The 70,316-nt window shown below is 41.0% G+C and overlaps 6 protein-coding genes and 1 pseudogene across 13 annotated transcripts; 2 read left to right on the forward strand and 5 right to left on the reverse strand.

The window, feature by feature from the left end:
* Positions 1-10,595: 10,595 nt before the first annotated feature.
* On the reverse strand, positions 10,596-12,563 carry LOC148870418 (HXXXD-type acyl-transferase family protein). Its single transcript, XM_088968666.1, has one exon. The coding sequence runs from the start codon at positions 12,222-12,224 to the stop codon at positions 10,911-10,913; it is 1,314 nt and encodes a 437-aa protein (XP_088824792.1). The 5' UTR covers positions 12,225-12,563; the 3' UTR covers positions 10,596-10,910.
* Positions 12,564-17,007: 4,444 nt separating this feature from the next.
* On the forward strand, positions 17,008-19,154 carry LOC148870419 (uncharacterized). Its single transcript, XM_088969971.1, has 3 exons — positions 17,008-17,452; positions 17,663-18,009; positions 18,486-19,154. Exons 1-3 carry the CDS (start codon positions 17,008-17,010, stop codon positions 19,152-19,154), a joined length of 1,461 nt encoding a protein of 486 aa, XP_088826097.1.
* A 6,151-nt stretch (positions 19,155-25,305) lies between these two features.
* LOC148870420 (uncharacterized) lies at positions 25,306-27,917 on the reverse strand (annotated as a pseudogene). The gene is made up of 5 exons (XR_016107264.1): positions 27,805-27,917; positions 26,215-26,340; positions 26,011-26,119; positions 25,776-25,924; positions 25,306-25,697 (listed from the first exon to the last, which is right to left on the reverse strand). The product of XR_016107264.1 is annotated as an uncharacterized LOC148870420 (transcript).
* LOC148870421 (auxin response factor 11-like) lies at positions 26,919-35,958 on the reverse strand. Of its 6 annotated transcripts, none has more exons than XM_088971842.1 (10): positions 35,817-35,958; positions 35,312-35,550; positions 33,952-34,114; positions 33,738-33,833; positions 33,555-33,611; positions 33,368-33,439; positions 29,073-29,204; positions 27,805-28,269; positions 27,409-27,558; positions 26,919-27,119 (listed from the first exon to the last, which is right to left on the reverse strand). In XM_088971842.1, the coding sequence occupies exons 4-8, from the start codon at positions 33,795-33,797 to the stop codon at positions 28,207-28,209; spliced, it is 384 nt and encodes a 127-aa protein (XP_088827968.1). In that variant the 5' UTR covers positions 33,798-33,833; positions 33,952-34,114; positions 35,312-35,550; positions 35,817-35,958; the 3' UTR covers positions 26,919-27,119; positions 27,409-27,558; positions 27,805-28,206. The 6 variants fall into 6 exon arrangements, with proteins under 6 accessions (XP_088827968.1, XP_088827967.1, XP_088827972.1 ...); XM_088971841.1 differs by having other exon boundaries at positions 26,919-27,122; positions 35,312-35,641; positions 35,817-35,937; XM_088971846.1 differs by lacking the exon at positions 33,368-33,439.
* A 194-nt stretch (positions 35,959-36,152) lies between these two features.
* Positions 36,153-37,462, forward strand: LOC148870422 (pentatricopeptide repeat-containing protein At2g40240, mitochondrial-like). Its single transcript, XM_088971840.1, has one exon. It carries the CDS (start codon positions 36,153-36,155, stop codon positions 37,179-37,181), a length of 1,029 nt encoding a protein of 342 aa, XP_088827966.1. The 3' UTR covers positions 37,182-37,462.
* A 584-nt stretch (positions 37,463-38,046) lies between these two features.
* LOC148870423 (Ribosomal protein L10 family protein) lies at positions 38,047-42,144 on the reverse strand. The gene is made up of 8 exons (XM_088968229.1): positions 41,901-42,144; positions 41,389-41,554; positions 41,137-41,227; positions 41,001-41,059; positions 40,708-40,768; positions 39,007-39,097; positions 38,842-38,918; positions 38,047-38,431 (listed from the first exon to the last, which is right to left on the reverse strand). The coding sequence occupies exons 1-8, from the start codon at positions 41,926-41,928 to the stop codon at positions 38,315-38,317; spliced, it is 690 nt and encodes a 229-aa protein (XP_088824355.1). The 5' UTR covers positions 41,929-42,144; the 3' UTR covers positions 38,047-38,314.
* A 17,065-nt stretch (positions 42,145-59,209) lies between these two features.
* Positions 59,210-64,909, reverse strand: LOC148870424 (putative phytol kinase 2, chloroplastic). Of its 2 annotated transcripts, none has more exons than XM_088971201.1 (6): positions 64,132-64,900; positions 62,731-62,798; positions 62,532-62,663; positions 62,048-62,163; positions 61,089-61,203; positions 59,210-59,593 (listed from the first exon to the last, which is right to left on the reverse strand). In XM_088971201.1, the coding sequence occupies exons 1-6, from the start codon at positions 64,525-64,527 to the stop codon at positions 59,575-59,577; spliced, it is 846 nt and encodes a 281-aa protein (XP_088827327.1). In that variant the 5' UTR covers positions 64,528-64,900; the 3' UTR covers positions 59,210-59,574. The 2 variants fall into 2 exon arrangements, with proteins under 2 accessions (XP_088827327.1, XP_088827328.1); XM_088971202.1 differs by lacking the exon at positions 59,210-59,593 and adding an exon at positions 60,622-60,975 and having other exon boundaries at positions 64,132-64,909.
* Between the last annotated feature and the right edge of the window lie 5,407 nt (positions 64,910-70,316).

A 70,316-nucleotide genomic window follows, 5' to 3' on the forward strand; every position in this document is an offset into this window, starting at 1 on the left:
ACCGAAACTTTCTGATCCACCGTCCGATCGAGCAAAAATTTGGAAAGTAAGTGGACGACTCATTTTTCTTAATTCTGAACGGTCAGATCTTTGATCGTAGCTCTGAATCGCCGGTTATTTGAGATCGAACAGAAGCAACTCGTAGTTGTTCGGGAAAAGAAAACATCTCGCGGCAGTCTTAATCAATTACTCTGATCAAGGGTCATTTGTGGTTCGATTTGGCTGAAATTTGGTGGAATTGTTTGAAACTCATAGACCTACGATATGAACGGTGGAGATCTGATTTGGAGCAGTGAAGATCTCCATGTTGTGGCCTGAACAGTAGCCACGTTTGTGAGTTTTTCTGACTGTTATTTTTCACCGCTTTTGGTATTCTCGTTTTTATGTTTGAGTCTGTATTTGCTCTAAGTTTGTGAGCATATTGTGGTGTTTGAGTTGCTGTAATTGTTACCTCAAGTTATTAGTGGAGATTTTTTGTTGGGTTTCCTTGGCCCTGTGGTTTTTTACCCTTCACATTGGAGGGGTTTTCCACGTTAAATATCATGTGTTTCTCTGCTTGGTTTATGATTGTTTTTGTTGATATCTTGTTTGGAATTGTGATAGCTAAATATCTACAAGTTTTTATTTTTGAGAGAGAAATAATTTATGGATAAACTTAGTTTCTTCCCAACAAACTGCGCCATCAATGTTAATTTTGACTGACCCGGATGGCGGTTTTTGCCATCTGCTCAAATCCCTTCCATGATTATGTGCGCCGTGGGGAGGTTGATGGGTTCTTTGGGTTTTGCAGGCCATTTCCCTGTTTCGGTGAGCATCAGCTATGGTGGATCGAGGGTCAAAGGACTTGTGCTCAAAGATAAGCTCATTCCTTGCTTTCCAAATCTGCTAAAGAGTTGTAAGAGCAAGGCTGTAGGATGGGTGGTGCCCATTAAAATAGAACATTTAACAAAAAAAAAAATCATTAAAACATAAAATCAACGGTTGTTTTGTAGTGTTTAGGCAATTATGATATATAAGAAGAAAAATAAGTGATATATATCTAATATTTTTATTATAATAAAATCAAAGAAAAGGAAAAAGCATCACTTTTCCTGGATAGCTCAACTTTAGTTTTATAATTTATAATCGCAGTGGTATCCAATTTACTATCGAGCCAGAGTAAAAGATAAAAATTGAAAAAGATGACTGAGAAAACTTCTATACTTGAACAACCCACTTAAGCTTAATCAAATTCATTCGAGCCCATCACAACGTTCTAACGGCTTTTTGTAACCTTGCATTGATAATATCTTTCCATCAAATAAAGCATACAAATACGAAGATATTCTCAATGCAAGGTATTAACACCTGTTCGAATGGGCAAAAGACTGAAGCCGAATTCTAGATTAGGTAGTTTTCGATTGGCAAAATTCGGCTTTAACCTTGTATTAGTACAAGCCCGAGGTCCTTGTCTTATAGGGTTGGGTCTTAACGTGACCTAACCCATCATATTTATTCCTCTTCTTTACTACATAGAGTTAATGGGAATTTAAAGAAATTTGAAAGAGAAAGGACTTAACGAGGGAAGGGAGAGATTACTAACATTGACAAGTTGGGGAAGTTAAAAGACACTTCACATTGTCACCCCACAGCACCTCACAGCAATCCCAACCGAACATCTTCTAATGATATATATCATACAAAATATTCTCAATGCACGCTGAGATGTGCATGTCGGGTGCATTGATGTGGTCTATTAAAAAGAAGGATTCTACTTAAAAAAAATGTTAGAATGGATTTTATTAGACAGAATTACATAAAAAAAAATAAGATTCTAAAGGTTTTTCATTTAAATAAATAGATCACACAATTGGGATATATTTCTAAGAGAGCACTCCTCAGCCTCACACATCCCACTGTGTATTAAAAACATCTATCTATGAATTATAAATACAATACAAGGGATATTCCCAATGTGCGACCAAAATATGCTGTTAGTCGGTGTGAGGAGCAGTTCCGGACTCTAAATCACATGTATGAAAAAGGAGATGGAAGATAGGTGTGAGCACTGAGGTGATGGGGAACTAGGGAACCCCTCATCAGCTCATCTATCTACTTTGTTTCCTCTGTATAGTATAGAAATTTAAAGGGCTGATGTTACTATGTTTTAATGGGATGCGTCAGACTAAGGGAAGGACATTAACCAATAAGGAAGCGGACTTGTTTTTCAGTCACATTGCAACAAACACCATGTATTAACTTTGTTCCTATTTCCGAAGAAATCCCCTCACTTTTGGAAACCACTGAGATTTTGGATGTCTAATGTTTGGGCTTTGTTCTTTAGTCAGTCTCGATTACCAAAAATAGTCTAAAAAAAAAAGTAGAGTAGCGTCTCTCGACACAAATTTTATATATTTCAATTAGTATAAGAGATAAATTATAAAAAAAGAAAATATGAGAATCAATTCTCATTGATTTTTTGTACTTCTTGAAGTGTTGATATAAATTTTCTTGATTTTAGTACTTTTAGAGACTTGGTGTAGATTTCTTTACTTCAAGTTTCGCGCTTGATCAGCTGTGAATGATGCTTCTCTAAGAATGACCATTTTTGTGATGGTTTAATCTTCTTTGAAGAACTTGAATCCAAGTGTTATAGAAAATGAAAAAATTTTTCCCTTCTTTCTTCTCTCTTGATCTTGTAGAGATTGTAGGAGCTTGTAGTTACTTGCAATTTCTCGTAATGTGATTCTCTCAAAAAAAAGAAAAAATGAGGCCTTCTTTTTTCCTAGGCAAGGCTATTTATAATTAAGGGTTAAGGCTTCTATCACAACCCACTTAATTAATCAATCCTATGAGAGTGGAGTGTTGGATTAGCATTAACTCCTATATATGTACTATTATATGGGAGTTAGTGATATTGCCAATGAAATCACTCTATTACCATAAAAGATTGGCCAAATTGAACTTAATACACTTGAATCCTTAGGACATATTTATGTAAAATCGGACCTTGGACCCATAAAGGCCCATATTGTTTAGAGACTCATGTAAACTCAACCCATTTGTTTCGCTTAAAAATTCACATGTCTACGGTTTCCCTTTAATCTTAAGTCGGTGTAACACACGCTGGTTTTTCTCTTCATTCTTTATAAATAGAAGTAGGAGAGAATAAACCCGTAAAGCCCCGTCCCTTTGCTTATCTCTCTTCTCTTGTTTTCTTGCTTTTTTTTTTTTTTTCCAGCTTCTCAGTAAGTCCTTTTTTGAGAATCTCGGAGTCCTCTTTTATCCCAAAGTGTTGGAAACTTTAACTTAGAACAATGATCTTCGAAATCGTATACCCAGAACTCATTTCCACTCGAAAGCTCAAAGTCGATGGGACCAATTTTGACAGCTGGAAGAACAAGATCGAGTTAGTCCTTTCCGACTTGAAAGTCGACTACGTCCTCACCGATCCCAAGCCCACCGATCCCACCGACGATTCTTCCGAGGAGCATCGGGAATTGCACAGAAAATGGCTCTCCGACGACTCAACCTGCCGTCACCTCATGCTCGGGGCCATGGACGATAAGATGTTCGGCTTCTCCAATGGCTACAAGACCGCCGAAGCCATGATGGACGCCCTCACCAAGCTATTCGACACTAACTCGTTGCCTCACCGCATGTCCCTGTTGAGGAAATATACCCAGCATAAGATGTCGGAGGAAACTAACATCAACGATCACTTGATCGAGATGGGTTCTATGGTCGTCGAACTTGAGAGGGCCGGTTTGCCGGTTCCGGAGGCCATGCAAGTCGCTATTTTGATGAACAGCTTGCCAGAGTCGTGGCAATCCGTGATGGGTTTGATCATGCTCATGAAACCCGATGAATGGTCTTTAAACAGTGTGAGTAGACATCTTGGGGTTGCAGGGGATTGGATGGCCTGGAAATCCCGTAATGGTGGGGAAGATGAAACCTCCAACAAAAAACAGAGAAAGGAGGGCGGTTTCAAGGGCAACTGTTTCTCGTGTGGAAAGCGTGGACATTGTCAGTCAGATTGTCCCAATAAAGTATTATGTATTACACTCCCCCCCCCCCCCTTCTTAACAGTCTTTTCGTTGCATTGCACCATTACAGCAATTTCTGATTTTTTTTCTCCTGTGTTCTTGTTTAGGACTGATGAAGGAAGTAGCAGAGGAAATCAGGGTTACCAAATATTTCACAAACGAGATCTGAAAGGCGATGGATTTTATGGTCTCGAGTAGATGTTTGTACTTTCTGTTATTTGTTTAAATAAATCATACATAACATTAAGATAGTTGTAAGAATGGTTCACTGATCGATGTTAAGGATTTGATTTCTGTTAGAATTTAGAATAGGCAAGTATTAAAGAAAATGACAAGTACTTTAGTGGAGTACTCTATGATTTTAATAAATTTAGATAATTTGTCCTGATTCATGTATCATGGGTATGGAACCATTTCTTGGTGCATGCGTGCAGTTTATCCAAGGCTCTCTTAGAAAAGCTTTTAAGCTTTTGATACCTCAAGCACAACAGTAAAATAACACAATTAATTTTATGAAAAAACTTGTTTTTGCTTAGTAAGAAAAGGAATAAGAAAAACCTTGATGAATAATGCCTTGTATCGAAAGATAAGGAAACGAGAAAACAAAAGGAGAGTTCTGTGGAGTCCCTAACCGAAAAGGTAGGCATCTCATGCGAAGCCCACTATGTCCACTTCGAAGTTCGTTCACAAGTTATTGGCATTGGGGTCGAGGAACAGAGCCCCTTGTCAAAATTAAGGGTATGCAGAATTCGACCATACAGGGATATTTTCAATATTTATGTTTACTTTCAATTGTAAACAAGAAACCTAATTGGATGATCCCTGTATATACTAGCTTGTTCTCTAGGATTGTATAATTGTCAAACTGTAAAAGATGAATTTTGTAGGGATCTTCCATGAATGTAATCTGTAGGTACAAAATGCTGAACCAGATGAATATTCTTGTGTATGTCATTCCCTTAGATTTCTCTTCACAATATAGGTTTTGATGGAAAGAAGTGGTCAATCAGTAGCTAGACTGCAAAACATAGGTTGCAATTCTTCTAGAACGACATATAACTGGAGTATCACCATCTTACATTTAATTTTACATTTTCTTTAATCAAACAATTCGAAAACTGCATTGGTTGACAAACCAATGTGAGTTATAACAAAAATTATAGCGTGTTTCTTGCTCCACTTTATCCTTCTACCACTACTTCTTGATCACTTTGATAATAATAAAAAGAAAAGAAAAAACTCTAACAACTTGATAAAGAACCGAGCTGATCTGCAATGAAAAGGGATGATCAAATATCATTTGGAGAATAAGCTTGTGCTATGATTGCCTTGAGAAGCTTGTCCATGTCCCCTACCTCACCCTCGACCCCTGTTTCGGGTAGCTATCTTGGACCAAGGCAAGAGGGTAGAATGGTAGGTAGAAAATAAGGCTATGTTTGGTTTAAAGGAAAGGTAGGGAAATCAATACAAGGTTTGTAAAGGTTTCCTTACCTTTTCTTTCAAACCAAGAGAATTTGGCAAGAGAGTATGCTGGACAGTTCTGTAAACTGGGTTTCAAGTGAAAATCATACCTCCTCTACTCTTTCGTTCATCCCTATTTAAAAGATACGTACAACTTAATTACAACCATTTACCACAGACTCCAAGATTCAGTCAACAGTTTACAAACTAAAAAGCAACCACGTAACTCATTATTCTTCAAATGACTGCTAACCATTATCATGCAATGCTCCACGTTACTCCCCTTCTCGTCCCTTGATCTCCACATGTACACGGAATCATGATAGAAGTTCTAAGTTCAACCAAAATATGTGATACTTGAGGCAATTTCAATTGTTCTCTTTCTAAGGGATTGTGTCTACTACAAAGAAGAAAGATGCAGAACTATAAGGGTAGATTTTGCAATGACTCACCTTGCAACTCTTCAATCCGCAAGCATCAACTCTTTAGGAATATGTTTTGGCATCGATGCTACAGTTACAACATTAAATTTGGCATTACTCTAAGCCATGCCTTCCTGATTTTCAAGGCGTGACTCAAAACACCGTTTTCTATAAAAAAAACGGTCTTAAATAAATGGCTGTTTTCTGCAACACCATTTTTTTCTTATATGACGCTGATGTGGCACCATTTTCTAAAGCAACAGCAACAATTGCAAACAGATGCTAGATTTGCACAATAAAATTATAAAATTATTGTCAATGTATGCATGCATGTGTTTTCAGGTTTCGCCTACTTGTAGTAGCTTTTCTTGTTCTAAAGGGACTAGGAATGATTTTGCAATTTTGGGTCCTGCTAGTTGAAGAAACTCAAGAAGGGAGTGCAGACCTTAAAAACATGGTATTGGGTGCTGATTGTTCTTAAGTTTAGGTTTTAATTTCTTATGATTCTTCTCTTAATTTAATATGTCCTTTGTTATATTGGTTTGAGAATAGGGGGTGGTGGAAGAAGCGAGGGAAAATAACATTGGAATAGCATGAAAAGTGATTGTCCAATCATTTATTTCAACTTTTTAAGATGTGTGCCCCAGGACAGTAGCTTTAATGGAATATGCAGAGATTCTTCTCTCTCACTTGTATATTCTGCAGAGCAATAATATAACTTTGACTGGGAGGTTGGGTCAAAAATGTAATGAGAGATGGATGCTGAAGAGAAGCAACAACTAGGGAGAGAAAAAGGAGGGGAAATGTATTGAGGATAACGAGGAGAAAGACTCTTCAACCGAACAACAAGGAAACGATGGAGGCGTGATATCCTTAACTATTGTATCATATTTAAATTGTATCTATCCTTTAATAGTACTTGTCTTTAACAGTTGTACATATTTATCTCTTAGTGTCAACATATATAAATACATGATCTCCACTCTCTCATCTAATTGTGCGAGAATCCTAAACTTGTTTGTTCGTTTAATAAGCAGTTCTACAGTTGTGTATATAAGACGAAAGGGATATATTTACAAGACAAAGAATACATTTGAAGCATCAAATCAAATTAGTGAATGGATCAAAAAACTAGTTTTGCAATAATGTTCCCCTGTATTTTTTCTTTAAATTTCTAGTTATATAGAAATTTAAATTTCATCTAGCGAGAAATCTAGTTTCTTTTTCTTTTTTGTTGTGTTTTACATGTCAGCAAAGGTAGACGTTGAACTCCAATACCCTCATACTTTAAGTGATGTCGTATTATATATTATGTTTGATACTTGGATTTTTAATGTTTTGTATCTGACACCTTGTTCAGTCATGTTTCATGCCATATCAAGATAACATAGGGCGGAAGAATTTTTTTTTCTTCTTAATTTTCGAGATCATCATATCTGCGCCCGACAAATGCCCCACATTGAGAATATCTCCTAAAGTTATTAGTGAGAGATGATCCTAATACATGATTGGGATATACTGTCGGGCATTTGTAGGATTTCCTCTGGGGTGCAGATGTGAATTCTCAATTTTCACCATCAACTGGATTAAATGTAGATCCATTAGAATCGGATCCAATAATGTCCAACGGACGGACTTTGTAACTGCCTTCCTAGGTTGGCCTGGCATCAAGTGCCCTCATCAAAAAAAAGTTGATACTGTGTGGCCGAGTCGTTAACTAAACATTAAATGGGATGAAATGCGGAACCAAGCTTGTAACAGTCAGTCAAGTGGGAATCGTTTTGGGTCCGGTTCCAATGTGGAATGATTCGATCATCTAGTCTGAATGAATGGCCCATTTTGACAAAAATTAAAAAATAGAAAAAACAAAAATGATCAAAAAAACATTATTTGCGTTGATGATTCAACCACCTGGATCAGCAAACTACTGACTAATAAATCAATGGTTTTTAGCCAGAAGATGGTTTTGGGGTGATATGGAACTGGAAGTGACTGGTTCCTGATTTTTCAGCCTGACCGTCCAAAAGTTGGTATTAAGTCTTCAGGGTGAAATCTCCATCGTACCCTTTACCCTCTGAGGTTTGTGAATTAAAGGAGGAGGTTGCCCTGAGGTTGGCAGTGTTTGGTTGGGCAATGTTGGCTATATCAGTATATCACACGGGAATTTATTCGGGATAGTGTTAAGCGGAACAACTTTCCGAAATCGAGCAGGGTCTTAAAAGTCATTTTATTCATGATATACATTATAGAACTCCATTTTCAATTCATTTTTTTAAGTGGTTTTAGTTTATCTTATAAAATATTATTCAACATGCAATACCAATCTGAAGTTCCAATAAAATTCCACTGTCTTAAAATTAGTAGATCAAATTTGGATCTCGATAATGTTCAATTTGGTCCAATTCATTTACACCTCTAAGGTAAGAGCATGTTCTGTATATTCAACTTGGTCCAATCCAAAGTATCTTATTGTTTTTTTTTTTTTCTATTTTTTTAAGAATGAACCGAACAGGTCTATCTTCCATTCAAGCACATCTGAAATGTCCACGGAGAAGTTATAATACCTGTTTTAGAATATTTTTTATTTTATCAGAAGTCAAAATTTCATAAAATTATCATATAGAAAAATCTGAAGTAGTTAAAACAATTGTAGAAACCCAATCTGGTCTAGCTAAAAATTTGACAATATGCTGCTGAATAATGCTAAGAATATGCTATCCTGTCTGTGCTCATCATACTAATAACATTATTCTTAATAAGCTTTCTTTTGGTTGCAATTTGAGAAAAAAAAATCGGAAAATGGGATTAATTATTGGCCTAACTACTAGATTCTAGGATTGCATGGAGGAGAAAAACTTCCATTGAATCATAAGGCCTATTTGATATGAGATTGACTTAAGGTGGCAGGTTTGCTTTTTATTGATATTTTTGTAAATCATCTATTTTTTGGCTTTATTTATTTATTTATTTATTTTTATATGTATGGCTTCCTTGTCAGTCAAAATCACTTTCTTTTAGAACTAATTTTTCTGTCACTGCGCTGGTATTCTCTTTAGAACCAAGTTACTGTACAAGGGTATATTCCTTTTTACTCACGAAGCCTATCACACTAATTCTATATACCTTATTGGCTGTGTGGAATAATAGCTATACCTAAAAAATTGGCTATCTTCTTGCTCCATTTACTTCATTGTATATAAATACATACATACCACAATCCTTGGTGGTATTCTATTATCAGGATTAAGAAATTGAAAAATACTTTGTTCCAGCTGGAAACGTACTTTAATTAGGATTACGCATTCTGAAATCGAGGCTATTCATGTATTCAGCCAACTCATTTAAAATTGGAACTTTGGACCTATAATGTGTAGCAGGCTGCGTAGCAATTTGTATTTGGCCCACAAAACAAAAAGGATGTAATCTATATTCTATAACGCTTTTGCTTGCGCTTTGGTTATATGTTTATGGTGGATATATCAGCACAATTGCACAAACATAAATTTAACATGAATTTGATTGTTTATGCTTATCCTGCGGCTCTTGTTCTTGTGAATTGTGAAATCACCGTCGCTACAAAGTTAAATAGATAAGAAGAAAATTGAGATCCCACGCATATCGAACACGATCTAGCCCTCGAGGCTCAAGATAGGCACCAAGTACCAACCAACCAAGGCAAAGAAACACAAATTTATGAATGGGATACGCCTGGTTTGGCAATTGGCAATTTGGCATGGATGGTGCCAAGAAATCCTCAACGTATCTTCCCACATGGAGATGGGCATGGACGAGGGAGAAAGGCAGCAATGGAGTGGACGGTGCATCATTCATATGCATGTCCCCTTAGTTTATGTCACTCTACTCTATTCGCTGTCAACACCTGCTGCTAGACTAGCTAATTAATATTCCCCATCCCATCCATATTCCTTTCAAGTACAGTACAGGTACTTGCACTTAGTACCCCTATTCCAAAGGGAAATGCCCTTCAGCCCTCCCTCGACTGCTTATCTTGTCAATTACACGCTGCTTTACTGGCTGTCCTGTCGAGGTTGAGGTGGAGGTTGAGGTTGAGGTTGTTCAATCTTGGGATGGGAGAGAGTATCAGTATTGGGACGGGACGACTTTTATTTGTTTATTTATTTATTGAGTCTTGTTTGTGGACAGTGGACTGGACTGCTCGCATCTCATCACATGATGTCTTCCATTTTATAAATTGCCCACATCCCCCCCATCATTCTCAAGAAAAAAATATCGAATTACAGGTGGTGGCGCCCATCCAATTTACAATTACGGTCAAGTCCCGGAGGCTGCTGGCTCTGGCTGGACTCTGGACCAGAAACAAACCAGAACACCAGAGCATATATAGACTTACTTGGAAGGCATGCATGAGTCATGCTGCATGGAGCTAGTTTCCTTGTAAGAAACAGCTTCCCGTCCTCTCATTAATGTCTTCAATTCAATGCCTGCTCCCTGCTCTGTGTCTACCTATTTACATTTTGCTTTGGTTGGGTCCTCTGACCTCTCAACTCTCAACTCTCTCAAGAGTCAAGTCTCAAATCTCAATGAATATGTACAGAACGTGGTGGGTCATTCATCATTGTGACTTGTGGGAGAGAGAGAGAAACAACCTCAGAAGCTGAGACCTCATTAGTCATTACTCATCCGATTAGACTTTAAGACAGAGAGATAGCATGTAATGGATGATTGAATTCTATCCGTCTTATGTACAACATTCTAAATCGCATAATTTTTTTCCGACCTTGGATTTTTTAACTTCACTAAGAAGAAACTATCACAAAGCAAGGACAAACAAGCGAATCCATGTTGGGATTATGAACCGAGAATCTGACCGCTAAAAGAGTCAAACCTAAAAAAAAAAGAATTTATTACAGGTCAATGAGTACGGAAGGAATCCAATCCATAGTTCCATACCACCTCTCTGTTAGGTTTGGTTGGGCTGGGCTGGGCTGGGCTAGGCCGGGACGGTCCTGGCCTGGCCTCTTTACAAGTTCGGGCTCCTGAGCAAATGTTCGTACTTGTCGACGGCGCTCCGGGGGACCGCTACCATCACCTTTACCGCATCACTCTGCTCGTAGACTGGCAACAGCAAGCAGTACCTATCGCAGCAGATGGGTCCCACGTGAACTGGCTCCCCCAACCCAAAGTCAACCCTCTCTAATCCCAGCCTTGACCATTGCGAAACGATTAACACCCCCACCGTGTCCGGTGTCGCCCTCCACTCGCTCACCGCCTCCACCACCGTCCTTACGTACTCGTCCCCTACCCTCTCCTTTGCCTTCCTCACCAGCCCGGCCGCACATCCCAAATCGTTCTCCACTAGCTCTTTTGCCGTCGTCTGGGCACAACCAAGCACGAACCCATTCCCGTAGAACCCGTCCGGTAGACCGGGCTTCACTCGATCTCGAATGTTGACGCTGAAGAGTAGTCTCAGTGTCTGGTTCGCCGGCAATTCTAGAGATCTAGCCCAGCTCCTCCAAACGTGAGCTGTGAGCACTTCAAACGACGTATAAGGGGAGGAGGAAGGCTCGTTCGTGGGCGAGGCGATCTTCTTGAGTTCGGTTAGAGTGCTCTTGTCGAAGCAGACGGAGGTTGGGGATAGTGGTTCTCGGGAGTACCTGGAAACCAGCCCAGCTATGTCCTGGACGCGATCGAACTCTGGGTGTGCAACCGAGCGTCGAGGCTGGCGTGGGGCCACAGGATCGAGAAGGTTTCGATTCCAGATGGGTTTGGGTTTGAAATCCGCGAGCCCTGTTCGTCGTCCCGCTGCCAAGTCGGCGAACGAGTTGAGAAACTCGGCGCTGCCTACTCCATCGCAGATACAGTGATTAATGCCGATGCCAAGCGCAGCAGCACCGCCGGACAACCATGTGAGCTGAACGACGAGAGGTGGGGACCCTCGGAGGACGTCTGCCACGTAGAAGGAGAGCAGGTTCCTCCACTGCGTGGGGTACTGTGGGGCCTGGTCGAAGTCGGAGATGGAGATATCCGAAACGGCTTCGATAAAGACCGCACCCTGTGCCCGACATACGACCTCAAGCTTGGAGCCGTCGGGTCGAGCTCTGACTCTGCCCGCAAGAGGATAGTAAGGAACGAGAGCGCGGGCGAGAGCAGACTTGATACGAGCGGCGATGGCATCACGGTTGGAGCGGGGGCGCGGGCGGTAGACGAGCAGGTATTCGATGGTGAAGCGAAGGAAGAGCTGAGAGTCAAGAGCGGAGAGGATTAGAACGTGAGACGGGGTTGGATCTGATGGAGCGACTAGCACTGCTTCTTTAACTTGGATGGGGCTGGCCATGGGGTTATCTGTTGAGTGTTCGTTTGGAGGTCTGCGGGACTAAACACCAAACAGGGGACCCAAAAGGCCAAAGGGTGGGTATGTCTAATGTGATGACTGATGACGATTTAGAATTAGATGGTGGGTGCCTGGGTGTTGGTGTTCTTCTTAAGGAGTCGAGCTCAGCTAGCGGACCTATCCCCTCGTTATTTTACCATTTTTTTTTTCTTTCCCCATAAACGTTTTATAAATTTTAAGAAGCGACCGTCTGGATATTCTCTCTCTCTCTCTCTCTCTGATGTTAAAAGATTTGTGCGAGATTCTCCGAGCATCGCTTTATGGGAAAACAACTTAAAAAGAAAAGAAAAACAAAAGAAAGAAAACAGGTTTTGCTTTCTGTCTGTCTGTTTAAGGAGGAGGACTGGAGGAGTAGGATATCATCTAAATCTAAATCTAATCTAATCTCCCCGATTTCTCTTTTTCTTTTGAGTTGATGGGAGATTGATGTCGATGACCGTCTCTCACCCCCTCACCTCACTGTTATTGTTCCTTTGTTGTCTCGGTATAGAAATCCCTCTCCACTGTTTATTATATTAAAACCGGGATCAACTTGAATTAAATGTTTCTATTAGAATGAAAATAACTTAGTTCTAAAAATATATATAGTAGTCAATCCGTGAACTAACATTGACACACGTTGCATAGCCAGGTCACGAATAGATCTCGGATCATCATCGGATAGCTACAGGTCTGGGATTTGGGAAATACTGGGATGCCAAATTTGTCGCCAATGTCGTCGTCTTTTTTATGTCGTACTATTACCTTGTATGTTGGCCCAGCCCAATAGGAGGTTTTGGGTCTACAGTTTGAGCCCACACTTGACTTCTTCTAAGTTCCAAGTCTACCAGGAATTGGGCCCTGACTCATTAACAACCAAAAATCAATCGGAAGTTTTGATATTTTCAAAAGAGAGAACGAGCATTAGGCACGCTGAGGCACACTCTCGACTGTCGGAACTCTGGATCCCACCATTCCAACACCAGAAAACCCAGTCATTTACACTTCCTTTAATTTTTCTTTTTTTTTTTTTTTCTTGAGTTGTCTGTCACCATTGGATTCCTGCTGGTTTAAAATGGAATGTAAAAAAGCCAATAGGAATTTCCTTCTTTCTCATGCCTGTACAGTTCTACGAACTAATTGTTGATTATCTATTGTGCTTGAACTTGGTACGAGCCTCGGTCTATATGAGAACTTGAGAAGTGGTCGGTTTAGAACTTAGAAGATATTAAAAACAGAAGAACACACTTGGTGTAATCAATCAACCGACCGAGTGAGATTTTTTTGCAAACTATACGAGTTTGTTCACTTTGTTGTTTGATATATTTTAATTAGTGATGTAGGTGGTTCTCACAAATAAAGGTGTTCTTGTTGGTACCAATTACATAGAATCGACGTACATGGCTGTATTGTTGGAGTGTGGGAGACCTTGTCAATGTACTTCAATTATGTGTTTGTGGATATAATATGCAACGTCCAACATAGTGGAGGCATCCCAGATTTAGGTGATTCATGGAGGTTTACTCTGGTACAAAAAGAGGCAACAGGGAGACCAAAGAAGATGCTTCTGTCAGTAATATATGGGCGTACTGCTACCTCGTATATCTCGGGAGATCGCTACTTTAAAGGTTATATATATAAATATAAAAAAAAAAAGAGAGAGAGAGAGAGAGAGAGAGAGAGAGAGAAAGAGAGATAGAGAGAGAGAGAAGAAAAGAGGAGAGAGAAAGGGAAGGGAATCCTGCTGCTATACTATACTAATACTGTTACCATTTGAGGAAGAAGAAAGTAGGATGAGCTGTATGGGTGAGGGAGGTATAACAGGTCAAGTCCTATACTAAAACTGTGCTAGGGATTTGGTTGACGACGCATCTCCTTTTGAATTTTTAGTGTGATGCACCCTTTGAAAGATAAGAAGGTAGGAGATGGACTCTTATCAGTTGCCACTTGGGGTTCTTTTAATGGATATGCATGCTTATTCCTTCCTGGGTCGCTCTCTTGCTCAGTAGCTAGGCTCACCTTTCTTCTTTTAAATATGGTAAGGTATTGGCGTTTGTTTGTTTGATTTTGATAAATCATTCACGTCTTTTCATGAAAGCAAAGAAAGGATGGATTGGAATGTGGTACAAGACGGATAGATGGATGGATGGATGGGTTGATATCTATCTTATTTCTTCTTATATATATGTGAATGTGGGTGGAGATGGAATATGGACCTTGGCATAAAGAAGGAAAAGAGATGTGAGATGTGGTGGCAGGGGCTTGGGTTTTGTTAGTGGATTATTACGAGGAAAACTGGAAAAGGAGAGGCTTTTCTGAAGTTTTGTTTATTTTTTTTTCGAACATCATTATTCATTCCAATCGTTGATCATTTGTTTTTCCGTCTTTTGCTATTTTATTTTAATGAGTTTTATTTTTGTTCTCATCAAAACACTAATCACTAGCGATTTAAATTAAAAGGGATTAGTCAAGCCAAGCCCAAGAGTGAATAGCGGGGGTGACGTGAAAGGCATTTTGTGATGAGAGACATTTTGTCGAACACACAGAAAGCAGAATGGGTGGATTTTATGAGCTTCGTGCAGTTACTGCTGAAATGGCATATGACTAATGACTCCCACCAGCTACCATCCATATCCATGTTCCGCGTGTTCAATGTTTCACTCGGGTCATGACCTTTTTTAGGGTATACATAGGTAATAGGATCCCCACGCCCCCTTCTCTCTCTCGCTCTCGTCTCTCACGTTCTTATTTATTAAAAGGTGGACTGGAGACCGTGGGGCTCATCTCTCTAAAACGATTGTTTTCTTCTCACGAATCATGAAATTGGATCTTCTCCCTTTAAATACCTTCCCGAGTCCCGACCCGATTCCCTTTTCCTTTTACAACATGTCAGAAATTAGAATTGACTAATAGTGCAGGCAGGGTTGAGGGTTGAAGGTTCGTATATTGCATTGCCTGTCTCTCGGTCTCGGATCATCACTCATCAGGTGGACTTGGACGTGGGCGAATTGGAATACGGAATACCGCTTATAAACAAGGGAAACAATGAAACAACCGACAGCATCATGCCTTGTTCAGTGCTCACGTAATCTTCCGGTACTGATAAAATGTAAGGTGGACGTGGAGTTGTCAATTCAATTCCACTACTAAGAGACGACGTCAATCCCATTTTGATTGGTTTATCATTACATTGCCAATTTAAAAGTTAAACCATCCCCGGTGATCACTGTGATAAAGAAAGATGTCCGAGGCAGAGGAATTATCTCCGATTAAGTGTTGAAGTCAATAGGAGATAGGTAGATGGTTGGACCGAGCATTTAGGGTGTTGATCCAATCAGAGTAACAGTATAGGTGTCAGTCAAAGTTAGAATCCCTTGCCTTTAGCAGGAATCGCCCCTTTATAACTAAAGATCCGTATCCTGGTCGGATTAGGTTTATAGGGTTATTGGAATGATCTCAATCACTGACGTCTTCGAGGTAAAGTCCTGCTCCTCAACGGAGTTGTCTTCCTCTCTCTTATTATCCATAGTGTTTATCCTCGTAACGTATAACTGGCGTGAGTGAGAGGATAAGATGAGGGCCACAATAGTAGCGTAGCTCGGTCGAGCTATGCCAATGTAACCGGACTATGCCTACGTGGCCGAGCTATACTAACGTAGTCAACATAACCGAACTCATCGGGCAATGACTAGACAGCCATGTGTCTCTCATGACCAAGTCAGCCATGACCCAAATAATATACATATAATTAAGAATTGATATTTATGTATTTTGTGAATGTTGTATTATTATTGTTTGGCTTCACCATGGACTAGTTGTCAATTTATAATCGGAAAGGTCCTACCATTTCCACGTGGCAAGCAAACCACATTCCTCCTATGTGAACGCTTTGGATTTACCGCGGGATAGGGGATAGGGGATAGGGGTACCTCCACCATGGGCCATGGCTAATATAGATGTAGGTCATGTAGGGAAACTAGATGATATTACCTTTATTACGTGGCTTCTAGTTGTAGAGTGAAGATGCAGATATTCTTTTTTTATGTAACCCTAGACCCTACCTTGTTCCGTTGGCTCCCTCCCTGTACCTGTACTGTATTAGTCTCAATTGAGAAAGAATCTACTCAATCATGGAGGATGGCTCAGGATGGCTCAGGATGACAACATTAAAGTGAAAAAATCTTCAAAAGAAAGGAATCAAACATCCAACTCAGTTGTGAACACAAATCAATACCCAATATTCCTATCAATTAGTTTACGACTGACGACTGTGGACACCCGTAGACGCCTATCCCCCCGTGTACAGTTTAGTCCAACTCTTCTCTTCTTCTGAGTTCTACTTCTAATAATAAATCCACTAGAAAATTGTCCCAAATCAAAACCCCTGACGCATTACTACACCATAATAAAAGTAGACTGAAATATTATGTACAGTTGTAATAGTCAGTTAGAATTAGTTAGTTGTTGTCCTAGTCAGCACTTTCTTATTTTCTTGTTAATTAGTCGGTTATCCTGCACCTATTTATAGCTGTACCGTGGAGCTACTTACAAAAGAAACACAGACGCAGTTTCTTTTCTTCTTGGTGCTCTTCTGCATCCGTTTTGCTTCGATCTTGTTCTTGAATATTTTCTTCTGTTTCTGATCAATTTTATTCTGTTTCTGATCATGGTATCAGAGTTCCGGTTTTGAATCTTGTGTGCTACGCTGAAGTAATCTGTATTTGAAGTTTTCTCTTGATTCGAGAGTATGATCTCTGCAAAGAAGACTGACGAAAGCGCGAGTACAGGAGATGGAAACCAGGCTTCGAACAATCGTTCAGTGAAGACGTCAATGCAGTTGCACCCGTCCGATCATCCTAATATAAGTCTCGTAACTAATTCACTTAACATGAACAATTACATGATTTGGAGTAGGTCTATGAGAATTGCTTTAAGGGCCAAGAAAAAATTAGGCTTTATAGACAGTTTTTGCAAGGAACCTGATCCTACATCAGCTGAATATGAAGAATGGAGTCATGTAGATTCTATGGTGATTTCATGGATATTGAACTCGATGTCAAAGGAGATGACAGAGGCATTTGTGTACACTCCTACTGCGAGGGCATTATGGTTGGAATTAGAAGAGAAATTTGGCCAAAGTAATGGACGACAATTGTATCAACTCAAGAGACAAATAGCTTCAATAGAGCAAGGTAACAATAATGTTGCTATGTATTCGAACAATTTAAAAAAACTAAGGGATGAAATCAATTGTTTGGAACCAGTTCCAAAATGCAGTTGCAATTGTACATGCTCTGCCTCAAAGAAAATGGAAGAAATCAACTCCTCCAACAGAGTTATGCAATTCTTAATGGGATTAAATGATTCATTTGACAATGTAAAGAATTAGATATTGGTAATAGATCCTTTACCGAGTATAAACAATGTGTATGCTATGGTAATGAGAGTGGAAAAACAACAGCAAGTTCATATTAACTTTGGTGAGTCTATTGAAAGTAGTGTTTTATTAGCAAAATCTGCAGGACAATCTGCGAATACTTACAATCAAACAAGCAACCAAGACAACTTCAAGAAGAAAGATGGAAAGAACAAGGGAGAGAGATTTTGTACTTATTGTAATACTTCTGGTCATCTTGTGGAAACTTGTTTTAAGAAAAATGGCTATCCATATTGGCTTAAAGATTTGAAGAAGCAAAAGCAGCAAAAATCTGAGAAGGCTTTTGCCAATATGGCTGATTCGCCACTTGAGGTATGCAGAAACCAAATTAATTCACTGAACATGAATACTTTAGCAGAAATCATGCAAAAAGAGTTGAGGAAGCTTGTGAAGAATACACAGCTGGTGGAGGAGAACAGAGTTAATGCGCACATTTTGGAGATTTCACCGAAGATTTTGTAGGTACAATTTATTCTTCTGGTTCTAGTAAGTCACATTATACAGTTCATGGTTCTTGAATAATAGATATAGGTGCTTCGAGTCATATGTACGCAGATTTAACTCTCTTAACTCATAGCCATACTCCTACTCATACCAGCATTGTTCACTTACCGGATGGGAATGTAAGGCAGGTCACACAGATTGGTGATGTTGTTTTACATCCCAACTTAATTCTTAGAAATGTCCTATATATACCTGATTTCAAGTTCAATCTGCTATCTGTCCATACACTCTCTTCTTTCTCAAATATTAGTGTCTTATTCTGCTCTACTCATTGTATTCTATAGGACCAGCTGAGTAATCAAGTTCTTGCTATTGGCAAAGTGATGAGGAATCTCTACATTCTTGATCACACTTCTTTCTTGCCAACTACTATCTCTAAATTTGCTTCTTGTATCAATTTTGTTCCTTCTGCTCATTGTAATGCTGCTGCTACTAGTAATAAACAGTTGTTTGTTGATTACTTGGATTGGCACAAGAGACTTGGCCATCCTTCTACAATCGTTATGAAGCATCTTCCTTTTGTAATAAATTCTGCAGCTAATGAAATTTGTTCTATATGTCCTTTGGCTAAGCAAACCAGAATTCCTTTTGATTTGTCCAGCATTCATACTTCCAGTCCTTTTGAATTAATACATGTGGATATATGGGGGCCTTATAAGACACCAACCATATTCGGAGCACATTATATGCTTACTATTGTAGATGATTTCACAAGAACTACTTGGACATACCTTATGCATCATAAATCACAAACTATACAGCAGCTGCAATCATTTTTTAAGCTTGTTAAAACTCAGGTCTCAACTACTATCAAATCTGTGAGGTCCGATAATGGCACTGAATTCTTAAGCCAAGAATGTCATTCTTTCTTCACTAATCTCGATGTCCTACATCAGAAATCTTGTGTTTACACTCCACAACAGAATGGACCTCACAGATTTGATAGTAGTTGAGACCTGAGTTTTAACAAGCTTAAAAAATGATTGCAGCTACTGTATAGTTTGTGATTTATGGCGCATAAGGTATGTCCAAGTAGTTCTTGTGAAATCTAAGCAACCACCTAATAAAATTTTGGGGTGATGCTCTTTTAACTGCAACACACCTAATAAACAAATTGCCTTCAGTTGTTCTATCTTGGAAAAGTCCTTATGAATTATTGTTTAACAAGCCTTCGGATTACTCACATCTCAGAGTCTTTGATTGCTTAGCCTATGCCACTAATGTTCAGCCTCACACATCCAAATTTTCTCCTAGAGCTCACAAATGCATCTTCATAGGTTATGCTCCTGGTTATAAAGCATTTAATCTGTATGATCTAGATGAGCATCACACCATCATATCTCGAGATGTTGTATTTCATGAAAGTGTCTTCCCTTATAAGGCCACCTCTTCTACTTCCACATCCACTCCTGTTATTCCACATCCCATTTATCAGGATTCTGATTCATTTGATTCTTCTGTTTCTGTTGAACATTCTTCCTCTACTGATTTTATTCCCTCTGCACATTTATCTTCCACCAATCAGCCTTTATCTGATTCTAATATTTCTGCTCCCATGCCGCAATCATCTCCTTCCACACAACCTCTTATCCGCCACAGCTCTAGACCTAAGAAACCACCCAACTGGCTGCAAGACTATGTTTCCAATTCAATTCATTTATCATCCCCACATATCCCACCTACTTATCCTTTTGTTAATTTTGTGAATTTTTCTCCACATATTTCACTTACTTAGCTAATGCTCGAGAGCCATGCTCTTATGATGAGGCTAAACTCAATCCAGAATGGGTTAAAGCAATGGATGTTGAGCTTGATGCCTTAGAAAGGAATATACATGGCAGTTAACTGAGTTGCCTAATAATAAAAAGGCCATCGGTTGCCGATGGGTGTACAAATTGAAACTTAAACTGGATGGCACAATTGATCAATATAAGGCTCGTTTAGTGGCGAAGGGGTATAATCAAGTAGCTGGAATTGATTATGTGGATAGTTTTTCTCCTGTTGCGAAACCTGTCACAGTTTGAATTATTTTGGCTTTAGTCGCAGCTAATCAATGGCCTTTGCATCAATTGGATATCAACAATGCATTTTTACATGGTTATCTCAATGAAGATGTGTATATGTCTTCCCCACCTGGATATCTTAAGGCTGTAGTAGGTCAAGTGTTCAAATTAAAACGATCTTTATATGGCTCGAAACAAGCCTCTCGACAGTGGAATTTTGAGCTCACATCTAAGTGTCTACAAGTTGGTTTTCGACAATCCGCACATGACCACTGCTTGTTTGTTAAAAAGTTAGATTCTGAGTTCATTATTTTGTTAGTTTACGTGGATGATATTCTTGTCACTAGCAGTTCCGAGAGCAATATTACTTCTATGAAACAGTTTCTGCACAATGAATTTACGATTAAAGATATTGGTCCTGCGAAATATTTTTAGGTCATGAAATATGTCGATCACGACGAGGAACATATGTGAATCAATGCAAGTATATTCTTGACTTGCTTACTAATACAGGGATGATTGGTGCTAAACCCGCAAGTACTCCATTGCCGAAAACACGAAAGTTAACACAGCAGCAGGATACTCCATTTGCAGAACCTGATAAATTTCACAGATTGATTGGGAGATTACTGTATTTAGGTTTCACGTGACCGGATATCACTTATGCAACACAACAACTCAGTTAATTTGTACAGAACCCGTGTGATTCTCACTGGAAAGCTGCTTTACATATACTCAAATATTTGAAAGGTTCTCCTTCCAAGGGTCTCTTTTTCCCTGCTGGTAATACACTTAAGTTAGAAGGCTACTGTGATGTTGATTGGGCATCTTGTGTTGATACTCGCCGGCCCTTAACAGGATACTGTATCTTCTTGGGTACTTCCTTAATATCTTGGAAGACTAAGAAGCAAGCCACGGTGTCCCGTTCCTCCGCCGAGGCTGAATATCGCAGCTTAGCATCTACCGCTTGTGAAATTCAATGAATCCATTACATCCTCCGTGATCTTTGTATACCTGTTCAGTTGCCCATCGGATTGTGGTGTGACAATCAGGCTGCCTTGCATATTATTGCGAACCCTGTTTTCCATGAACGGACGAAGCATTTAGAGATTGATTCCATGAGCAGTATAAGGATGGTTTTGTGCTTCCTTCGTATATTCCATCCAAGTTGCAACTTCTTGACTTTTTTACTAGGTGTTTAGCAGCTCCACAGTTTGCTCTTTTACTATCCAAGTTGGGGCTTTTTGATCCTCATCAGCCTCCAACTTAAGGGGGGATGAAGAATATTATGTACAATTGTAATAGTCACTTAGAGTCATGTAGTTGTTGTCCTAGTCAGCACTTTCTTGTTTTCTTTTCTTGTTAGTTAGTCGGTTATCCTGCATCTATTTATAGTTGTACTGTGGAGCTAATTAAAAAAGAATCGACGCATTTTCTTTTCTTCTTGGTGCTCCTCTGCATCCGTTTTGCTTCGATTTTGTTCTTGAATATTTCCTTCTGTATCTGATCAATTTTATTCATAGACCAACCTCAAAAGTCAAAATCTTCTCCCGAAATAAAACCCAATTTCCACCAAGCAAACAAACCAAACCTCTAAATCCGCCACAATCCCTCCAAGCATAACATCTCTCAGAACCACCCCCACCGGGCAAGGTCGATAATCCTAAAACAATCTTTTCCCTGGAAGAATACGCACAAGGAGGAACAAAAACCCCGCCAGAATCACTCAAATCAGACCTGAAATCTCTTCCAAGTCGGCAAAACAACCGAGCAGATGAGAAAACCAGGAAAAATTCACAGACCTAGATGACAGAACAGGAAAAATTACAGAGCTAGATGAGAAAACAAAGAAAAATCAAAGGCCCAGATGGGGAAATCAAGAGAAAACTATAACCCAGATGGAGGAAATCAAGAAAAAACGACGACGTAACAAAGAAGAACCAGATATTTAGCTCCCAAAATCGAAACCAAGGTCGTAAGAGAAAAGTAAGAAAGAAACCCTAGGCTTCTTAAAAATCACACAAAACCGGAAAGGACATCTCTCTAATAAAAATCCCCTCCCACCGCAAAATCAACAGAGAGAATAAAATTAAATTAACTTAAATTAAATTCGCATTTGTTAAAGAGGGTGTCAGTTTTCCTGCTGTCACAAATAGACCCAACTCAACCAGGTCAAACAAAACAAAACATCGAAACAAAGAAAAGAGAAAGTGTGGGAGAGGATGGATTAAAATTAACATCTTTTGACAATCTCAGAAGGAAACGAAACAAAACCGGAAGAAAAACGAAACAAAGCAAACCGAGGAAAAAAAAGAAATAGAAAAAAACATTAATATTAAAGCAAGTAGTCCTTTTAATCCAACCAAAAAAAAAAAAACAGAAGAAACTTTGTGATTGTTTTGATTCATGGGTACCCAAGAGATTCGGAGATTATGAACCCAACAAGTTGTCGTGCTCGAAAAGATATACAAAAGCTAGTTTTAGTTCTCTCTTATTTTTTTTAGATTCGGTTCTTAGAGGTTGGAAATTCTGGAAAATCACGAAATGGATTTTGTAAATTTTTTTTTTTTTGTGTTCTGACTGACGCGACTGGATTCATGAGGCTTGACTGATGTTCCCATCTGCCCAAAGCTTTGAGTCCAACTTCTCTCTCTTTCTCGTCTTTATAGCATCTACGGATTTTTTATTTTTGATACGTTTAGCTAAATTCCTTCTGTTGCAAATTGCAATTTAATCTCTCTCTCTTATCTCTAGTTTCTATGGTGTCCATGTGATAAAAGTGGTAGTTCGATCTTCCATGGTCTGATGAGATGAGCTGAGAAAGCGATGCATATCTGGGTCCCAGTCAGACACGAGGATGTATCTGCCTGTCCCTGTGTTCTCAATCTTTCTCATCGCTCCCTGAGAAGTGAGAATTGTTGCAGTGCTTTTTAGCGCTTCATCTTATGTCACATCAGTCTGGTGTCTGGACATCCTGTTCCAGATGATTGGCCATGCTTGCATCGATATTCGGAGCTTGGAATTAACACACGAAAAGGGTCGGATATGGACTGCATCCAGCCAAATGGCCCAAATCCAATCCACTCCAATTGCTTACTACGCTACTTCCTACATCACTACATGTAAGGAAATATGCATGATTGAGATTTGAGATCGAGATGAGATCCATATCCCATACCCTTCAAGTCTATCAACCATCCCCGCTCCGGATTATTTACTTATCTTTAATTTAAAATAATGTTTAGGGAAGAGAATCCATATCTACTAAATCGGGTTTCGGATAGAACCGCTCCATTTCATAGACTTACCAGGAAGCAATGACCCCGACCGGATCGATCTCCTTAATTAGAACGTGGGCGATATATGAATATGAATATGATGAAACCCACTTAAATGAATGGTCTCGATTCTTCGTTTGGGGTGGGTAATGATTCAGGCACATCCCATTCTCCATAACAATTAACGACGGCACACTTGTTACTCGAAGATCGTAATCATGAGACGAGGGTGTACATGTATGAAACATTTACTAATTGCCCTTTCCATATAAACCGGGTCCGGGTTGTGACCAAATCATACCAGAAAACGGTTAAAAAAGAAGGGAAAAAAATTAGAATCTACCAACGTTCAAAATATCGATACACCAGATACTTCCCTACCGGCGTATCAGGTGTTTCGATACTCGTTTTTTTACCTTTTTTTTATTTTTTTTTCAAAACTGGTTCAGGTGAAGTCTAAGACCCCTCCATCCCTTGAACCAGTCAGACCCCGATACACCCACTGTAGGGGCATATCGGAAGGGTCCCAGAACAATACGTATCGGCCGATACGTAATGATACTTTGAACCTTGGAATCTACCCGATCCCATACCCGTTTGATACTAAAGAGAGGCCCCTGCTATGCAGGGGCAAACCATGATGATAAATTTGAAAGAAAAAATTGGAAATGAAAAAAAAAAAATAGAGAAATTAGAGAAATTGCAAGACTGTAAATGCATTTGATCATTGAGCAGGCACCACTTTCGAGAAAACAGACAATGTACTGTGTAACACATGTCCCAGTTAATGTGACTTTCATCCAAACATTTTTGTTCCGTTAGACAAATTATTCATTATTTTATTATCTTTGTCAAAATAATTAAAAATAATAAATAATAAAAAAACATAAATGAGTCTCAACTCCCAATGCATTTAGATTTTCCCCTTTTTCATTATTTTTATTTTTAATTATTTTGACAAAAATAATAAGATAATGGATAATTTCTAACGAAACAAAAACATTTGGATGAAAGACACATTATCCGGGACATGTGTCACATAATTATTACGTATTCACTCATTGTGCTTATCTAACGTGCCTACTACATCCGGACCGGCATTTTACATATTCTTAAAGCCTTTATTCTTTATCACTTACAAACCCATTAGGCTCAGAAGGGAGTGGGGGCCAAAGCTATTACCCTCAAAACCCATCCCTCCACAGCTGCTGCTGCTACTACTATTATTATTATAAATTAGATAATTTATTTTATCATTTTTAAAAGTTTTAAGTAATTACTGTTTAGTTTTTTGTTATTATTAAATAATTAATGTAATTATTTAAAGTAGTTACTATAATTTTAGTAATTTAGTAACCAATTTTGAACAATTAACTAGTTTTATTATTAAAATTAAAGCAATTAATCCAAATTAAATAATCTAATTTAATAGTTTTAATTGTGTAGCCATTATTTTTCAATATTATTAATTTAGTAGTAATTAATTATTATTTTAATTATAAAATCAAAATGTTTTCAATAACATTTTGCTAATCATTATAATAATATCCCATTTATTAATTTATTATGTCTCATTTACTCAGTTTATTCTGATGGAGTAATTGAAGTATACAAAATAATCATCATCTTGGGTTCCATTTGGATTTTTTTTTTTTTTTTTGCTTTTGGACTTTGGATTATGAAAAACAAACAAAAAAATGAAGAAAAGCTGAATTGAGATTTTGATATGCATCAGTTTAGATTCCATTTGGATAATTCTTTTGCTTTTGGACTATTAAAAACAAAAACAAAAACAAAAAAAAAAAAAAAAAGCTATTCTGAGATTTTGATATGCAATAGTTTAATCCTTTCTCAGTTTGGACAAGTATTTGCTAATGCAGTGCAATCCAAGGTATCATAGCAGATGTTAACACATATATGATGTTGATTATAGCACATTGGTTCCCCGATAGTAGTCTAGCACTCTAACTAACAACTATCCAATTTCTTGATATTAGAGTAATACAATGCACAGACATAGAACTGAGTGCAAGTAATACACCTCGTTGAAAGAGTGAACATCACTTCCCCAGATCCAAGAATCACACCCCGCATCTCTTGCACCCCATATATCATTCCTTCGATCATCGCCAACATGAACAACCTCCTCAGGTTTTAGTCCCAAAAGTTCACAGGCCTTCAAAAATATTTTAGGATTTGGTTTCTCTGTTTCAACCTGTTGTGAAAAATATCATGGACCATTAAAATGGAAGTAGTATAATATGGCCAAGCCACCATATCTTGATTTACATACCTCAGTTGACACTGCTATAGCATCAAACCAATGTTCACAGTTCAATGCCCGCAAAACAGGTCAAAGTTAGAAACAACAGCTATTTTCACACCAGCTTTTGTAATGGCCTCAAACACCTTCTCAGCAACAGGATTACAGAGGTGCCAAGCCTGTGAAACAGTCAGGATATACATTCAAAATTCTGTAGATAGAAAGGTATATAAATGAGAAAATTTTCTAATAGAACTGTCACAACCTTGTCAGTTGTATAGTAGTTATAAAGTTCCTCAAAGTACTCTGAATTTGAATAACCAGTGGAAGATTTGACTATGAATTGCCAGAAGGGTCTTCCATTATCAACATATCTGCACATAGAGATAGCCTCAAAAATGCCAAAGCAGTTAAACAACGAGATTGATCATCACTCATCAGCGGGTACTACACTAAAAATTACTCTTACTTGCGCCGTGGGTTGGGAGGGAACGAGGAGGGTCCCAACAGCGTCAACGAGAAGAGCCATGTGAGTGATATCACCGTACAGAGGCCTCCTGCAGTAGCTTGGATTGGACAACTTGGGCTTTGACAGGTTCAGCCACTCCTGAGCATGGGCCAAATATCCAGGCCTAGCCAATAAAAATAAACCAGCATCAAACGCCGATAGAACCTGGGTCCGTATGGGAGAGATATGAGAGAGAGACCGACAGATAGAGAGAGAGACCGAAGAAGATGGGGGCGGGCGGAACCCCTGTTTTCAGTGTAAAAAGTGAAGAAACACAATTAAAAAAAAAAAGATTGGGCGGAGCCCCTGTTTTTCCGTGAAGAAGAAGGGGGTGAGCGGAACCCCTGTTCGGTGTAAAAAGTGAAGACAGTAACCCAATGAAAAAAAAAAAAAGATTGGGCAGATCCCTTGTTTTTTCTGTGAAGAAGAAGAAGAAAGAAGATGAAGAAAAGAAGTACCTGATGATCAAACTACTTAAGGCCTGAAGAGTTGAAGACGCTGTAGTTGGCAGTTCGACTGAGAGATGGCCTCTGATAATCGAACATCGAAGGTGGCCATTCGACTGAGATAACTGGAATTGGCCCCTGTTTTTCTGTCGAAGGTGGCCGTTCGACACTGCAATTCCAGGCACCCTCTCTCTCTCACTCTCATTCTCATTCCTCCTCTTCTTCCTCTGTCTCTTTCCCTCTCTCTTTCCTTCCACCACCACATCTTTCTTTAGTTCTCAGTCTCTTTCCTTCCACCGCCACCTCTCTCTTCAGTCAGCTCTCAGTCTCTTTCCCTCTCCGCTCCTCTCTCCCTCGATAGTATCCCTTCCAGCACCACCTCTCTCTTCAGTCAGTTGTCGGTCAGAGCGTCAGTTACCACTGCTGATATGAGAGACAGGATTCAAGCAAAGTGAGACAAGAGAGAGACACAGAGAGAGGAGAGAGGGAGAGAGGGAGAATAAACATCTAATTAAATTATCAATAATCATAATTACATTAGAAGCACACACGATCAGATTTATCTGATGTTAAATCTCATCAAGACAGAATAAACATCATTACCAAGAGTAGAAAACACATTGTATGCATTGAAATAGTTTGCCTGTGGAAACTATTACCACGAACTGGCAAGGTATGGAAAATAAGAAATAAAATTGGGAATTCCTACCTTGCGTTGGAGCTTATTAAACTGATCTGGAGGCAATCTAGCAAGCCATTTCAGGGATCCAACACGGAATCTGCGCCTTCTTTTGTTAAATGAATAATAATTTCTTGAGACAAATACAACATTATTTTGACATCCTTTTTCACAACATACCTACATGCAACGCACAGCATTTTCATGGGTAAAACCATTAATTAGATAATAAAAACTACGACCACCATGTAGAAAGAATAATCTCAACATACAAGACCGGTAGGAGCATATTATTAACATTAAGAAGAACCACTGATAGGACATAAGAAGTAAAAGGGAAGAGTTTTGGGGTGATTAAAATTACTGGACTTTGTTAATCAAACTTACAAAGAAGAACCACTGCATCCAAAAGGGAAGAAAACATACCAGAGTCCTCCAGGAAGGCGTAGACCTTGGCGTTGATCAATAGTATAAAACCAAAACCCCGGGTGTTTCCCAAGAAAAGCCCCTGTTTCATCTTCCAACAAGATGCCTTCCATCTCTCCAATGTGTTTTGCAATGAATTCACTGAACTTTATCCATAATCAATGCGTCATCAACTTCAGCACTAAGATGAAAGAAATAAAGAATAATCTGACTTAATCTCCTACAAGCTATTAATTTCTGGAACTCCTATTCAGCTTTCTGTATGTAATTTATTAAGAGAAATTCTGTTCATATATGTTCAACTTAGCCCTTAAAGGTATTTGCTTGGAATATGGATTTAAATCTGTTTCATCACTGCCATCTAGGACTCCTTCGAAGATCTCTCTGAGAACCCTTGTTAGATCAGTTAATAGGTGCAGATGCTTGAGATACAGCCTTAAGGTTCAGTCTCAGCTGTCTCGAGGACTGCCACCAAAAAATAAAAAATAAATGAATAAAAACAGAGATAGCGTATCGGGTGGAAGAACTGAAACAACCAAACTCCAACTTTCACAACGCTGCAGACAGAACAATACACTTAAATAGGAATAAGTTAAATAACGAAGTTTGGAGGGGGAATCTGATCTAAGAAAAAGCCACATTAATATCAATAGCCTGCAAAAACTTCCCGAGGAAACAACTCAAAGCAATGAGGAAAAAAAAAATGATAACTACAACTTTGCAGATTCGAAATGAAAAATGAAAATTGTTTGGTCAAGTCGTATACAGACATCAACGCCAAATGAAAATTGTTTGACCAATCAAAACTATAGCAGTGCAAATGATTCGAGTGTAAATTCTGAGCTATTTTTGTTTCAAATTTTAGCTTATTTTGTTTGATTGCAGTACAAATGAAGGAAATTGTACTGCATACATTTATACTAATGCACTCCCATACATTTATACTAATGTATAGATAACCAAAATAAAATGAAACCAGAATTTGCATTTTTTTTTATTTGCAGTCCCATACATTTATACTAATGCAAATAAAATTGCACTGCAACCAAACACAGCCTTAAATTATTAATTAGTGGATATTAGATTATTAATATTAATTATTATATATAAATATAATCAACTCAAAAGAATATAGTATATAACTGAAGTAGTTTGTGTAAACAGTATAAATTACAAGGGGGCCTACTTACTATATGCAGATTTCTTGGCCTTAACCTGATGACTGAACCCATGGCCTTAATAGCTAGAGATCATGCTTTTGTGCTTACCTTAGGAACCGGAGGTGGCTCAATTGCACATGCTTTTGTAAGGTCATTGCAGAGAAACTTTACCAATGCATCAATCAAAGGCTTTGCTTTAAAAAGATATTCCGCAACATCAGTGTCAGAATAACCCATAACCTGGAAAATGTTTAAATGAAGGCTCAGTTATGTTACAAGAAAATGTATAGCACCTGATTGATTCACAATCTCAAAAGCTAAAGCTAAGGTCATAGTATGGAAGTGCTAAGAAAATGCATAAAGACTGATAGAGGAATTCGAGGGATGATTCGATATTTTATTTCACAATTGGAAAATGAGGAGACGCATTGAGAGAGAGAGAGAGAGAGATTCAGGCAATTGAATAAAGTTCTGAAAAAATTTCACAGGATAAAGATGACAATTTAGAGAAGCAAAGAGACATGTGAGTATGTATTTCAAGCTTCAACTATTGAAGCAAGAAAAAAAATTCTTTGTTTCTTTCTTTTTATCATGTGTGTGATTAACTAAGAAAATTCAAGATACGTGCTGGTCACCCTCACCCCATATTCGACTATAAACAATCATTAGAATTTAGAACCAGCTTCCAACCAGTTGGCAAGGGTGATGTGAAAGATATAGATGAGACAAGGTAATGACTGACAATGCTTACCAAGAAAGTTAGGATGTGGGAACTGGCCTAGTAGGGGAAAGATGAGACAAGGTAATGACTGACAATGCAGTTCAGTTGTATCGTTAACTTCCTTCTCTCTCTCTTCTCAAAAGAGATGGTGGTGGCTGATGAGGGCAGATTTGGCCCTCCAGTGAAATTGTGACACGTGACACCTCGTGACAACTAGAAAAACACCTAGCCAACAAACTTACGAAGTTGGTGACCCACCCAGGCACGAGTCTGGCCGGCCTGGCGCGACCTGCGCATGGCCTGACGCGTGCCTGCACAAACTGCGTGCGGCAAACACGACCTGTGCGGCGCGCGCGCGACCTGCGTGAGCTGCGTGCGGCGTACGGCCTGCGCGACCTGGCCGACCTGGACCAGCCTAGCGCATGATCCGGCCAAGCCACCCATAAGGCGCCCACCGACAAACCTGGCCTAGACACTGACCCGCCGACTGACATAGGCGCCAACTTGACGACCTGGTCTAGACACTGACCCGCCGACTGACACAGGCGCCAACCTGACGACCTGGCCTAGACACTGACCTGTCAACTGACGCAGGCGCCCCCTGACAACCCGGCCCAGGCGCCGACCTGGCCGCCTGACACAAGCGCCAGCCTGACGACCTCGAGGAGTTCACCACCGTACCCCGGTTCTGACAGGATGCGACGAGTCTTACCGTTTGGAGGCTTTTCACCCACCTAACCCGCGAGGACTCCGGTATATAAAGACCTCACCCCCCAAAGGGGAGGGGGATGAAAAAAGGGAAGTAACCCTGCTCTCTAGCTCTCTCATATTATCTTCAAAGCTCTCTACAATAAGAGTGCTAACTTAAGCGTCGAAGAGCCCCCACCGAGAAAATACCCCCGGGACCTCTGATTCAGTTCTCGCAGGTCCTTCAGCTCCCGCCGCCTACGAAGAGGAGGAAAAGATAGAGTTCTCGGAGGTCCCTCAGCTCTCGCCACCTACAAAGAGGAGGAAAAGATGGAGTTCTCGCAGGTCCCTCAGCTCCCGCCACCTACAAAGAGGAGGAAAAGATGAAGTTCTCGCAGGTCCCTCAGCTCCCGCTGCCAAAAAAGGAAAGAAGACCACCTCATGCTGAGGGCAGTCGGATTGCACCGCACCAGGAAGCTCCAACATTCTCTAAGTCACCGGCCACCTAGTAGGCAGTTTGCTACCAAGCAATTCGCCACCAGGCAGTTCGCCACCGGGCAATTCGCCACGAGGCAGTTCGCCACCAGGCAATTCGCCACGAGGCAGTTCGCCACCAGGCAATTCGCTACCAGGCAGCTCGCCACCGAGCAGCTCGCCACCAGGCAGCTCGCCACTGAGCAGCTCGCCACCAGGCAGTTCGCCACCAGGCAGTTCGCCACCAGGCAATTCGCCACCAAGCAGTTCGCCACCAAGCAATTCGGCACCAGGCAGTTTGCCACCAGACAGTTCGCCACCGGGCAATTCGCCGCCAGGCAATTCGCCCCCAGGCAGTTCTCCACCGAGCAATTCGCCAGTAGGCAGTTCACCACCAAGTAGCTCATCACTAAGCACGCCACCACCGGGTCAAATAACGAGGTACTTAGCCAAAAAATTTTACATCACAAAACATTGGTACATGGCCGAAAACGGTTACATCAATTGGCGTCGTCTATGGGAACACGCTACAAAAAGCTAAGTTCTCATCCTACAAAAGCTAAATTCTCATCTTGCCAAAACTAAGTCCTCACTTTTTAGAAATTGAACCTATCGCTTTATAGTTTACATTTTTTATGAACTCAGAGACTATGCAGGGAGCTAACGGACTAAGTAGCTCTACCAACCTTACTTTCAATTCAGATAATGCCACATCAGTCCTCTCCGCAAGGTCCCCCCTACAAAGATGAGCTCTTCGTGGCTTCCGTGGGAGTTGGCGGCCAACTGACTACATAGGCGCCCTTACTGGTCGAGCCTTCCAAGGCTCCCGTGTGAGCTGGCAACCTAAAGTTAGTAGTGCTGCCCCCGAAGGTCGAGCCCCTAGTAGTTTCTTGTAGGAGTAGGTGACCGGCATTATGAAGCTAATGCAGGCCAAGCCTACGGGCCACATTACTACTTAAGACCCGATCGCCTCTCCGGCACGGGCAAAGTTAGAAAAGAGTAGACCACTGGTCACTCCCAAAGCCTACAGGCCACATTACTACTAAAGACCCGGTCGCCTCTCCGGCACGGGCAAAAGTCAAAGAAGAGTAGACTACGAGTCGCTCCCAAAGCCTACGGGCCACACTAGTAATTGGATCAGCACTTACTAGCTCATCGACTTACGGGCCAAAAGAAATCTACTCCCTTCGCTGAGTTACTATCAGCTCGGGAGTGGGAGGCTATTGATGAGGACAGATTTGGCCCTCCAGTGAAATTGTGACACATGGCACCTCGTGACAACTAGGAAAACACCCAGCCAACAAACTTACGAAGTTGGTGACCCACCCAGGCACCAGTCTGGCCGGCCTGGCGCGACCTGCGCGCGGCCTGACGCACACCTGCGTGACCTGCGTGCGACACACGCGACCTGTGCGGCCTGCACAACCTGGCCGACCTGGACCAGCCTAGCGCATGATCCGGCCAAGCCACCCATAAGGCGCCCACCGACAAACCTGGCCTAGACACTGACCCGCCGACTGACACAGGCGCCAGCTTGACGACCTGGTCTAGACACTGACCCGCCGACTGACACAGGCGCCGACCTGACGACTTGGCCTAGACACCGACCTGCCGACTGACGCAGGCGCCCCCCTGACAACCTGGCCCAGGCGCCGACCTGACCGCCTGACACAAGCGCCAGCCTGACGACCTCGAGGAATTCACCACCGTACCCCGGTTCTGACAGGATGCGACGAGTCTTACCGTTTGGAGGCTTTTCACCCACCTAACCCACGAGGACTCCGGTATATAAAGACCTCACCCCCCAAAGGGGAGGGGGATGAAAAAAGTGAAGTAACCTGCTCTCTAGCTCTCTCATATTATCTTCAAAGCTCTCTACAATAAGAGTGCTAACTTAAGCGTCGGAGAGCCCCCACCGGGAAAATACCCCCGGGACCTCTGATTCAGTTCTCGTAGGTCCTTCAGCTCCCGCCGCCTACGAAGAGGAGGAAAAGATGGAGTTCTCGGAGGTCTCTCAGCTCCTGCCACCTACAAAGAGGAGAAAAAGATGGAATTCTCGCAGGTCCCTCAGCTCCCGCCACCTACAAAGAGGAGGAAAAGATGAAGTTCTCGCAGGTCCCTCAGCTCCTGCTGCCTACAAAGGAAAGAATACCACCTCATGCTGAGGGCAGTCGGATTGCGCCTCACCAGGGAGCTCTAGCATTCTCTAAGTCACCGGCCGCCTAGTAGGCAATTCGCCCCCGAGCAGTTCGCCAGTAGGCAGTTCACCACCAAATAACTCATCACTAAGGCACGCCACCACCAGGTCAAATAACGAGGTAGTTAGCCAAAAAATTTTACATCACAAAACATTGATACATTGATACATGGCCGAAAACGGTTACATCAGTGGCCTTAACCACTGAACCAGAGCATCCTGATTCACATCCTTAGGCTCTGCTTGGTTTATTCAGAAAACAAGAGAGAAAATATATTTCCCATATTTGCTTGGTTCAACTATGACATGGGAAAGATATAATACTGGAAAAACTTTAGGCCTCTGAGGACTCCGATGGAGAGATTCAAGCAGTCGATGCCGCAGGTTATTGTCATTCTGATGCAAAAATCCAAACGTTAGCCCGTATCTAAGACCTAGAAAAGTAGATCAACTGCAATCAAACAAGTGGGTATATAAACTATTCTCCAATTTCAGCAAGTCAGTAGGCAACCTTCGTTTCTGGAAGAAGTGTTATTTGAGCGAACACCTCATCTGTTTCCTTTTCCACCTGCAAACCAAGAAAAAACCAGCCAATAACGTTATTAGAAAACGAAATAACGATCACCTCCCACCCGAACTGAAGGTGGGGAGCAGAGAGAGAAAGATACACAGACTGACTGACAGTGAGACAGACCTTTAACTCAACATTTACAACTGTGCACAGAATGTTGGAAGGTATATGGTAGATGGGCATTTTCAGATCATTATCAAGCTTTCAGAAGGCCTTAACCTACAAAGAATTTAGATAGTTAATACACACTGAAAAGAAAACAAATGATTATTGTACAGCACTGAATACTCAGATCACAGGAATGAAACAGTGAAAGAGATACAGGAAAAAACAGAACCTGCTCGATGTGTTTGGGAGGTAGAAGACCTTCTCACCGACTCGAGGAACAGCAGCGAGGGGGCCCGCGCTTCTCAATTCCAATAGCCATTCATTCATCCAGCATGTCCCTTTCCCAGTCCTTGCTTATCACAACAAAGATCTTCCAGTGTTCTTCTATCCCTCTTAAACGAAGCATGAAACCAAGAAAATCAAAGTTTTAAGCTCCAAGATTTTTATAACAGAGAAAAAAAATATCGCTTAACTAAATCCTAAAAATTACAAACCAATAATAAAGAATGTTTGAGAAGGTAAACCCCATGCGTGAGTGAAAATAATGGAATGGAGTCACATGGGAGTGGAAAAGCCAGCAGTTAATGAAAGCTCAATCAAAAAAGGCAACGAAGAAAGCCCTCGTTTTTTTGAGAGTGCTGATGAAGGTCTCAGTTCCATCATACTGCATCGCCCAGACCACTGGAACAGAGCAAAGGAGGGGATTCTGGGTTTGTTTCGCAACTCATGGCAGAGAAGATGAATAAAAAATATAACCCTCTCACTGTTATTTCTCTCTCTTTCCTCCGAAGAGAGGGAAAGAGTATTTGACAATTGTTTTTGATGCAATGAAAAGGTATTGCCACTTGTTTTTCATGCAATATATATATATATATATTTTCAATGAGATTGTAATTCACAATGTTAATTATTGTATTTTTTTTATTTTTTTTCCTTTTTCTCATTTCTTATTTGGCTATGAGGATCAATTCCCCAAACATTGAGAACGTCATCTGTAGTCTTCCTTGGTCGACAAAGTAATCTACCGATTTGGAAATCTCTAATCCCAGTCCAGTGAAATTAAATCAATCGGATAAGTACAAACGCATCCATTCAACAGGCTGAAACAACTAAAGAAATATGATTCTGATCATCAACTGAGTTAACGAAGCAAATCTCACAGTCGAATAAATTTCTAAACACCACAGATATTATAAATACTGCTAGGAAACAATTAAGCAAGAAATGTAATAGGATCTGCAACTCATTCAAGAAAAAGGAAACAGAATAAAACACGATGAGATGAATGGCCCTTTTAATAGTAAAATCAAGTGAAGAAAAAAAAGAGAAATAGATAAGCATAGAAACTATTGATTTTCCTCTTTTAATTACTGCCAACACGTTCGCCTCCTAATTACCGACTCCAAAATCAATTACAGGGGTTTATTATCAACTATGGCGTCAACCAAACAATTACAGAGGATGGTTTCCCAGTACCTCATTGCCGCCTCTGTTGGTTGACAACCGGATGCAACATTAGAGAGAAGAAAACGAAAATGAAATATAAAGAAGAAAGAAAAAAAAAAGTTGCAGAGTATGTTAGAACTTACCTGAGATGGGATTTTGACCTGATCCGATCAAGAGAACAGGGGAGCTTCGGCTAAAATTATGGTTTGAAATAGATGGCTGCAGCTGGGGGAACAATTTCTGTTAAAGGGAAAACAAAGCAATGCTGACCGATGCCCGACCAATGTTTTAAAGAGGGTGATGCTACCGGCGAAGAAGAAGCGATAGAAGTCCCCGGTTTTTCGGAGGAAGTAGAGAGAGAGCGGGAAGATAGACACGAAAGCTGGGAGAGAGAAAGAAATGTGTCAAAGGAAGAGAGAGAGGAGTAGTGAGACGAAGTGGCAAGTGGAAAATGGAGAGAGGGAAAAAAATTTCTGAAAAGATGAGAAAAAAAGTAAATACGCGTTGTACATGCAAAATAGAGGAAGAGACAAGTGGTCAGTCATGCAATTTACACTTAATAAACAACGGTATTGAATAGGAAGATTCTGTTTTGCGAAAGGGGAAAGCGCCCTTATATATATAAAAGATATGATTGGTAGCTGAGACCTGATTCCTTCTCAACGAATCCAAATAAGTGACGGCAGTCTGCAGACTACAGGTGCGAAAAAGGGCAGATCAATCTGGTTACGTCATGGGCTGGGCTTAAACACCCACCGCCACCAGAGTCCAGACTAGCCCGGTCCAGCTTCAGTCCACATACACCCGACCCATCACCATGTCCATGTGCGAAGGCCGAAGAGCGAACATTGGAAAAAAACGAGCCAGCATTTGGTTCTCTCCACTCCCCACCGCAGCAGCGGCACCGCCCAACAATAACATTGGAAAAACCCTAACCTTTCCCGTCGTCGTGTCCTCTCAGCCACCCTCCGACGCCTCTGAACCATGTTTATCCTCCGAAAAAACCCAAAAGAGATCTTGAGGACACCTAATGCTTCCTTCTTCTACATCACCTCCCGTTGCCTCTGCAGCACCACCGATACTGATGAGAAAGCTAAACTAGAATTTACAGACCCGGATAAACCCACATCAGCTCACTACGACCAACTCGTCAACATCGCCGGTCATTCGAGAGACTTCACCACCCTTCACTATCTTCTCAACAAACGCACCAAGGACGGATGCTTCAACACCACCAATACCTTCAAATTCATCACCGGCGCCGTGGACGACCTCTCTGACCTGATACAGACCCTAAGTCGTCTTGACAAGGGCTTCGCCCGCAAGAGCGCCTTCGATGCCCTAATCGCTCGTTTCTGCAAATTGGACCAGACAGAAAGATCCCTTCGTCTCATTGATACAATGATTCGGGGCGAACACGGCATCAACGCCTGCACCTTCCACCCCATTCTCAACGCTTTGACAAGAAAGAAGAGCATGGAGGAGGCCCGGCGCGTATTAGCACTGATGAAAGACAATGGAATCACCCCGGACGTTACCTCTTACAACTACATACTGACCGCCTATTGCGTCGCCGGGGATTTAGAAGCTGCGGCCGGAGTCCTGAGGGAGATTCTGGAAGAAGGGTTGGAAGTGGACCCGAGGACGTACGACGCGATGGTATTGGGAGCATGTAAGGCAGGGAGGGTGGAAGGAGCATTGGCGCTGTTGAGGAGGATGGTGGATGACGGTGTTCCTGCGCTGTATTCTACGCATGCGCATGTCATTAATTGGTTGATGAAATTGGGTTGCTTTGGACAGGCGGTGGAGTTGGTGTTGAGTTATGGGGGAATAGATAAGGGCTTGGACACGGAGAACTTTGGATTCCTGGGTAGATGTTTGATGAGGGCGAGAAGGTTTAAGGAAGCCAAATTGGTGCTGGGGGAGATGGACAAGAGGGGTTTAGTGATGGGACACAAGTTAAGAACAGATTATGCGGAATTGCTACTGAAGACCATCAAAGTCACCAAATGAGTTTGATTAATCACTAATCGATCGAAACATCTGATGTGATATAATTTGGCGTTGCTTGTTTTACGATTAATGAAGGGCTTCATGAATGTGATGATGAGATTATACTTAATGCTTGGTTTTTTATTATTAGGCAGTCCCGGCTTCCGATTCCAACTCCATTTGACCATTGATATGAACTTTCTTTTAATGTATTTGGAATAGATAAGAGTGTCTCTTGTATCCATAATAGAAGAATTAAATACAAAGAGAATATAGAATAGATGTTATGATTTTTATTTCAATGGAGAAATGGACTTCAACATAGAACGGAGAGAGAGTAGATGTGATGATTTCCTTCGAGAACTTCACCACCTCCTGCAAATACATCCATGCTTCACCTTCTGCAAATAGATCCATGGTTCATGCTTAAATTTTTAGTTTATCAACAATTTATGTCACATGGTTCAAGTCTCAACTTATGCAGTTTTTTAATGCAGTATAGACGATGTGATCTAGGACTTCGCTTTATTTGCACACGGGAATCAACCTTAAACTCCTGCAAAACGTCGAAAAGATGTACAAGTAACGCATTAAGCCCAGCAATGAATATCTTACTTTTCTTACATCCATCTCTATTCTATCCAAACTCTAAAGACGTAACCTGTAATTGCAATTCAAAATCCAGAATAAGGTGCAGAGGTCCGGTAAAAACCCAAGCCTGTCCAATTATTTCTGTGCTAAAAGGATTAGAATTACTATTTTGCTCACGTCTGATGTCATTTTTCGCCAATAGGCAGTATTCTTGCAAAATAAAAGACCAAGTGAGTAATCCTGGTGACTTCAATTCAACCCACTAGTGAAGTATAGGAAATTTGATTCTAGCTGATAGAAAGAAGTAAACAAGTTACTCCACAAAATTTGACTTTGGTTCATTATGACAATCGTTTTTAAATCTATTAAAAAGTTCACCCCTTAAGCCCTATGGTTACAATCATATCCCCAAGTGGGAGCAGATAATTGCAATGCAGTTTAAAGAAAAGCAAGAAAAACAAGATTGCAAGCATCTCCTTGAATATCTTCACCGCTGCCAAAAATAAACATGAAGACCACTCCCCTCATGTAGTATACAGCTGCATGAATGAGCATACCCGCACCTATGATGACTCAACATCGGAAAGATCCAACCCTTCTTTGTACAGCTCAAAATCATCGGGGCTCCACCTGCATATTAAGTGAAGACGAAAAGTAGCCATTTTGATCCCAAGCAAACGCTGCAAATGAACAAAAATGAGAGCCTAATTAGATCATGCATTTAATGACATCAACCTAGGTCAATATAAACCTGATCGGGAGTTATTTAAACAAGGGATAACATCATTTTCTCCAGTCAAATTCTCAGCTCTTTAACCACCCAAATATTGCAATTTGAATGGATGATTAAGATCATGTCATTGCCCTAAAGAAAAATTACTTCATGCTATGTTAAATGCAATGATTATCCATATTGAATGAGACCTCCGGCACATAAAAAGATGCCACATGGAACTCATGTAGAATGTAAAGTTATATCCTTCCATTCATAACAAGTTCCATGTAGCCTCTAAAAGATAGGTAAACCCCAAGAAAATTGACTGAGCTTCCATTTTAACTATGCACCAATTTCTGTAGGATATAAACAAACCAGTATGCGTGATGACTCAGGTGACAGTGGTTCTCCTTCTTCACAGACGACAAAGTCAGACACGAGTTCCACCACACCTATAAAGAAATGATGAATAGAATCACTATCATATACATGTTCAACTCAATAGATGATTGAAAGGCGATGAGAAGTTGCCAACCACACCTTTGTTCAACCGAACAGGCATCCCTTGCTTGCGCAGAAATGGCTCCATTTCATGAGTAAACTGGTCCAAAGGACCTTCTTTAAGCTCCACCTGCAACAATCAAGGACGCCACCTTAAGCATTATTTTTTGCAGTGACAATTACCATAAATAGCAATCAATGTATCCAGATGGTACAAGGTGTATAAATTAAGTACATATAATTTTACAAGCATGAAACATCATCCAGTGTACATTCATATGCCAGGTAAAACTTGTAGTATTACAATCTATTGGAAAGGAATGAAGGTACAATAATATTAGGAAAAAAATGAGCCTATATTAGTATCTAAATGAAAATTGTGAATTTGATGCCTTTTGCAATTTTAGATAATTATACTGAACTTATTTGAGGATGGGCCTTCACCCAACCGTTGGGTTGTTCCATTGCGAAGTGGGTGACCAGTAGGGGTGTCAATTGGACCGGATTTGGTCCAATCCGATCCAGTCCAATGTGAGTCCATTATAAATGGACCAGGTCCAAATCGATCCAATGAATGTTTTGGACCAATTTGGACTGGTCCAATTCAATGTCTGGACCATCCAATCTGTTAAAGTTCATTTTGATTTAGATTGGTTTCAACCCAAACCCGGTCCATTGACACATATATTCTTATCTTATATTAATGGACCAGATATTGGCTTAATCCAACCCAATCCAATATAAGTTTGTCACAGATGGATCAGGTCCAATCCAATCTAATAAATATTTTGGACCGGATTGGTCCAATCCAATATGTCTTGTTGGTCTGTCCAATCCATCCAAATTGATTTTGAACTGGACGAGGTCCAATCCAAAACCGGTCCATTGACACCCTTAGTGACCAGGGTTCAAATCTTGGAAACAGCCTTTATATGTGTGCAGGAGTAAGGCTGCATACATCTGCCCCTCCCCAGACCCCGCATTGGCAGGTGCCTCATGCACTGGGCTGCCCTTTATACTGACAGTTTATTTATCTGCTATACATAAGAGTGTCAAGGGATTGCAGTTTCTGTTCTTGTTCAACCAAGCAAAGCACCTACATCATCATGTCTGTATAACAGGTCCTAAATAAGTCATGCATTCTCTGAACTGATGTACCAAATGCCAATGGTAGATCAAGTTGTCCTAAAGAACTCATTAAATTAGATAAAAGAGTAAATAATGTTCATAATCTTTTCATTATTTTAGTTAGTAGCAATTATTTTTAAATGGTAGTTTGGCTTATAATGAAGCAAGAACTCAAGAGAAACAGCCAGAGGGTGGCAATTTATTGAGTGGGCTCGTATATGGGCAGAGCTTTTCACCATTGTATTGTTTTCTGATGGAACATGTATCAGTACAAGAAGAGCAATGGGAGTTAGAAAGCTTCCAATTTGATGTCAGAATATTTCTGTCATCACTACCCATTAGCAAATTACCTTTTTATAGCCAAAGCCAATATCATTCCAAAAACCTTTAAAACCATATTGCCTAGGCTAGATCTTTGAACTGTATTAAAATGAAAAGGACAACAATTTTAAAATGGCATGGCAATGATAATAACTGTATTTAGTTTCCATTAAACAAGTGGCTGAGAAACGAGATAGAAATAAACAGAAAAGGTAACTAGCTCTTTTGTGCTCAGTAATCTACAACTTAACAAGAGAAAAGAGTGGAAATAATGGGTCCTCGCTCCCAAACCTTTTCAGTTGCAGTGCTTCCTGTCCTAGCAAAGTCATACTCTTCATATTGTTCAAACAATCTGCAAAACAAAGTGAAAAGAAGCTCAGAATCATGTAAAAACCAACATTAAACATGCAGATGACAGCGGTCCTAACCTCCAAGAACAACAAAAAAGGAGTACATCTTATAGATGAAAGAATTTTTTGCAGAGTCTTTCAATCTTCCAAATAGCTTAAAAATGAAAATCATAACTTTCCCAAGGATCTAACTAGTATTATTCAGAGTATTACAGCCACATGTTAAAGGGATACCTTTCGACCTCTTCTTTTGGCAAGTTAGTGAAATAAAGTCCAGCATTTCCACGCAAGATCTGACATATAATAAGAAAATCATGTTAAGCATGTGGAATAAGTATAAGTTGTTGGAGACATAAGACAGCTAGCATACCTTAGAAACTTTGTGAATGCCAGGCCTTACTTCATCAGCAATAGATCTTCCCAGAGATATTTGCATCACCTTGTTTGATCCCAGAAAAAATCTGGCATTAAGACAACAACAAATACAAATACACATTCAACTTTTATAATTTTAATAACATGCTGATTGAGCAATACTTTGTTCCTAGAATCCTAGGTAGCAAGCTTACAATTAATCAATAGCAAGAAAGCAGAAAAGAATGGAAAACGTGAAATTGATTACCTGCTTGTGGATTTAAGCTGTTCCCTGAACTCCTTGAACTTGAGATTTCTCATGTTCTCAAAAGAGAAAACATATATTGAATTGTAATTGTCTATGGCCTGTCTTATTGAATTGACAATTGCTTCTTTGTGCTCCTTCCCCTTCTTCTTAGTCTTCGATAGTGTAACTGTCATTTCGCAATGCAATCAAAAATTAAAACTACAAAAAATGAATCAACTAGGAAAAAGGAAGACTAATATCATGTCTCTTCTAACCCTCATTACTGGTGTAGAAAACCCTAAAACCCATGAACGGAATCTGGTTGAGCTTTTCAAACAGATCACTCTGAGAAATCTAAGGAAGTCGATAAGATTTCTGAAACTAGCTCAATTTCAGCAGTCCAAAGCTAAGCTACCCATGAAAAGTAGTAACAAAAAAAAAAAAAAAAAAATGTAGATTTAAGCAAGAAAACATAGAAGAAAAACCGGATTTAGTGATTAGATATATTAGTGCTCGAGAAGAAGAGTACTAACCAGGCCTGTTACGCTTAGATTTCGGCATTCTTGAATAGATGAAGCGTATGCAAAGGCGGCTTCCCCTTCTGCCTTACGTTTCAAAACCCCTTCAACCAGGGGAGCTCCTCTTTGTGGGTTTAGGTTTATACAGAGGGATTGGTTCGCTGGACAATAGGGTAATCAGCAATCTGGCGGGTTTGGTTGGATTAAATCCGTGTTCCACTCTAATGTTGCCCGACCCGCTAACTGCGATGTTAACCGAGTGACATTACCGAGTCATAACGAACCCGTTTATCCTCAAATCAAAAATCGTCGGGACACTTTAAAAGGAGTTCACATCTCCGCCGTATATTGGGAATATCTCGATGATAGTACTAGAATCTATAATATCATTATCGGAAGATATTTCTAATACATGATGAAGATGTGCTCTGGGACATTGTGGGGCGGAGAAATGATCTCCTTGAAAGCACATGCCACTCACTCAGCCGCACTATGGGACTCCCTGAATGTCATGCTTGTATGTAACTGTAATAAAAAAAAGGGTAAATTTTTTAAATTACCTTTATGATTTAGTTTATTGACCTGTTTATATATTGTCTTAAATACCTCTATTCTTATAATTGACATCGTCATTAAATGTTAATGGCAAAAACAAAATTTTAATTTTGTCTTCCATTATTCCTCAAATTTTGAAAATAAAACCCAATGATAAAAAGAAAAATTTTCCCTCCTTCCATCGGTCATTTGTGCCACGAACCACTACCGCCATCACTAATAGTGTAGGTGTAGGTATATGTGGGTTATACCAAATCGTTTTGCCTTTGACCAGTTTAACTAGTTTTGACTTTTGAATTTGAAAGTTTATTTTAAAAGCTTTCTTTTTGGAATAGACACTTCTCTTTGAAGGACACAGATGTGTCCATTTGGGTGACTGGAAACACTTTATAAATAAAGTAGTGGTCGACCCAGTTTCATACTATTGTCGTTTGCTAAGGTCTGGCAAACGAGTGCTTGTCTACTAGTGCCTTGTGGGTTGTTTTATCGTGGTGACCGATTTGCAATCACCCGGCTGCACTATAGACTCAGTTTGGAAAGAGTACAAATACAAATATGTATTGTATAAATACATACAAAATAATACAAAATATAAGATTTTGCACACAATTTTGTATTTGTACTCCTTCCAAACTGAGCAATAGGGGTAAATGTGGTTTTAAGGAGAGTGACCAAGCGGTGTGATTCAGCCCTCCCTTTCACTGCAAATCCTAGTTTCATCTTCATAGTTCTGCAACATTGCTGAAGTTTGGTTTGGAAAGTGTTCACTTATAAGTTCAATTTTGCCTTATTTACATTATTATTCCACCAATCTTAAAATCGCATTTATTGAACTTATCTCTGCTAATCCCATCATGAGAAATTGGATACTATCAACAATTCTTGATTTCTCAAAGATTGAACATTTCAATGGAACCAACTACAAGCGCTGGAGACATGCCTTCTGTTTGCCTTAAAATAGTTAGGGGTAGCTTTTGATTTGACTAAATCAAAACCACTGAACATGGAAGAATTAGCCCGTTCTGTTGTTGTAGAACACTAGATCATTACCACCACCTTTACAAGAACCATATGTGATTGCCTATGAAATTTGGATTGCTCTAGACAACAAATACGCTCTGGAAAATGCTAGAAATAAAAAGAAATATATATATATATATATATGTGTGTGTGTGTGTGTGTGTGATTGCCAATTTTCTACATTTTACCATGAAAGAAGACATGGATGTGTCTGCCCAAATAGATGAGTTTCAAGGGCTTGTGGGAGAACTAGCAAAGGAATGCATGATACTGCCAGATGAATTTATTGTCATTTCTCTCGTAAAGAAATTGCCACATGCATGGAATGATTTCTGATGAAGGAAGATTTGGCCCGACCTCGTAATTACGCAACAAGTGGCAAAGGCAACAGCTCGGCACAACAGCACGCCTAAGGCGCGAGCACCAAAGGGAGGAACCAGCGGTCCGAACTCCCTACCAGCAGCCCGAACTCACTACTGGGAACCCAAACTCTCCCTTGGGCCCCAAGTCAAACCCGAACTGGCTTGCCCTATGGCAGTTCGGAACACACCCCGCCGAACTAAATTGCCTTATAGCAGTTCGGGTCTCACCTCACCGAACTGGCCTGCCTTATAACAGTTCAGGACACACCTCACCGAACTGGCCTACCTTATAGCAATTCGGGACTCACCTCACCGAACTGGCCTGCACAATGGCCATACGAGACATACCTCCAAACTCAAGACTTCACCTCGCTCACCACTCCAGCACTTCACCTCCAGGACGCCAATCGAACAAACAGTACCATGCCTGACACCGAGGAAGTTCGTACCCAGAGGCGGCGCACCTGACTGACTTGGGATCTGACGCCTGACGGCCGCACTTCAAACGACCACCTGCCACCACCACCTGACACCGCCATCTCTAGTTACAGAGACGGCTCCGACAAGGAGCAGTGACAATTCTGTCCCAGCAGAAAGGGTGACACCCAAACTGGCAGAAACAAAGATAATGATACCCGACCTGACAGAGGCCTTGGAGTGAGTGTGCGAAGTGGTTATAAAAGGCCCCCTACCCCCAACAACGAGGTATGTGAACTTTGCACCATCTGGTCTTTACTTTGCCTTTGAGAGAATACTAACTTGAGCTTCGGATTTTTTTCACCGGGTTCCCCCCAAGTTCCCTCATCTTCTCCATTTCAGGCTCCCCATTGCTCTAGTTAGAGGCAGAATCGTTGACAGCAAAGACCGGCCGGATTGCACTCCATCAATTGGCGCCGTCTGTGGGAAAGCTTCTAAAAGCCTCCCTCTAAATCTCTCACCTACTCTTCCAAAAAACTCCAACACCCATGGCTTCCTCCAATAATGCCGGACGTGGCACAGAAACAACCACCACCGGAGAGCAACTCCAAGTTCCCGTGGTGTGCATTGGGCAGTTCACCATCCCTCTTTCAGGGGATGGGATCCCCAGTTTGAATGTGCCACAAGCAGTGGCGCCCCCGAACCTTCCTTCGTTGAACACCCCTCTTTCACTCCCTATTGAAACAAACTTCGCTGAACCAACTGCTGTCCCACTGGCGACCTGCCAGAACCAGCTAGATGACCTAATGCAATGCATGTGGGCAATGCAAGCCCAAATGCAACAATTCCAGCAGCATCAGCTCCAACAACACTAGATACTAGACCACCTCTCCAACACCATTATCAGCAGCAGTTCCCTCAGCTACCCCTAAACCAGTCACTGCTCCCCCCCCGGCACCCTGTCCCGAAGCCGGTTAAGGCCTCCCCTCAAGGTGGACGCCCTCACCGAGGAGAAGCTTCCCAACTCCAGAATCCCCCTAACAGCCAGGCCTCATCCCCAGGCCGAAAGCAAAGAAAAATCACACCCGCCTCGTAGCTCGCAGGTGGGTCGGGAACCTCGCCCACAAAGTCACCTCGGCGCTCCAAGCCTAAGTTCCCACTCACGGAGAACCTATTCAGTGCCCTAGCAGCAGACCAACATTCCAGGCCCATCGAGCTCGGCAACACGGAGGCCAGCTACGCCAGCACCAGGCCCGCTCAAAGAAGGCGCCGAAGAAGTTGTCGAACTACTACCCGTGTCCTACCCGAGCTTAGAGGCAAGGAAGAGACGAGCTCGAACGAGGTAAAAAATGTCCCAATTCTCTCAGCTCCTTCCCCCCTTTCATCAGAACTTCTGGCAGTCCCCATGCCCCGAGACTTCAAACTTCCATCTCTGGACAAGTATGATGGGTCCTTTGACCCCAACGACCACGTTGACGCCAGCACCAGGTGCGTGGCCTTCATCACCACCTTCAGGGGGGTGGCCTGCACTTGGTACCGGAACCTAGCTCCCGGGTCAATAAGAAGTTGAGCCCAGTTCGTGCAGATCTTCACTGCACACTTTGTTACCAGCAAGCGGTGCCCCAGAACCGAGGAAAGTATCTTCAGGGTAATCCAGAGGGAAGGAGAATCCATCCGGAGCTACATCAAGCGGTTCAAAGAAGCATGCTTGCAGATACCGCGATTAGACCTTGCAGTACAGCTCGCGGCGGCCAAAAGAGGGGTAACGCACAAAGAGTTCAAATGGCATATAGTGGCCAGCCAGCCAGCAACCGTGGCCGATTTCCTCAAGCTCGCGGACAAGTTCATGAAAACAAAGGAAGAAATCAACCAAAGAACTGAAGGCGGGGTCGAGAAAAGAAAAAGAGAAGGCGAGCCCTCCAACCCAAGTGATAGAAGAAGCCAGGCCCGAGAGGCGAAGCCAAGCCAGCCGTCCCGAGCTCCCTTAGCAGTTCGGATGGATTACATGCCATTGAACACAAGGCAGACCAAGATCTTGATGACGATCAATGACACTACATACATAAAGTGGCCACCTCGCCTAAAGAGTAATCTAAATGAGAGATAAAAATCTATATTGTAGTTTTCATAAAGATCACGGTCACAGTACCGAACAATGTAATGATCTCCGGGATGAGATAGAGGGACTCATCCGTCGCAGATACTTGAGAAATTTTGTACATAATGCCAATAATAATAAAGCAGGTCGGCAAGGGGAGCACGGAAAGGACGCCCCCGAGTCCAGCAACAGACCGGTTGAAGCCTTGCAGCGACCTCCCCCAAAAGAGAGGCCAGTTTGGGGAACCATCCACGTGATAATGGGTGGTTCGGTGGTAGAAGGTTGCACTTCGGTAGCAGCACAGACGTCAATTCGCGAGGCGGCCCGAGAAGAGCAGAACCCTCCAAAGAGGCCGAAGACGGAAGAACTGGTCTTTTTCACAGAAGACGACGCACGAGGTGTTCACTATCCCCACGATGACATGCTTGACATAAAACTAATGATAAGCGACTTTGAAGTCTGACGCATACTTGTGGACTCAGGCAATTCGACGAACATCCTCTTCAAATCGGCATTCAACCAACTATAGTTGTAGAGAAGTGAGCTGAAGCCCGCGCACACTCTTCTGGTAGGCTTCAGCGGAGAGGAAGTTAGGCCCCTGGGGAAGATAACAGTACCTGTGGAAGTCGACACATGGCCTTGCGCTGTAAGACTCAACCACGATTTCCTGGTGGTCGCGACCCCCTCCTCATACAACACCATAATAGGGTGGCCAATTACGCATATTCTACGGGTAGTGGTCTCCACCTACTATTTGGCAATGAAGTTCCCCACAGACTTCGGTGTGGGGGTAGTGCGGGGCGACCAGCTTGAGTCCCGCAAATGTTATGTTGCCGCCCTAAAGGGAAAAACCAAGGTGGCCGACGACCTCGAACTAGAGCGGCCTACGGTGCAGGGCGAGGAACGAGCTTCACCCACTAAGGAAACGGTCGCAATCCCGACTTCGGCTACAGATCCGGCACGAACGCTACAGATCGGTGCTTCCATCAAGGAGCCTCTACGAACTGAATTGGTGAGTTTCTTACTTCAAAATTTAAATATTTTTGCATGGTCCGTGGTGGATATGCCCGGTATTGACCCTGGCCTTATAACTCACAAACTTAACACTGACCCTGTAGTCAGACCCATTAGATAAAAGAAACACAACTTAGCCCCAGAGCATTGGAGGGCAGTCAACGAAGAAGTCGAAAAGCTCCTCGCAGCGGACTTCATGAGGTAAATTCATTACCCGAGCTGGGTAGCCAACCCAGTGCTGGTGAAAAAAGCAAACAACAAGTGGCACATGTGTGTCGACTACACCAACCTGAACTGAGCTTGCCCAAAAGATTGCTTCCCCCTGCCCCGAATTGACCGCCTAGTGGACGCGACCTCGGGACATGGGCTGCTAAGCTTCTTGGACGCCTACTCAGGCTACAACCAAATCAAGATGGACCAGTCCGACGATGAAAAAACCAGCTTCATAACCGAGTTCGGCTTGTACTATTACAAGGTCATGCCCTTCGAACTAAAGAATGCTAGGGCAACCTTCCAAAGACATGTAAATAAGCTTTTTCGGCCCCTAATTGGCATGAAAATAGATTGTTATGTAGACGACATTGTCGTCAAAATGCAGTTCTCGCAGGAATTAATAAAAGACTTAGATTCTGTCTTCCAAATGCTGCGTCAATATAGAATGAGACTAAACCCAAACAAGTGTGTCTTCGGTGTCACCTCGAGTAAGTTTCTAGGGTACATTGTCAATCGGCGATGTATTGAGGCCAATCCGAACAAAATAAAGGCCATCCTAAATATGAGACCACCCTGAAAAGTGAAAGGGGTTCAGAGGCTAAATGGCCGCATAGCCGCCCTCAGCCGCTTCATGTCCAAATCGGTAGACTGATGTCTGCCTTTCTTTAAGGCAATTAAAGGCAAAGGGTTCGAATGGACCCGAGATTGCTAGTTCGCATTCAACGAGCTAAAAACCTACCTCACAACTGTGCCAACCTTAGCTAGACCCGATGAGGGCGATGTCTTAAAACTGTACCTCTCGGCGAGCGATGAGGTGGTCAGTTCGGTACTAATAAAGGTAGTAGATCGGGTCCAGCGGCCCGTCTATTATGTTGGTAAAATTCTGTAGGGAGCAGAGACGAGATACCCGCAGATAGAAAACTAGCGTACGCACTAGTGTTTTCAGCTCGAAAACTCCGCCTGTATTTCCAAGCTCACACCGTCGTCGTCTTGACTAACAAACCTCTGAGACAAGTCTTGCTCAAGCCCGAGGTTTTCGATCGGCTGACAAAGTGGGCCATCGAGCTCAGCGAGTACGACCTCCAGTACAAACCATGGACTGCCATTAAGGCCCAAGCCTTAGCAGATTTTATCGCCGAGTGCACATTTAGCCTCGAAGCCCTTGAGCAGGTTGAGCCCGAGATCCCTAGTTCGGGTGAACCCGGAGCTCCCAAGCCAATAAAGTCTTAACCCCGTGAAGTAGCAGCTAGTGTGGCATCTCTCCTGGTTAGGCCGAGCACGAACTGGGATGAGGAGCCCTGGATCCTTCACGTAGATGGCTACTCGAACCAGCAGGGCAGCGGGGCTGGAATAGTCTTATGCGGCCCGGGTGGCACAAAATTGGAATACGCACTACACTTTGATTTTGCGGCATCCAACAACGAGGCAGAGTACGAGGCACTGATAGCCGGGCTGAACCTAGCGCAAAAGGTAAGAGCAAAGCACATAGTCATCTGGAGTGATTCCCAACTCGTGGTTAACCAGGTTACAAGCAAGTACGAAGCACGCGAGCTCTCCATGATCACATACTTAGCGAAAGTAAAAGAGGCATTGCTCAACTTTCAGTCACACTTCATCAGGCAAATCTCGAGGTCAGAGAACACTGAGGTCAATGCTCTGTCCCGGTTAGCCAGCACAAGTCACAACACCATGAGAACCGTGTACATAGAGGACTTACCTCGGCCTAGCATTCTCGGTGGGGCAGAGGAGGTCGCTCCCGTCCTTGAAGCAGAGCCAAACTGGATTAACCCACTCGCGAACTTCTTGCTAGATGAAACCCTCCCTGCGGACCGCAATGCAGCCAAGAGGGTGCAGTGCCAGGTAGCCAAATACGTCATAATAGACGAACGGTTGTACCGACGGTCCTACATGCTCCCCTACTTGCGTTGCCTGCAACCTGCCAAAGCCAAGCTCGTACTCCGCGACACTCATGAGGGTCTGTGCAACGGACACCTGGGGGGTAGAGCACTCGCCCCAAAGGCACTTCAACAAGGATACTACTGGCCAACGATGAAGGCAGAAGCCGCCGAGCTCGTCAAAAAATGCGACAAGTGTCAAAAGTACACCAATATCCACCATCAGCCTACTTCCGACCTCAAATACCTCACCAGCCCATGGCCCTACGCAATGGGGCATCGACCTCCTAGGGCCATTCCCACCAGCGACGGGTGTAAGAAAGTTCCTAGTAGTGGCAGTAGATTACTTCACAAAGTGGATAAAAGCTGAACCTCTGGCAACAATTACAACCTGAAACATACTGAACTTCTTTTGGAAGAACATAGTATGTCACTTCGGGCTACCTCGGGTACTGATCTCCGACAACGGCAAGCAGTTCGAGGATATCAAGTTCCAAGAATGGTGCCAGAATATGGGAATTCATCAGAACTTCACATTAGTCGTGCACCCGCAGGCAAACGGTCAAACAGAAGTAATGAACAAAGTCATCCTGTGCGGACTGAAAGCACGTCTAGACCGAGCTAAAGGGTTATGGGCAAATGAGCTACCAAGTGTTTTATGGGCTCACCGGACTACAGAAAAAACCACCACGGGAGAGACCCCCTTCAACCTCACCTACGACACTTGAAGCGGTAATCCTAGCGGAAATCGAAGTACATACACTGCGACTAGAAACATATGACGATCAGACAAACGGAGATGAGTTACGTACCAACCTCGACCTATTGGATGAGGTAAGAGACCTCGCGCACATCTGGACAGCGGCCTAATAGCAGCAGGTAGCTCGGTACTACAACGCTAGAGTAAAGAAGCGAAGCTTCCGAGTTGGCGACCTGGTTCTCCGTAAGATTATGGTGCCCGAACCCGGCGTGGGCAAACTTGGACTAAATTAGGAAGGGCCCTATAGAGTAAAGAGAGCGCTCGGGGGGGCATACGAGCTCGAAACCTTAGAAGGGAAGCAAATACCCCGAGCGTGGAACATTGTTAACTTAAGGTGATACTACCTATAGACCGCCAAGCGAAGTGGATGAAATCGCTACAAGAACCTAAGGGCCAGGATGCCGAGCTAACAAGAGGAACCTTGGTAGAGGCAAGCAAAGAAAAGTCGGGCATATTATCAGTTCGACAAAATATCAGTCAAAAGACTAAAGCGAAGCAGAGACCAAGTATTAAACACCGAAACAGGTCGCGCAAGTGCAATAACCCGGGCAAGAAACAGATCGGGCATATTATCAGTTCGGCAAAATATCAGTTCGGGAAAAAGAACAACACTTAACCAAAAAGATTGTCTATTCCATTGCAAGAAAAGGAAGAGTACATTTAAAAAAAAATTACAAGCCCGGAGCTACTTCTTCCTCATCAGAAAGCACTTCAACGACGCCCGAAAGTCCTGCCTCGCCCTCGGAATCCAACTCGCCATCAGTAGCGTTGGCCATCTCCTGAGTTATATGCAAAGTGGATATGACACTAATGTCGAGCTTGGGGTACATGTTCCGGATCATCCACCAGCTCAGTTTGAATCCCCTTCTGTAAGAATCCACCATTAGGTCATCAGAGCATGGCGAGGTGATATAGTCATCAACGACTTTCTTCTTGGCATCTTTGATACCTTGGGAAAAGATATGCGTTTTCTCCCTTATGTCCTCCTGAGGATATTCGACCTGTTGCTGCAGGTCCAGCCTTAGGTTCGCCATATGCTTCACAACCACCCCCATGGCCTTAGCATTCCTCTGAGACCTCGCTTGCCTGGCCATAGCAACGCGAACAACCTCCTCGACAGCATGAGCAGCCGCCTCAGCAGCTTGGGTAGTCACCTCGGCGGCACGAAAAGCCTCTTCGGCAGCTCGCGCCTGCCTCGAGCTCCTCTCCACCTGGGCCGCTAAGGCGTGAATAGAAGAGTTCACCTACCAAAAGGAACAAGTGATCAGAGAACGACAACAAGAAGGATAAAAACTAAGACGACCGACAAGAAATTTTGACTCATCACCATAGCATGAGTTACGGCACGATAGGCGATCTGGTTCAAGGGAAGATTCGTCCACGCCGCGATCTCCTCGGGGAAAGTGGCCTCCCTACTCTTCTGAAGAGCATAGTTCGGCGACAGCATGCTCCTAAACTCCCCTTGAGCTCCCGAGCCTGAGGGCCCAGCTCGCATATGAGCAGACCCAAAGTAAGCAGGAGCACTAGAATAGGCGGGAGCACCCGTGTGAGTGGTCTCACCATAAGGGACCCCTGCCGCTTCCTGCATTGAAGGAGCCACCTCGGGCTCCCTGGGAGGATCCTCCGACGTGTGGTCTGGAACTTGAGGCTCCTCATCCTGGGGCAGCTCGGTACGAGTTTGCTTGGCGACCCGTTTCCTCCTCTTCATGCCTTGGAACAGGCGCCCCCCACGAGTCCTCTCTGAGTCCATCACACCTGCAAAAAAAAAAAGAGATCGGCATCAGAAAATACGAAAGAACAAAGCGAAACAAGAAACCTCTGAGCAAGGAACCTACCCGAACTCAGGTCGGCCGCAATAAGCTCGGCCTCCGTTAGGTACTGATGACATTTCATCCCTAGCCGTGCCCATTGCCGGATGCCCTTTACCGTCTCTTTATTGAGAGTGACACTAGAATCAGAGGCGGCCTCCAGCCACCCGGTCAGAAAAGGCCACCCTTGTGCACTTCGCGCCCCGAAGTAGTCCCGCTTCCATGCCGGGACCTTGTTGGGAAGTTCATGCAAGAGCTTAAAACCCGAGCGAGGAGACAGGTCATACGCCCGCCTACCCCCGGGAAGAGAACCTGCTTGTTTTTTGAGCATTAAAATGGAGGAGAATATCTCCAAGTCTAAAGGCAAGCCTTGTTCGAAAAAAAGGGAGATTGTCCCCACCAAGTTCCGAATAGAGTTCGGATGAAGCTGGCCAACGGTAATGCCGAAGTGGTTTATGACCTCGACGAGAAGGGGGTGGAAAGGCAATCGCAGCCCCGCAGTGAGCTGCTCCCGAAAAATCATGATCTCATCAGGACAATGTTCCCAAGGAAAGCTACCCGAAGGAATGAAATAGGCATACCCCCCAGGCAAATTGTAAGAGATAACAAGCGATTGGAGCCCCTCGGGCGTCATGGTCGAAGGACCAAACCTATCTAGCATCCGACATCGACGAGAGGTAGACGCCAAATTGCCTGAAGCGGCTCGACCTACGGGTTCAAAGTCGTCATCAAGTTCCACCTCAGGATCACTAAGGCCATCGGGTGATGCGACTCGGTTCGTAGAACCTACGTCAGACCTACTTGAAGAATCGTCTGAGCTATCCAAGTTAGACATCGAGGAGAAAAGGTGGATTCAGGAAAGTACTCACCGGAAGAAAGTTTTGAAGGCTCTGGAAACTGGAACAAGCAAAAAACCTTGAAGGCGAAATAACAAGCAAATCGCAAAAGTGATTGGCGCACGTCTTTCTGAAATTGATGAAACATCAGCGCACGTCTTTCTGAAACTAACGATGCGCCGATGCACATCTTTCTGAAACTGACGATGTGCCGCACACGTCTTTCTGTAACTGTCAACTGCCAGCGCATGTCTCCTCGCCTTCCAAACGGCAGTGGCGCGCTTTTTTCAAAATCAAAAGACCCGTTGTCACGTCTCTCAGCGACACACATTTTTTAAATTTGAAATATGCCCGCACCACCACGTCTGTCAGCATTTGTAAGCAGGTAGGCGCATCTCCTGCCTTTTGGGACACTTGAAAAAACAGAAGAACCCTGATAAAGCACCTCGCGCTATCAAGATTCGAAGTACGTGACAAATCCACCTACCACCTCGTGAAACTCCCCACGCCAGGGCAGGACCCTTGGCACGAGGAGTGGGGGGCAATTGATGAAGGAAGATTTGGCCTGACCTCGTAATTACACAACACATGGCAAAGGCAACAGCTCGGCACAACAGCACGCCTAAGGCGCGAGCACCAAAGGGAGGAACTAGCGGTCCGAACTCCCTACCAGCAGCCCGAACTCACTACTGGGAACCCGAACTCTCCCTTGGGCCCCAAGTTAAACCCGAACTGGCCTGCCCTATGGCAGTTCGGAACACACCCCGCCGAACTAAGTTGCCTTATGGCAGTTCGGGTCTCACCTCACCGAACTGGCCTGCCTTATAACAGTTCGGGACACACCTCACCGAACTAGCCTGCCTTATAGCAGTTCGGGACTCACCTCACCGAACTAGCCTGCCTTATAGCAGTTCGGGACTCACCTCACTGAACTGGCCTGCACTATGGCAATACGGGACATACCTCCGAACTCAAGACTTCACATCGCTCACCACTCTAGCACTTCGCCTCCAGGATGCCAAACTGAACAAACAGTACCATGCCTGACACCGAGGAAGTTCGTACCCAAAGGCGGCGCACTTGATTGACTTGGGATCTGACACCTGACGGCCGCGCTTCAAATGGCCGCGCTTCAAACGGCCACCTGCCACCGCTACCTGACACCGCCATCTCCAGTTACAAAGACGGCTTTGACAAGAAGCAGTGGCGGTTCTGTCCCAGCAAAAAGGGTGACACCCGAACTGGCAGAAACAGAGATAATGATACCCGACTTGACAAAGGCCTCGGAGTGAGTGCGCGAAGTGGTTATAAAAGGCCCCCTACCCCCAACAACAAGGTATGTGAACTTTGCGCCATCTGGTCTTTACTTTGCCTTTGAGAGAATACTAACTTGAGCTTCGGAGTTATCTCACCGGGTTCCCCCTGGAGTTCCCTCATCTTCTCCGTTTCAGGCTCCCTGTTGCTCTAGTCAAAGGCAGAATCGTTGACAGCAAAGACCGGTCGGATTGCGCTCCACCAATTTCAAAATAAGTATGAAAAACAAGAGAAATGACATTATTTTGGACTAACTAGTGGTTCGAATCAAAGTAGAAGAAAAGAATAGAAAGAAAGATGAAGATGAGAAAAATCAGATTTCCAAAACCAATATGTTAGATGAAATGACTACAAATTTAAAAAATAATCTGAATGTAAAAAATGATCAGAATTTTAATAAGCAACAAAAGAAAGGAAATGCTATGTATGTGGCAAACTTGGGCATTATAAAAAGGGCAATCGTTACTGAAAAAAGAAAGACTTTGAAAAACCAAAGGCCAACTTAATTGAAGATGTCATTGTAGCAATGGTTTTCGAGGAAAACTTGATAGATAAACTGAAAAAGTGGGTATTGGATACTGATGCCACCAAGCACATATGTGGAGACCATGACTCTTTTTACAAGTACACAACTCAGACAGAAGGAGATCAAGTCTTTAAGGGAAATTCACAAACTTCAAAGGTCTTTGGCAAAGTAAAGATGCTCTTGAAACTAACTTCAAGAAAGATCCTAGTGCTGAATGATGTAATGCATGTGCTAGAAATTAGGAGAAACTTGGTATCAGGTGCACTCCTTACAAAGTAGGACTGAAGCTCACATTTGAAGGAGACAAAGTTGTATTAACTAAGATTAATGTATTCATTGGAAAATGATATAATGTTGGTGGACTGTTTGTATTAAACATTTCTAATATTATTATGAATAAGAATGATTCTTCTTCTGCTTATATCATTGAATCTTTTGATATTTGGCATGCTAGACTAGGACATCATAGTGTTCCTTATCTAAAATGATTATGCAAGTTAGGGGTTTTGAATGTTCCTATTGAGTTTATAAATGAAAAAATCCAAGTATGTGTAGAAGTAAAGTTCACTAAAAAACATCATAAAAGTGCAAAAAAAAAACTAAATTAGTGCAACTTATACACAGTGATATAGGAGATTTTAAATTTTGTGAAACTAGATGAAGAAAAACATATTATATAACATTCATAGATGACTTCTCTAGATATGCAAATGTTGTTTTACTTAGATAAAAAAATTAGGCTGAACGAGCTTTTATAATATACAATATTGAAGTAGAAAATCAGTTAGGAAAGAAAATAAAGAGACTTAGAATAGTATGATAAAGAAACCATTAGGAAATTCTTTGAAGAAAATGGAATTATACATGAAACCACAATCCCTTACCAACCTGTGAAGTTGCAAAAAGACTCAATAGAACATTAAAGAAAATGATGAATGCTATGTTAATTAATTTAGATGCACCTCTGAATCTGTGGGGGAAAGCAATCCTAACGACTTGTCACCTATATAATAGAATACCTCTTAATAAGAAAGGACAAATACCTTTTGAACTTTGGCATAACAAGAAATCCAATTTAGACTACTAAACTTAGGGCTACTTAGTAAAGGTTGGAATACCTAACCTAAAATAAAGAAATTGAGACAAAAAACTTGTAACAGTGTATTCATTGGGTATGCACAATATAACGTAACTTATCGGTTCCTTGTAATTAAAACTATTGATAATGGTGTAGAGTACAACATAATAATTGAGTCTCGAGATGCAAATTTTTTTGAGCATATTTTTCCATAGACAAAAGAAACAATAAATATGGAACATCCCCAAGTGTATAACAGAAACCAAGAACAAGAGTTAAATGCTCAAGGAATTAGTACTTCACTTAGTCAAAGAAACATCAATTTTAGTAATAAAAAATCAGACTTAAGGAGAAGTAAAAGACAAAGGAAAGAAACAAACCTGGGTGATAAAATGTTCACATTTTTTGTGGATAAAGACTTAATAACCAATCAGGGAGCCGTAACATCCCCTGATGCAGTATTCTATAAAGAAGTCATAAAAAGTTAAATAGACCTAATCACACTTGGGGAACTTGTATATCTCCTACCTAAAACTAAGGCACTAGACTGTAAGTGGATATTTAAAAAGAAGCTAAAACAAATGACACCATAGATAAATTCAAAGCCAGATTAATTTCTAAAGGCTTCAAATAAAAAAAAAAAGAAGATGCAGATTTTTTTTGACACATATTCCTCAGTTGCAATGTTAATTATCATTAGAATCTTGTTTATTATATCATCAATTTACAAATTAGTAGTCCATCAAATGGATGTAAAAACAACTTTCTTAAATGAGGAATTAAAGGAAAAAATATATGATGTAGCATAATCTAGCAAATCACCCTCCATCAATATACATTAGGCAATCTGAAGGTTTTATAGTATCAGGACAAGAGAAAAAAGATTGATGCAACAAAACTCTTTCCTGTTTCTCCTTTGACATTTTATTTAATAAAAAATAAAACACTACAAAAATTTGTCATTTCAACCATCACTAGGAAAAGAAAATGGAAGATAAAGTTTCAAGATATGCAGTTGGAGGAGAGAAAGGGGGGGGGGGTCAATGGGTGTCGTTTTCCAAAATCCAAGGAATTCAAGATAAGATCTTGTGGAAAAGAACTACGATTTTGCAGCATAAATACTAATCATCAACAATTCTTTTTTTTTTCCTGTTTTACACTGTTTGGCAGCACCGCTATCCATGAGCACTTGCACAAAGAATAAAGTGACACCACGTTTCAACTCGATTTGAGGAGAATAGTGTTTGATACGTTTGGTTTGAATGTCTTCCTCGGGACTTCATGGTGCTTAAGTGAATTACCCATAACTAGAATCTTCAAAACCATCAACAGTAGGTGCATGCATTGCTTAGGAGGACTTTGGCATAAATATAAATATTCCACACAAAATTTAACCAATACCTTGATTACCAAGGAAATAGAATTAGCCACGTTTTAGGAATGACTACCTCTGAGGTTAGATGTAAGCTTCTTCTTCTTTTCTTTGTTTCACAATAAGTATTAAGAATAAGTAAACCAATGTTTTCGACATGCAGTTGAACTGGTCGATTGAACCATTAAAGCTATCATTCAATCAAGATTCTGGAGCCAGTTTTAGTGCATCTAGAAAATTGGACAAAATTTGTTTTACTTCGTAAAAAATCATTTGACTTAGGCAAGTGGACCATTCATCCATTCGACCCACCATAGATTGTATGTAAACTTTGAGAGGTCATAATTTTGCACTCTAAATGTTTAATTGGGGTGATTTTTTTTCTTTATTTTAGGTAATTTTTTCAACATCTCTTTGCCCTTGTAAATTTCAAAAAAAAAAAAAAACTCTTTTGGACTTCAAATCTTAATTTTTAATATTTTTATAAATAAAAATAATTATTAAATTAAAAAACATAAATTAGATATATAATATTTAATTTTTAAGACGTTGTAGTAAATTAGGAGAAGTTCATTGCTCTCCTTAAGACCTAGGAAAAGCAGCGCAGTTACACTCTAGCCCATAGGGAGGGAGAACATTTTCTTTGACTGTGTGCATGCAGACCTAATGAAATATGAATGAGATACCTTGAATTTATTACAAATGCTGGCATGCACATGAGAGATTTCTGGATTGTTCTAAAGGCAAGGTTGCACGACAGCACAAGGCTTGTCGCAACATAACAACTAAGGCCATGTTTGGTTCAAATTCTCATTCTTACCCACGATGAAATTCTAAAATGGAAAAGAATGGGTAAAAATAGGTAGATTGAGAAAACATTGCTATGAACCCAATACTTTTTTTCTAAAAATGAATTCTTTTTAGACTAACAAGTGTCCTATGTTACTCATTTTCATTCTTAAAAAAAAAAAGTGTCGATATTCACAAACTGCCAACTTAGGTCTCCAATAACAATGTTTACCAATTGGCATAGATGTTTTGTAAAAGTGCTTTTGTAAAAGTACTTTCATAAAAGTACTTTTGCAAAAGTGTTTATAAAAGTGCTTTTGTAAAAGTACTTACATAAAAGTGCTTTTATAAAAACACTTTCATAAACGTGCGTTTATAAAAGTTCTTTCATAAAAGTGTTTTTATAAAAGTACTTTTGTAAAGGTGATTTTATGAAAGATCTTTTGTAAGAGTACTTCGTAAAAATACTTCCATAAAAGTACTTTTATAAAAGTGCTTTTTGTAAAAATGCTTTTATAAAAGACTTGTAAAAATGCTTTTGTAAAAGTACTTTCATAAGTGCTTTTATAAAAGTGCTTTTGTAAAAGTATAAAATGCTTTTATAAAAGTACTTCCATAAATGTTTTTTATAAAAGTACTTCCATAAAATGCTTTTGCAAAAGTATTTCTATAAAAGTGCTTTAATGTAAAATACTTTCGTAAAAGTGCTTTCATGTAAAAGTAGTCTTATAAAAGTGCTTTCATAAAAGTACTTTTGTAAAATGCTTTCGCAAAAGTAAACATCTATGACAACCATTTTATAGGAAGAGTTTCTTCAAAGAATAAAATGTGCAAGATGAGACATGATTATTTTTCATGTTGCAGGCTAATTAATTTTTGTGTTATGAAAGTGATTTTTCATTCTAAAAAGAATGTGGCCGTTGACAAGAACTTTGTTATCTAACACTCAAATGTTATTCATTCTTGCCCATTCTTGCTTAGAATAAAAAATGTTATCAAACCCCATTAAAATTATCATGTACCTTTCCATCTGATGATTTGACCAACCATTTCTTGAGCAATTGAGCCCCAACTGGATCAAATGGGGAAAAAGTATCCAACTATATGATCCCAATATATGTTTTTGTTGCAAACAGAAGTGCAATTCAGATTGGCCCGAGTCAGTATTTTACTCTGCTTCAACCTCATCAACCTTGGCTTCAGGTTGTGTCCATTCAAATTTTGACAAGAACACAATCCAATCACACTCAAATTGCGCCCTTAATGGATAAATTCCTTTTACAATTTATATTGTAAACATTTTCCTCGGTGGGACCTACCCAATGGGTCCTGGTCGATTGAATATCCAATATATAACAAGTTATGAAATCCGCAGACCGCAATTACAATTTACAAGTCCTGTGGTCCCAGACTAAGATTACCCCGCTGCAAAGTATCACTTGTTGCTTTCTGGAAAAGTAATTTCTTTATTACAACTTGGGCCGGCTTGAGCTTTTCTGAGTAGGGTTATATTTGGTAAGGGTTTAATAAGTGAATGCACATTTCCTCAAATGGAAGGATGGAAACATTGTTTGAATGCAAAGATAGTTGAAGAAGACAGATTTACTTTCATGTCAGAACAAAGAGGTATTCCTAATTTCCTATCAAACACCTGCAAAACCGAACCAATTTACACTTTTACCAAATATATCAATAGTTGCAAAAATTCAATGATTCAGCGTTAGAGAACATCTAGGTCAAAATTCATCTTGGACAAAGCCATTGCAGCAGATTAATTTGATGTATTTATTTGACTCCCAAATTCAAACTGTCAAAAGCAAAAGCAAAGGAATCGAGGTTTTAAAAACCGACCTGGAATCGGAACCATTTTATCCACTCTAGGCCGATGGTTCAAGAAGCAAGTTCTTTGAAAGCTCCGAGTTGCCGTCTTTGAAAGTTTTAACGTGAAAAACCCTCTCCGCTGTAACTTAATGCAAAACAATTATTTATTTATTTATTATTTTATTTTCACAAGAGGGTCCCCATACCCATAAACCCTCTCCCCCCAGAGTCCGGGTCTGCTCATCACAAAGCACGCCTCACAATGACCTCACAGCATATCCTGGCTGCATATCAAGACATCTCCTGTACTCATCAGCGTGAGAGACGGTACGTGAGGAGCAGATCCCAATTCCTTCCCCTCAACCCTGTGGAAACGGGATCTGCTCCTCACACATGGGCGCCTCACAGGCATATCCGCCATGCATTGGAAACATCTCCTGTGAATAATAACTTATAGGTACAGAAGATGTTCCCTGATAGAATGTGCATGTGAGGTTGGTGTGAGGCGCCCTGAGTGAGGAGCAGATCTGGTCTCACCCTGGCGGCAATGGGATTTAGATATTTTCTACCCTGAAAAGAACTTGTACCTGAGCCACAACCTTGGTTAAAAAGAGATAAAAAAGGTTACTAACAAATATTCTCAATTATAAATATATTATGGTGCCAGATTTTGTCATTAAATTTATGATAGTTTTAATTTGATTAATTTTCAAATGAATTAATTATTCATTCATTATTTGTAAAAGCCAAAACTAATGTTGGGCCATTATATCTGGGCCCTTGAGAGGGGTGGACTGGATATGGTCCTAATTATTCACCTCAAAGAGAACATATTCTTGAATTTCAACAGTCCAAAAGTTGCTCAAGACATGAAAAAATTTGCTCCATTTAACAATGTTAATCACTAATCAAAGAAGAGCCACAATTTGGACTTTTTGTTGATACACTACTTTGAACTACATTAGAAGTAACCAGTTATTAAAATACAATAGTGCGACTGCCTTCTATAGAAGTAGGTATTAACAACATAGGCATCAGAAAACAAGGCTTCCAACCAATAGAGAAGTCAAGGGAACCGTGAGGTTATCATCAAGCTCAGAACTAATTGGAAGTGACTCTACTATTGCAGTGAGTGAAGAGACAATAAGGAATCCAAAAGTCATTCCCCAACTTTCTTGAAGTAACCCAAACAGGGAAAAGTAGTGCATATAACTGTACAGAAGTTTATCAGAAACAAGCCACACATCACTCAACTACCAATTTGATAATGAATAGAAAGCAATCTGGAGAAAATTAGAAAAATTAGAAAGATGACAGAAAATTACCCAATAGAAGTTATGAAACCAGCAGATGCCATTGCAATGCTCCCAGCAAATGATTTGTCCCTGTTATATGGAAGCTTCTGTCTTCCAAACCGCCTTCCTACTATGTCAGCTACACCTGCAAGCAATACAACTGTTGAAGCTATTTTGTATCTAAACTAGAAGTTCATTAGCTTGAGAGACTTCAAATGAAGTCAACCTAGACTTAGCATTTTCAATTTTGTATCTTTTATGTTTAGTGTATATTGAATAGAAGATATGGCTAGGTGTTTTGGTTTTTGACTTACTACTAGCATGGTTAATGAGTACCAGAAATGTTTGTCAAGTTGTTTCTAAGATATAGAATACTTAATGGATTGAGGTGTAATGAACAATTTGACAAAGAACCGGACCCCATACAGTCCAAAATCAATTTGGACTGATTGGAAGGACCAAAAAGACATAGTTGAATGGACCAATCCGGTCCAAAATATTTATTAGATTCGACTGGACCTGGTCCGTCCGTAATAAATTTATATTGGATTTGATTGGATTAGGCCAATATCTGGTCCATTGATATTAGATAAGAATATAGGCGTCAATGGACCAGGTTTGGGTTGAAACCAGTTTAAATTATGAATTTGAACAAATTAGACGGTCCAAACATTGAATTGGACTGGTCCAAAATGGTCCAAATTATTCATTGCACTGGATTGGACCTGGTCCATTTGTAATGGACTCACATTGGACTGGATCAGGTTGGACCAAATCCAGTCCAATCGACACCCCTGCTATAGAGCATTTGTCTTTTCTAAGCTTAAAAAGTACCCCTCCACCTATCAGCACAGCAGGGTCTTAAATCTCTGCTTCATTAGTCCTTCCTGATTCTTTCATAGGTTATGCAACACCAATTCAATTAAAACCGTATATCAGTATAGTCAACAAAATTAAATATGCAAAGAAATAGGAAGCAACTGAAATACCATCTCCAGCACAGAGGTTGCAAATTGTTGCAATGGCAATAGGGGATGAACGCCAGTAAACAACAGAAGCTAAGGTTATTGTGGAAGCATAATATAATGGTCCTTTTAGAAGTTCCCTAAAGCATTACAAGATGTTGGAATCAGAAAATGAGTTACATGAAAAGAAAATACTTGTACAATTGAAAAAAAAAAAAAAGTCTTAGAACACCTCCAATGCCTGTATTCTGTACAGATCCATCTGTAAAGGTTGGTACCGAGCACCTAATGGGTCCTAGTATGAAATTTTTGAAGATAAAAATCAACTCAAACGAACTTAACCTTCTTTTTAGATAAGTATCGACACCTATTATGGACAGTCAGGAAAACTATGGCAAAAAGTGCAAGTCCAATTGATAGTTATAATGCTCGGTCAGTACCAAAGTACATTTGGACCTACACAGGGGTTTAGCATGAAGACACCCTAGTATTCCTTATAAGTTGAAACCTGTAGTCACCGGATCTGCTCATTGACTTGACAGTGGCCTCATCCTTCCATATTCCACGTCCTATTAGAAGCATCCGTATTATATTAACACCTGGGACAAGAGCTGCCAGATATGCTCCCTGTTGTCCAGAACTGTAACATGCTTCAGATTGACATTTCAAAACAAAAATGGAAAATCCTTCTATAGCCATGTGCATACCTGAAAAGTGGCCAGAAAAGCAAGAAGACGAGCCCAATGCTTATATGTACAAGCTTCCGGTTCATTGTCTGAGCAAAACAAAAGAATTAGAGAAGATTCTGGGAGAAAAGAAATGGAGATTAATGGATCTTGGGAGGGTCGGTTGTGTTAAGAAGATGGAATTGTCTCTTCCATTCTTTACAGTGAATGTGATTTCCCTTGTAAAAACTTCAGCAGTTGCCAATTAGAGCAGTCATATATGCATCCAAATGCAAACACATGGCAGAAGAAATGAGGAATGTAGCATCTATAGATCAATTAAGTCCTCTAGATATCAGCAACCTCTTTCTTCAACAAACCCCCACTGTTATTGCTAAAGCTGATGCTACTAATACTTCTGTGGCATAAATTTTAGTCCCATGTACAACAAAATGAAATTACAAAGGAACAAATAAGATTAATGTCAAATTATTAATTACAAATGTTTTTCACCTTGGTTTTCAACATTATTCCTTAAAATGCTTTCAAAATGCAAATATGTAAATCAGATTAGACCATATTCAAGCTCTAACTGGAAGGCTTTACCTGCTTTACAATCCTAATGTGGTTCTATGAATGAAAGGATCATAATCATTTCAAGCTACTCCTAGTTGGGTTACCTTCATCAACAAAACCAAAAGAGATGGATAAAGATAATATGACCATTTAGACTGGAATGTAATACAGTGCAGAAAGCATGCAGTTCTGTTAACACTGAAATAAATAGGTGCCAGTTTGCATGCCAGAGCTAGGAGAATTGACATAGGAAGGTATAGTGCTTCTATTCCTAATGTCTATCATTTCTGGGCTGTAGTGAGTTTCTATCTTCTGTGTTGCAACTAGTTCTCAATAGTGTCACTCTACAACACCAGGTGAATCCAAGAAAAGCATTCACTTATGAACTTCTAACGTTGGAGTACAGTTTGGAATATCCCATACAGTGGAATCTTGTAGAGGGGGTGATTTCCAACTTCCTCATGGTTAGATACAGATGTAAGAAGGGATGGGGATTAATGAGTAAGCAAATTAGCCTTCTTTCCGGCCCTTCAGGTCTTTCGGTATCATAGAAATTGCCTCCCTAATTCATACAAAACCACAGTCGTCAATCTGAAAGCAGGAGGGATATCCATTATGCCCCCATATGAAATCGGTTTCAAAAGTTTCAAACAGTTAAACATGGAATTACAGAATTAGGTTATACTAAGCTAATCCAACCACAAGCATAGTTGGATTTGTTTCAATCTAAGCCCTTCTTTTACGCTATAGCGGCAACAAGATCTGGTTTAACATCCTTCCTTAATCAAAAGCAAAAATTGTTGAAATTGTTGAACAAAGCAAAATTCAATGACTGCGAATGAGCAAAAGGAAGGTAAGAAAAGAAACCTTTTCGAGAAGTCCTCGCTTGGCGATTTCTCCCCAGAGGCGAAGCAGCGAAAAAGCGACTCCAGCAGCCAGAGCTGCGATGAAAAAGTCGTTGAAGACTGGGTTGTCGCTGAAAATTGAAGAAGCCGTCATTAGGGAAGTCAGATTACGGCGGGTATTTCTACTTCGGTGGGCGGTAACGTTGAGCGGAAGAAGGGGGGTAGAAACAGCAATAATGCCGGCGGGAAAAACGTAGGGCGTGGTCGTCGGAGTGGTAAGTCTAAAGTTGAGGGAAAATGGCCGACGAAAGTCAAAGTCGGGCCGGACCAGGAGACGTCTGTAAATTGGAGGGAAAGGCGAAAGGGAAAGGGAAGGGCGATGGAACGAGGGACGGAACGCGAAAACCTCTATGTTCATCCTGAGTTCCTGGACCTAATTCTGTCCTATAACTCTATAATGGTAAAAAACTCGTCCACGTCGTTTTACTTGTAAAGTAATTTATTTAAAATAAATAAATACGGTGGCTGGTTCAATAAAAGGGGGTGGTGACTGGTGAGTGATCGGTAGAGAGAGTAGAGACCAGAAAGAAGAATTAATAGATAGAAATAAGGCCTTTTTAATTACATCTAGAAATAAACCAATTGAATCAATCAATCAATCTCATCTACCGAAAGAAAGAAAAATCAATCAATCCAACAAAAATGTATGAAAAACAAAAGCAGAAAACTAAACTAAACAACTCTTTCCATTACCAGAAAAAAAGGTAATCCCTATAGGAAAGAGATTGATTATCTTGAGCGAGAAGAGTGATGGAACCAAACTAAACTAAACCGCCCCGTAACGTACTCCTTTGTCTGTTTTTCACATGCTTCGTCAGGGGGACGAAGAGGAAGAGCCTGAAAGAATTGTGGAGCTGACACCTAGCCCGTATGGTAATGGTGCAGTGTAACTGAATGTAGAATATTCAGCCCCACTTCCCTTGATGGGGGAGACAGGATGATTTGGAAGTCGCTGTCATTGTGCTGTACCGTGTACGTGAGAGAGAGATAACAAATAACAAAGTTACAAGAGCAGTAGTTGAACTTGAATTGGATGGATCATAAACGAGAACAGTAACACCCCCCTCATCAATGTAACAAGTGGGTGAACACTAAACCCTGGCTAATCCGTTTTTTGTTTTTCCATTTGGGAGCACGTTCATTTTATATGATTCCACATTACGAGAATGAATGGGCGCTTCATAGGCATATCCACCATGCATTGAGAACATCTCCTCTTAATATTCACTAATAAATACGGGAGATGTTCTCAATGAATCGTAGAATGTGCGTGTGAGGCGCCAGTGAGGCGCAAGGTGTGGAGTAGCTTCGCTTCACTTACGAAGGTTTAATAAAATTTTGTTTACTGTGGATTAGTTGGACAGTCCTGGCGGAAGTGTCGCCAAGATCTCACCGGAGATCTCCCTGTAGCAGATTTAACAAGAGTTGGATGAGCGTAGCCTCGACTCCCCTGGAGACTGGAGCTTAGGAAGGTACGTCCCATGCAAGCAGTTGGCGCTGGTAAGGGACTGTAGTTCGGACGAGGATAGAAAGGAGGAAAGTGGAGCAGACAAGAAGCAGAAGCTGCTTTAAGGAGAATCTCAAGCATTACAGTATTCGGCGAAAGACAAGGCGAAGCTGCAAAGACTACAGACTGGCGAGGAAGACAAAGGCGAGTCGTCGAACTCGAAACGGAAGAGGAGCGAGTCAAGCTATAGTGCGATCCGGAAGAAGGGTAAATTCAACCCTCGGGATTTTCTCAACAAAAATCAGTCGTATAAATCAGAAGATAAAGTGTGTGTCTACTCTACCCTCTCGGGAGGCCTAGGGCTGATAAATTCGGAAACGGGTGCAAAGAGTAGTGGACGTCCTTCAAAATAGAGATATCCTTGAAAAACCACCTGTACAGTCAAGTTTCGGCAAATCCCTCGAAAATTGCGTTTTCTCCCTCTCTACCGATAAGTTATCAACCATCCCAAGCGATTGAGATGAATTGGGCAATTGATTCGAATCGGGCGAGCGGTCTAAACCGAGAGCATGGTCTGAACCGGGCAAGTGGTCTAAGCTGGATCAGAGGTCTAAACCGGGCATGTGGTTTAATCCGAGGGTGTGGCTTGAACCGGGCAGACTCTTTTTCAAGTCTAGAATCATTGGACAAGCTAGAGAGCTCTGACTGGTGGTTGAACTGGGAGGACTTACCAAATGTCGATTTACAAATTGCGGCACTACCTACTCTCATTGTACAGGTATTTGAAATTTTATACATTGTATACTTATCACTCACTTTATCAATATTACATGTACTTCTTTGTTTACATTGTCTTCAACACCCTTCCTTTCTATCAAACTTTGAGAATCTTTGCTTGAAACATTCTGGGGGAGGAGGAAGAGACACTCAACACTCTATTAGGAATTTATTGCAAACCCATAACCCGGATTTTTGCTTTTTTTTGCGAAACAAAACTGAATCTAAGAGAAGCCACAACTCTTTGCAAACATTTGAAGTTCTTTAATTACGAAATAGTTGAGGCCTAGGGCTAGAGTGGGGGCCTCATCTGTTGTTGGAAAGATGGACTTACAGTGGAGGTCATGGACTCATCCCCAAGACTCATTGAATTATCTATTAACCACGGACCTCAAGGCAAACCGTGGTCTCTGCTTTTCCTTTATGGTCATCCCAATAGAGGGGGTTGGGTAGGCTAGATGGGGATTGCTAAAAATTGACATGGCAAAAGCCTTCGATAGAATGGGATGGAATTTCATCATCCAAACCTTGAGAAGGATGGGATTCCTAGAGAAATGGTGTAATCCTATCCAAGGAGATAACCCACAAAATTAAACACTAGAAGGGAAAGGCCAGATGGGCATTGCTAAAAATTGACATGGCAAAAGCCTTCGATAGAATGGGATGGGATTTCATCATCCAAACCTTGAGAATGATGGGATTCCCAGAGAAATGGTGTAATCTAATTAAACAGTGCATCACTACAATCACCTTCTCAATAAAACTCAAGGGGAGCCCACTTGAATTGTTTCATACTAACAGGGAATTTTAGCAGGGACACCCTCTATCACCATATCTATTCATAATTGGTATGCAAGTGCTAACAAAACTACTGGAGAAAGAGGAAGTGAAAGACAGGCTGCATGGTATAAAATTGGCTAGACATTCAAAACCCCTCTCACATCTCCTGTTTGCTGACGACTACCTCATTGTTAGTGAAGCCACTCCAGAATCCCTCCTTGTTGTCAAGTTAGCTCTCCTCCAATTTGAGCAACTATCTTTGGTGTCAAACCAGGGAGGTCCCACTCTTATTGGTGGTGTTCGAAACAATCTCACTTCCCACTTTTGTTGGAAAATTGGTGATGTAACATGAATAAACTCCCAAACGGATACTTGGATTCCAGGACTCCCCTCCAACAAACCCCAACTCTGACAACATCAACTCTCTGCAACCAGAAGTTGGATGGTGAAAGACTTCATCACTTCCCATGGAGAATGGAACTCTCAACTCTTGCACAAGGTCTTTGAAGATTTATTAGCTGAAGCCATTCTAAACATACCCTTGAACCCTCAAGGCCAAGAGGATAAATTGTTGTGGAAGAATTCAAAGGACGGGGAATATTCAGTCCAGTTGGCCTATAGAAGTTTCTCAAGAACTGAAGTAGTGGGCCCCTCTAGTGAACAAATCAAGTGGTCAAGGTTGTGGACCACAAAGCCCCCTGATGAATGGAGTCAAAACGAAGCAATCAACTTGGTTCTTGCATCACTCAAGGGACTATACTTGTGTTCTCTATGGGAATGCACCTGAAACATAGGTACATCTCTTCTTCAAATGTTCTCTAGTGAGAGTAGTTTGGATGCCGACTAAAATTGGCTTTAATTCAAATGCCTTCATTGCATCAAGATCATCAGATTTCCTAGCCTGGTGGCTAGAAAGGAATCCTGAGAAAAAAATCTCTGAGATTTCTCTTTGGCTAGACTCCTAGCCACTCTGAGAGCATTATGGGATCATAGAAATGAAGTGATCTTCAAAGGAAAGTCCCCGGACCCCCTTGAAGTCATAAGAAAAGCAAACTCTTATGTCCCAAACACAGAAGACTCAATTTGGTTTCAATCTCATCATCAATCCGAACATACCGCCCTTTTTACCTACCAACTACCCCTAACTTCCCATTTGTTAGTTATAGTTGATGGGTCTTGGAACACAACAACTAGCTTAGCCTCCACAGGTTTATATATATTGTCTTACACACATAGTGTTAGCTTTGTAGAAGGACAATAGTGCAAGGCCTTTAACGCCTCAGAAGCTAAGCTCTGGGCAATCATCAGAGGCCTGAGAAGACTCATTTTGCTGGGTATTAATCAAGTAATCATTCTATCCGATGCAAAGGAGATTCTGCTAAAGCTCAGAGGAACCATGGGAAACATTAGGTGGAATGAACAGGCGTTGATCGAGCACGTAAAATTCCTTCTCTCTTTTTTCGTGGAACTTAAAATGATGTATTTAAATAGAAATTATGTGGGCCTTGCTCATGACATTGCCAAAAGGGCCAATGCAAATATAACTTATATTTTGTTACCTAGACCCCTCCACTTGAGGCATAACTCGTATCTCTGTATGAGGGTTCTCCTTTTGTATCCTTAACCTTTTGATGTTTCCAATGGACCCCTTTGCTTACAAAAAAAAAAAAAAAAACTCTCATGAATTGAATTGGAAGAAGAGTGAGCTCTTAACCAATTCGGAGGTAAGGGTGCAAATGGATAGGATCCTATTTGGTCGAATTCGGATCACTCCTATCCGATTAGATGTGTTATATATTTATAAATATAAATAATATATATATATATATGTATGTTATTTATTTATAAATATATTATTTGTATTGTATTTTTATAAATTTGTTATATTATTTAGTTTTTATAAAAACATGTAAATATGATAAAAATAATTAAAAATTACTTGTATTTTTTTTTGTTTTTTATTTAAATTCTATATTTTGTTTTTTAATAATTTATTAATTACAAAAACAAGTAAGATCAAATAAGATTTGATAGGATTCGAATTTAGATCGAGTCCTATCAGATCCAATCGGATCTTTAGATTAGATCGTATCGAATCCGACATGAACAATATTGGATCGGATTTGAACATACCTTGATTTGAATCCAATCTGATCCATTTGCATCCCTATTCGAAGGGTCATTGTTGATTTAAACTGCTTCTAGTCCTATTAGCTACTTCATGGGTTGCACTATTTTTTGTTTTTTGAAACATATAAAAATAAACAAACATCAAATTTATTGATAAGGTCTCTGCTTCTTCAAATACATCCTGTTCATCCCACTTCACATTTCCTTTCCTTCCACTAAGACATATAATATATGTTGATCATCTATACATATTTGAACTTTCTTCAAACCTGGTTTTGGAACATGATCAAGAGCAAAAGTTGTCGCCCACCATTCTACATGAGCTGCCTCTCTAGCCACACATTTGCTCCATTGATGTACCCATCTTGGCTCAATCTTTTCTTCTAATTTTGCTTGCTAGTCATTCATGATGTTCTAAAGGGACTTGACTATAGCTATATTTGGTTTCATGGGCGTTTATTAAAAAAATGTTGTTACATTAGTGCCACGTAGGCGTTGGTGTTTATTGCATATGAAACCACTGTTTGGTTTCACCATTTATTAAATTAACACTAGAAAACTAAAACACTTTGATTTATGTGCATGGAGCATTTGGGGAAATGTCAAATTCTCATTTTTCCAATGCTTGGACATATCCTGAACTAAAATGTTGATGTGGTGCACTTTAAGTTGAGGTGGAAAGCAACTTTATGGGGTGTTATTTGAAACGTAAATAAAACACCCAACCAAATAGAAAAAACAAAAAAACATTTAGGGTCAAATACAAAAACCTCCCCTGAAGTTTCTGGCAATCATAAAAATCTCCCCTGAAGTTTCTAACAATCATAAAAACCTCCCCTGGAGTTTCTGGCAATCATAAAAACCTCCATTATAGTTTCACTTTAACAAATACTTCCCCTCGACTTTTTAGAAACTCGACAAAAACCTCCCTTCCGTCATTGTTTCAGATGGAAAAAAGTTAGATTGATGCACCCATTTTTTCCAAATACCCATTCTACCCTTTTATAAGTTAT

This window comes from Nelumbo lutea, chromosome 2 (assembly GCF_056320005.1).
Source record: "Nelumbo lutea isolate HS-2025 chromosome 2, American lotus-T2T, whole genome shotgun sequence".
Taxonomy (NCBI): domain Eukaryota; kingdom Viridiplantae; phylum Streptophyta; class Magnoliopsida; order Proteales; family Nelumbonaceae; genus Nelumbo; species Nelumbo lutea.

What these genes read in the sequence shown, in the direction of transcription:
- LOC148870419 (XM_088969971.1), top strand. Translation starts at nt 17,008, where the DNA reads ATGATCTCTGCAAAGAAGACTGACGAAAGCGCGAGTACAGGAGATGGA. An exon ending in AATAGCTTCAATAGAGCAAG is followed by an intron (nt 17,453 to 17,662) that starts GTAACAATAATG and finishes TATTGGTAATAG; the next exon opens with ATCCTTTACCGAGTATAAAC. An exon ending in TGGCTGATTCGCCACTTGAG is followed by an intron (nt 18,010 to 18,485) that starts GTATGCAGAAAC and finishes TGTATTCTATAG; the next exon opens with GACCAGCTGAGTAATCAAGT.
- LOC148870418 (XM_088968666.1), bottom strand. Translation starts at nt 12,224, where the DNA reads ATGGCCAGCCCCATCCAAGTTAAAGAAGCAGTGCTAGTCGCTCCATCA.
- LOC148870423 (XM_088968229.1), bottom strand. Translation starts at nt 41,928, where the DNA reads ATGCCGAAATCTAAGCGTAACAGGCCTG. An exon ending in GCATTCACAAAGTTTCTAAG is followed by an intron (nt 41,060 to 41,136) that starts GTATGCTAGCTG and finishes ATTATATGTCAG; the next exon opens with ATCTTGCGTGGAAATGCTGG. An exon ending in CTGAGTCATCACGCATACTG is followed by an intron (nt 38,432 to 38,841) that starts GTTTGTTTATAT and finishes GTTCATTTGCAG; the next exon opens with CGTTTGCTTGGGATCAAAAT.
- LOC148870421 (XM_088971842.1), bottom strand. Translation starts at nt 33,797, where the DNA reads ATGCCCATCTACCATATACCTTCCAACATTCTGTGCACAGTTGTAAAT. An exon ending in TTGTAAATGTTGAGTTAAAG is followed by an intron (nt 33,612 to 33,737) that starts GTCTGTCTCACT and finishes CTTGGTTTGCAG; the next exon opens with GTGGAAAAGGAAACAGATGA. An exon ending in AGAGGCCTAAAGTTTTTCCA is followed by an intron (nt 29,205 to 33,367) that starts GTATTATATCTT and finishes AACATTTTCCAG; the next exon opens with GTTATGGGTTATTCTGACAC.
- LOC148870422 (XM_088971840.1), top strand. Translation starts at nt 36,153, where the DNA reads ATGTTTATCCTCCGAAAAAACCCAAAAGAGATCTTGAGGACACCTAAT.
- LOC148870424 (XM_088971202.1), bottom strand. Translation starts at nt 64,527, where the DNA reads ATGAACATAGAGGTTTTCGCGTTCCGTCCCTCGTTCCATCGCCCTTCC. An exon ending in AGCAGATCCGGTGACTACAG is followed by an intron (nt 62,164 to 62,531) that starts GTTTCAACTTAT and finishes GTAATGCTTTAG; the next exon opens with GGAACTTCTAAAAGGACCAT. An exon ending in CAACCTCTGTGCTGGAGATG is followed by an intron (nt 61,204 to 62,047) that starts GTATTTCAGTTG and finishes TATTGCTTGCAG; the next exon opens with GTGTAGCTGACATAGTAGGA.